Here is a 72,089-nt window from a genome sequence, read left to right as displayed (position 1 = left end):
TAAAAATGCTGCTTCAGAGATAATTGTATATATGGAAACTTGGGGGAAAATTTGTACTAAGTGCCTACCGTGTGCAAAACATTGTAGTAGTTCTTGGGTGCCATAAAGTTTAAGTGAATATGGTCCCCATGGTCATGATTCATACAACCTGGTAGAAGGACATCATACACACACACATACACACAACTATAATATAAAAGAAATCATGAGAAATGTATAGCACAATGACAAGAATATTGAACCTGAAGGCATAGGACCTGAGTTTTCATCCAGACTCTCCTATTTACTACCTGTGTGATCTTTTGTAAGTCATTTATCTTCTTTGGGACTCGGTATCTGCTTCGATCTCAAAGTTGCCTTCTAGCTCTAAATCTGTGGTTCTACAGGAATCTCATAAAAGAGAAAGTTGGTGGTCTCAATGAACTTCGTTTATGCATAGTCAAAGTCAAGTGTTCAGACTTGTTTGGGAGAAATTGCCTTCAACTGGGGAGAATTTGGCAAAATCACCATTCCCAGATGAGTCGTGAACTTAAGGTTAGGTTAATCTACCTAATAGGAGTATCTGAGTTCATCCCAAACATAGAATCTAATCAGTGCTGGATGTCAGAGCATGAGCTGGTGTTTTAGGTATTTATGTAGATGGGTGTGAAAAGATTAGTTTGGAATATAGCAGAGTCTAAGAAGGTGGATTTTGAATGTAGTCCAGAATTGCTTTTCTTAGAAGTTTTCTAGGAAAAGAAGCTAATGAGGATTAAAAAAACCCCAAACAACAGCTGCTATACTAGTTGTTGGATACCATTTGGGATTAACTGTGAAGCTTTTATTGCATTTTTTGGTTTGCTAACTTTGTATGAATAGCTAGGAGTTTGAAGGTACTTGGCTATCCATATACAGAATGACATATCTTTGATGGTATTGTAGCAATTTATGTACAGATTGATTCCACTAGAAAAACATTTTTCTCCCTTTTTCCTCTTTTTATGTTTTACTTCCTAGCATATACTCTACAATCTACTTCCCCTGACCTACTTGCTCTTCTTTGCATACAATAAATACTCCATCTCCCAACCTTGGATCTTTGCACTGGCTGCCTCATTTCTTTGGATTATTCTCCTTTCCTGCTGCTTAGTTTCCCTGGCTTCCTTCAAGACACAGCTCAAATGCTACCTTCAACAAGAGACCTTTGTGGGTTCCCCCATCGCTAGGAGACTATGTTCCCTACTTTGTTTGCATTCCGTATATACTTTATTATTTGTATGTTGTCTTCGTCATTAGATTGTCCCTAAGGACAAGGATTGTTTTTGCCTCTTTTGGAACCCTGGGCTTAGCACAATGCCTGATGCAAAGTACCTGATGTTATTGACTGTCTGACTTTTAAAATGTTTATGGATTCTCTCTTTTTTTTAATTTATGTTTTCTAATTTGTTATTTATTTATTTTTAACATTCTTTAAAAAAATGAATTCTAGATTCTCTCTCTTACTCCTCCATTAAATGAAAAGGCAAACAATATGATATCAACTATACATGCATGAACTCATGTAAAATGTTTTCATTTTAGCCATATCACAAAAAACTCAAAAGAAAATAAAGTGAGAAAATTATGCTTCAATTTTCACTCAGAGCTCATCAGTTTTCTTTCTGGAGGTGGATAGCATTTTTTCTTCATGAGTCCTTTGGAATTGTATTGGATGATTGTATTGTTCAGAGTAACCGTGTTTTTCAGTTGATCATCATTACAACATTGCTGGCAGTGTGCACAGTAGTCTCTCAGTTCTTCTCATTTTACTTTGCTTCAGTTTATAAAGGTCTTGCCATGTCTTTTTCTGTAACCACCCCTACCCCTTGTCATTTCCTATAAGATAATAGCCTCCATCACAATCATAGGTCACAACTTGTTCAGCCATTCAACAACTGATAAGTGTCTCCTCAGTTTCCAAATCTTTGCTTCCACAAAGAGAGCTTCCATAAATAATTTTGTCCATATAGGTCCCTTTCCTTTTTCTCTGATCTCCTTGGGGTATGGATATAGTAGTGGTATTGCTGAGTCAAAGAGTAGGCACAGTTTTATAACCTTTTGGGCATAGTTCCAGATTGTTTTCTAGAATGATTGAACCTGTTCACTACTCCACCAACAATTCATTAATGTACCCATTTTCCCTCATCCCCTCTAGCATTTGTCATTTCTCGTAGGTGTGAGGTGAACCTCAGAGTTATTTTGGTTTGCATTTCTGTAGTCAATAGTGATTCAGAATATTTGTATATGACTGTAGATAGCTTTGATTTCTTCTTCTGAGAACTGTCCATTCATATCCTTTGCCTATTTATTAATTGGGGAATGGCTCTTATTTTTATAAATTTGACTCAATTCCCTATATATTTGAGAAGTGAGACTTTTATCAGAGAAACTTGCTTTCAAATTTTTTTGATTTCACTTCATTGCTTATGGTACTATATAGCGAAATGTAGTTTTCCTAATTATCTCTTCAATTAAGTCTATTCTTGCTTTTATTTTGTCAGATCAGTATTGGCACCTCTGCCTTCTTCACTTCTTTTGAAGTGTAATAGACTTTGCTCCATCACTTCATTTCAATCCTATGTGTCTTGCTGTTCCAAGTGTGTCTCTTATAGATAGCATAATGTTCAATTCTAGTTTCCAATCCATTCTGCTCTTCTCTTCCATTCTATGGATTAGCTCATCCCATTCACATTCACAGTTATGATCACTAATTGTGCATTTCCCTCCATCCCAGCTTCATCTGTTTATCCTCTCTCTCTTTTTATCCTGTCCTTCCTCAGAAGTCTGTCTTGCTTCCCACTACTGCCTCTCCTAATCTGCCCTCTGATCTTTTGTTTGCACTGTCACTTCAAAATATGATTTGAGGCATTGCTTTAATACTTAAACTCTGCCATCTTGGCTCTGTCTACATTCACATTTGAACACTTCCTCCAACCCTCAAATAAAAATCTTTTCTTACAACAAATAAATGTCATCAAGCAGAGTACTAGCTACACATGAGAACATACGATGTTTCACAGCTCTTCTACCATCTCTCTACTGAGTGGGAAACATGCTTCACTATCAGTCTTCTACAGTTAAGATTAATCGCTGCATTGATGGGGATTCCAGTCTTTCAATAGTGTCGCTGACATTGTTGTGGCCCCTGTGGAAGTTGTTCCACTTGGTTCTAGTTACATCAGTCTGCGTTGGTTCATCTTAAGTCTTCCCATTTCTCTGAATATTTTACACTCACAATTTCTTAAAATGCAACAATATTCCATTATATTCATATGTCATCATTTGTGTAGTTGTTTCTCAATTGATGAGCATCCACTTTCCCTCTAGTACTTTATTACTGTAAAAATACTGCTATAAAGGTGCTCATACCTATTAGAACTTTGAGAAAACATATTAAATGCTTTCTGTGGGCAGAGCCTAGTGAACATAATATTTAAATGAAACACATCTCTGCCTTCATAGATCTTGCAGTTTATCAGAAAGATATGATATGATATAGACACACACATACACACAAGACGATTAGAGTACAAAACTCATGATTAACACATTAAAACAGTATGAACAAAATTCTATGTGAGGCTAGAGAGGTCATTGATGACCTGGAGAATGAGGAAAATCATCGTCAAGTTATAGGATCATAGATTTAGAGCTGGACAGGATTTGAGAGGTCATTTGATCCAACCCCCTCATTTTATAAAGTTCAGAGGAGTTCAGTGACTTATTTAAGGTCATACAAGCAGAGAGTGGCAGAGCCAAGATTTGGACCTAGGTTAGTTTCCAGTTCAAATTCAGCAGCTCTTCCCCTACACCATGTTGCCTCTGAATAACAGGATTTACAGCTTGGTAGAATCTGGGCTTCACCTAGTATATACTCTTTATTTTACAGATAAACTGAGACATAGAGAAGTTTAGTATCTTGTGCAAAATCACCTGGCTAGTAAGTAGCAGAGATGAGATTCACACCAAGGTCTTCTGAGTGCAAATTTAATACTCTGTCACATTTCAGTTAGCCTTTAAAGGACAAACAGGAATCTATTTGGTAGAGAACTAGAGAGGACATTCCAGTTTTAGGGAACAGGGTGAGCAATGCAAAGTTTAATTCCTCCTGCCCCCATTAACTCCTTGATGACAAAGTCTCAACTTTACTCATCTTTATGAAAGTACCTACCATGGAGGCTAGCCTATGGTAGGCACTTAATAAATATTCGTTTAATTAAATTCTAATGGATCGAAACGTACCCTTCTCTCCACAACCCTGGAACCCCAAAATAATTTAAATCCTTCAGATTTCACCTTTGCAATATATTGTCTCTCAAATATACTCCCTTTTCACCTCTGACATTACAGACCTTCATCACCTCATGCCTTGGTTATTGCATTATTACAATAGCCTGTGGGGGGTATGCCTTCCTCAAGTCTCTCCCTATTCTCATCCCTCCTCCATTCAGCTACTAAATTGTGCAGGTCTGATCATATCCTCAGCCCCATTTCCCCCTCTTTGCCATCCTTTCCCATGCCATAGTCTCCAGTGGCTCCTATTACAAGTACAAAATTCTTTGCATAACCTTGAAAGCCCTTCATAATCTAGTCTCCTCCTACCTTTCTGGCCTCCTTGCACCTTACTCCCCGACACATACCCTTCAATCCACTGACTGACCTCCTGCCTGTTCCACAAACAAGACACTATCTCACAACTTTGAGCATTTTCTCTGACTTTTTCCCAAGCCTAGTATGCTCTCCCTCTTCTGCTCCAACTGCTGACTTTCCTAGCTTCCTTTAAATCCCAACTAAAATCCCATCTTCTGTAGGAAGCCTTCCTTAATCTCTCTTGATTTTAGCGCCTTCCCTCTTTTAATTATTTCCTATTTCTCCTGTACATAGCTTGCTTTATCTATATTTGTTTGCAAGCTGTGTCCCCCATTAGATTATAGGTTCCTTAAGGACAGACTCTTTTGCCTCTTTTTGTTTCCCTAGTGCTTAGCACAGTGCCTGACTCATAGGAGGACTTAATAAATGGTTATTGATTGATTAATTGAAAATAGATTCCTTATTTAATAAAAGATGAATTCTTGTTGAGAATAAGAAGCAGAATGATACATACACTTTCAGGTATGGGTAATATCTTGATCGCTTTGCTTGACTCTATTTACTTGTTAAAGAGAAGACTTAGATTTTGGAGTAGGGTGGAGTGAGTTAGTGAGTAGTGATAAAGATGCAAAAAAGAGAGAACAAGCATCAATAGAGCTTTAAAAATACACTGAAGAAAACAAAAAGAAGTTCAGAAGGGGACAAAATAGCAAGATTGTTTTCCTATCATGTTGATTTTAATATACATTTAAATAAACTATGGAACAGGACATACTGGTTCATATACAATTCTGTTTTATTCTTTGTATACTGGATTATTAATGCATATTGGTTATTGGTAAATTCACAGTAAAAGACCAATTTTTTTAAAAAAGAGAATAAGTTATTGTCTAGATCAGTGTTCCTTAAACAGCCTGGCATGAGAGATGTCATCCTGGCATACGTCTTAAAATCTTTTGAAACTTCCTTTCCTATCTGAACTCTTGGAAAGCAATCTATGTTTTGGCTTAAATAGGTGTTAAGGAACGGGTCCCAAAGGCAAATTTCAACAAGGAGAGGGAGATTTCTACCTACTATGCCTTCTGTTTCCAAAGGAGGAGAAATATTTTCTGCATAATGTAAATGGAATGGCATTCCATACAATTCTTTCACCTTTCATAACTAACACTGTTACCCTCTACTGTTCGAATATTGTTTGCTCAGTCTATTTGTTGGGCCAAATCTTTGTTTCATTGCTAATTCATAGTATAGATTTTAATCTCCAACAACTAATAACTCATTTCCACATATCTCAGAAAGTTCATGACTTGTGGGCATTCTTAAGGCCCTAACACCTAGGGTTCATCTCCTTTGTGGGCTCCCAGGCAAATGGATGTTATGGGGCACTGAGAGGTATCGTTCTTTTTAACTAGGATGGTCATTCAACATTTGCCCAACATGTATTAAGCATTTCCTATGTGTAATGCTGCCACTAAAATTCTACTCTAATTCTCCTACATAGCATGAAAGTCCTGGGTTCAAACTCAGGTACTAGCAGGTCCTACCAAGCAGGAAAATCTTCAAGGACAATGCCTAGTAATGGGCTATGGATCTTCCATCCAAGGATTCATTTAGCTTCATGCAAATGCGTATCCCCAGAAGACTGTGGATCAGGTAATACATTTTTTTCAGTCACATCGATTCACAAAGAGTAAGGGGGAGGGGTAAAGGATGTAATCTATATCAGTGGAGGGAGAAACCACCTTGATGAAATCATGAGTCTTAAAATTAAAATAGTATCAGAAATGCATTAGGCTAGTCATTAGGAAGATACAAAGATAATCAAACTTGGGTCTCAAGGACCTCAATGGAAAAAGGGAGCAGAATTCAGCTAAATATAATACAGAAGACTTATCAAGTATATAAAGGGAGTAATTCATAGTTCACACTTAGATAACACTTGAAAGTTTGCAAAGTACCCTCTATAAAACCAACCCATGAGTTAGACAACATGAGAAATTCTACTCCCATCTTGCAGATGAGACAATTGAGGTTCAGAGGAGGTGAAGCAACTTGCAGTGGTCACAACAGCTACTATGAGCCAGAACAACACGAGTGGAGTGGAAAGATCACTAGGTTTGGAGTCATGGGAGATGGATCAAATTTCTGCTCTGCCACTTATCATCTGTGTGACCTCAGATAAATTACTCTTCCCCTCTGAGTGTCCTCAACTGTAAAAAAAAAAAGGACTAGATTACAGAACCTCTAAGGTCTCTCTCAGCTCTGACCTATAATTCTGTGATTTTACAAACTGACATTTGAATCTGTTACAAGTATAGGCCCCTTTCCCCTATCCTACTTTGTACAATGCATTGTGAAATAAGAGATTTCTTCCAACTAGGAGAGGTGAAGCAGGGAAAGTTTCATGAAAGAGGAGACTTTTGTGTGAGCTTAATATTTTACAGTTTACCATAGTGACATAGAGATGGCTACAAATGATAAATTACATCATACAAGAGGATGATAATTCTATACTGAAAATGCAATCATTTGAGGTGTTTTCCTGTAATCTAACAACACCAAAAAGGATGGAAATGAGTTATTTTTTATTTAGTTCTCAGCTTCAAATCGTTGATATGATAGTATACTTTATAGTTGTATTTGAGATGGGACAACCAGATGTTGATGCAGTGTGATGAAGTAAATGCCTGTCTTTTAGGGTCGCACTTAAGATGCCACCTGCTATGTGCCACCTGCTGGTACCCTTGCCTGCCTTCCTCCCCATCAAAACATCATACCACTTTGTATACATTTTGTATCTGTTTTTATAATTGTTATTTCCCCAAATAGAAAGTAAGCTCCTTGAGGGTAGTGTCTTTTCATTTTGTTCTATCTACAGTGCCTATCATATAGAAGTTACCTACAAATGCTTGTCATCTGACCAATTTACCACTCTAAAGCACATACAAGGTACTTAATAAATGATCATGGACCAACTGGTTGTGTGAGTCATGAAGTGATGAATATATATATATTTTTTAGCCAAAGCGACTCACAAAACTGTACTGTCATAAAAGGGCTGCAATCTATTGTTGGTAGGAGGATCACCCACACCAATGAAACCATGGATCCTTGAGAAATTGTGGTAAGTTATCTACTTTTTATCATTGGCTGCTTTTTGAATATCTGAGACTGAACTAAAGCACATTTAAATGACTTTATTCCGGGATGAAAGTTCTTTGCTTCATATCCAACTTCCAGACTATTCTGGGAGAGCCATTGAGAAATTTGGGAACACATGGTTTCAGCAACCCTTTCATAATGTGAATAGTCACTGATTACCAAGAAAGTTTACTATTGACCTGTCCACTTGAAATGTACTCTCCTTAAATGAGGTTGTTTTCAGATTTTTCTTCCGGTCCTAGGAAGGAGTATGCAGGGCATGCTGATCCCAAGTTCATTCCGGATGAGTTGATCAGTTAACCATTTTAATCTCTTCCGGCCCTTGAAGACTGTTTAAGGCTTTATATGGAGTTTTCCAGGTCACTAGTTAGTGAACCTTGGAAAGATTTGGCAGAGATGACTTGATGATCATTCCGACTGCGCTCAGCACATTTTCACTGAAGCACAAACTAACCAATTCATTGTCACAGTAAAGTTACGCTACATCAAAGCCATGGGTTACCTTGCTCTCAGGGTCCCTTAAAGGGAATGGGCAAAAAACAAGGGTTGCATCTCAGTGGTTCTCAAAGGTTTTTCTCAGGGGTCATTATTGGTTAAGAAATTGTTTTCTTGCTATGTGCAGATTGGTTCAAGGAACTTGGATGAAGAAGAGTTTGGGAATGGAGAGGTAGGAAAGAACACAATAATAACTTCCAAGTATTTGAAGGACTATCATACAAAAGAAGGAATGAATTTGATCTATTTCACCCTGAAAAGCAGTACTAAGGATGATGGGTGGGGGTTTTCCCCCCTTCAATTCAACAATCATATATATACACACACACAAATATACATATATATGTATGTATGTGTATATGTATATATATATACATATATATGCACACATACATTCATACATATTTATATCTATTATGTGTTGGGCACATAGTACTAGGCAAGGGGGACATAAAGACAAAATGAAATAGTTCTTGCCCTCAAGGAACTTAAATTCTATGGTGGTAAATAATTTCTAGTCATATAAGAAAAGGGCTTTTCTTGTGTTCATAGTCAACAAAGAAGCCTTCATGTTAGGGTGAGATGTAACACTTCAGACCTTTATTCAAGAATTTCAGAAGAGCTTGGAGTTGAGGTTTTTCTTCCCATCAGTACACAACTCAAAAGGCTTTCTTTTTGTTTCTTTTTTGAAGTATTATTGAAGGGTTTTTGTTTTTATGTTATAAAATTTTACAGATTGTTTCTGTTCTATAAGACTTCCATTTTACAAAATGAGCAATTCAGTGACCTTATCTCAAAGTGTACCTAACATTTCACATGGATAGAACTCTATTTCTATTTTAAAAAAACCCCACAGAAGTCTATTTTCTCTCCTTCTCACCCTCTTCCACCAAGGCCATCAGGAAAAAAAAGAAAAAAATTCACATGTATATGCATAGTCAAATGTGTATAGTCAAATATGTATAGTCAGATGAAATTAATTCCCCTCTATATCTGTAGAAAAAACTATAGGTCTCATTCTATACCCAATTCCATCACGACTCTGTAATGGATATCACATGTCATCGCTGATTCTCTCTATTCATCATTATTCATGTATTGATCAATCAGAGTCCTTAAAAGCAAACTGGACTTGATCTTGGGGGAAAAAAACTTCTTAAGAATTAAAGATTTAAAAAAGTGAAATGAAATTTTTAGAAGGGAGTCAGTTTCTCCTCACTGAGAGGTTTTCAATTACTTTTGAAGGATGCTTTGGTTAACTTCTGTGATCCCTTTCATTTGAACATTTCAGTGTAATTGTAGGAAAAAAGCACTGAATCTTGAATCGGAAGATTGTATCTTGAATCCCAATTAGGCTCATTTTTGGCTGTTTAATCAAGGCTTCATTTTTTTCATATGTAAAATGATGGGCTAGAAATCCTCCAATTTCTAAGTTTTTTCCTAGCTCTAAATTCTGTAATTCTATGAAAGTATTTTGAAAACCATAAAGTGCTATATCAATGTCAGCTCAGTATTATAGAGTCAATTCTTGACTGTTTATGTAGATTTGCCGTATTTAACTTGGAATCGTGAGCCTGCTTTCCTATGACATCAGGATGCACTTGGGCCACCCACTCTTCCTAACACCAAGGCAGGACTATTTTCCACTAAGCAAACCAGAAAATAAAGCTTTTGAAGAAAAATCATATAATGAATTTTAAAGCATAGATGATAAAGAAGTTATTGTGTGCCTGGAAGGCCAAGTATATCACTGGTATCAAAGGGATTATGGATTTCTGAAAACCCCATTTCTTAGATGGAGAGTGGAATTAGAATTGAGTTCTCCAAGGAGGCCAAAGGAAGCTTGAAATTGTTTTCAGAATCAAGGAACTGCATAGTTTGAAGTTCATTGCTGAAGAAGGAAGATGATCTGATACTTTATTTTAGTGGAATTAAATGGACTCAGCTTAAGTAACAAAAATATTTATTGTCATCTTTAAGACCCTGTGCTAGTCACTGAGGCTGTAAAGATGAAGTGGCTTATAATGTCATAAACAGTATTACTTGGGTGTTGTTACTGTTGAATCACTTTAGTTGTGTCAGACTTTTCATGACCCATTTGGGGTTTTCTTGGCAAAGATAATGGACTGGTCTGCAGTTTTCTTCTTCAACTCATTGTACAGATGAGGAGACTGAAACAGGGTTATGTGATTTGCCCAGAGTCACAGTAAGTAAGTGTCTGAGGTCAGATTTGAATTCAGGTCTTCCTGATTCCAGGTCCAGCCCACTCTCCATTGTGCCACCCAGCTGAAGCCAATGTTACAGATGAGAAAACTGAAGCTGACAGAGGTTAAATTGATCAAGGTCACACAGCCAGTAAGTGTCTGAGGAAAATTTTGCACTTGGGTCTTTATTTCAAGTCTACCAGTCTAAGAAATGTATTCTTGGAGCTCTGGGAGGAAATCAGGGCTGGACAAATATATTCAGGAGCCATCTTAATTATAGAATATAAATAGATCAAGTCAGCAAGGGAAGGAATATTGAGAGAAAAGAAAAAGGGGCCAAGGACAGAGCCTTGAGGAGAATTCCCACTGTTAGGTGTCTGGAGAAAGATGGCTGTTAATGTTTTCCTCCCCCAAATCACCCTGTATTTATTTGGTATGCCTTTTCAATATACTTACATAGATAGGTTTTGTCTTTGCTAATGGAATACATTGAAAGCAGAAAATATTTCATTTTTGTCTTTGAATCCAGAGAATCTAGCACAGTGCTTGGCACAGAACTTGGTAGCATAATAAATGCTTGTTGATTAATTGATTGATAGGGGTTGGAGGAGATTCATGTATGAGCATAGATAGAGAAACTGAATCATTGATATCTAGTTGGACCTCCAATTACAATGATCTCATTTACTTCATGTATCTAGGAGCTTCTGCCCCTAGATTGGCCTCAGAACACTTCCCTTCACTAGTTCATTTACTAGTGAGCAAATGATACCTAGCTCCCCAGTTAGTCTCCAAACTCATTAAGGGTAGGAAGTGTATCTTATTCATCTATGCATCTCTCCAGGTTACATTAGATTGGTGAGTTCCTCTGCGGAGGGAATCCATCTACTATGCAGATTAAAAGTCCTTAATGCTTTAGTACATGGCCTAATGAATCAATATGCCCCAAATAATCACCTGGTGGTCAATATTTTCATTATCAGACTCTAAGTTTAGCTACACTGACCCTTGGATAGCAAAAACACAATTTGTGTTCCCACAGATTTGTGCTATTTTCTTTTGAGCATAGGTGCCAAGCCTTTCCAATCTGATAGAAACTGCAAGACAGAGCTTATGATCTCCTTGTATTTGTAATCTTTGAGCTCCTACACTTCCTTTCAGAGAGAAAAGATATGAGACTGCCTACCATATCGAAGGTCTGCAGAGTCATTGTGTTGAACTCATTGTTGAAGGCCCATGAAACCTGGACAATCTACCAGCACCATTCCAGGAAACTGAAACAAGTACATCTGAATTGTCCTAGGAGGATTTTGAAGATCACCTGACAAGATAAGGTACTAGACAATGAGGTCTTTTCTCAAGGTAAACTGACAAGCATTCAAATTCTACTGTAGAGAGCACAACTCTGATGGGCTGGCGACATTGTTCAAATGCCAAACGTATGTTTTCCTAAAAGACTCTTTTACAGAGAAGTCATGCAAGGAAGATGCTCACATGGTGGTCACAAGAAGCAATACAAGGACACTCTTAAGGTCTCTCTGAAGAACTTTGGAAACAATTGCATGACATGGGAGATGCTGGCAAAGGACCATCTAGTATGGTTCAGCTGTATCAAAGAAGTCACTGTGCTCTTTGAGCAAAGCAGAATTGCAGTAGTTCAAAAGAAATGTGAGATGAGCAAATTTAGAGACATGTCCACTCCAAATGTTCACATGGACTATTTGTGCCCAACCTGTGGTCGATCCTGCCAAGTTCTTGTTGATCTGATCAGCCATTGTTGGACACACTGTACCTTGACTCCGATATATTGGTATCATTGTGGTTTTCTTCTACCACAATGGACAACAACCAATCTTTGAGCTATTAATAGTTTTGATCAAGGTCACCTCCATCTCATAATGAAACATAAATGTAGATCATTAGTGATGGTAATGTGATAGAATCTTTAATAAATTGCTCCATACTGTTTACTAAGATGGAATTTTACCTGCATTTTTTTCCTCATAGATAATGTTCTAATTAATAGATCTGTGAGGTATAGTGGAAAGAGTATAGGGCTGGAAGTCAAGAGACCTGGATCTAAACTTGGATTTGCCACTAATTTGTCATAGGCAAGTCATCTGAGCTAATAATTTTACCTTAATTTCCTCCTCTATCAAATATGGGAGTTGAACTAGACTTGGCTAAGTTCTTTTTCAGCTCTAAAACTGTATGGATTTAGGATCTTAGATTTAGAATTGGAAGAATCTTGGAGGTCATCTGGTCCAGGCCCCTAATTTTATAGATCTCAAATTGGAATCAATCTCTGAAATATTTTTAAGCACCTACTATATGCCAGAAGTTACACTAGGCTCTGTGGATACAAGTACAAAGAATAAACCAATCTGTGCTTGTCAGGAACATTCGAATGAAAATGTATGGAAGGGACCTTAGAAATCATTCAGTCCAATCCTCTCATTGTACAGATGAGGAAACTGAGGCTTAGAAACTAGAGGACTTGCTCAGATGTACATAGGAAGTGGAAGTGCTGGAAATAGAACCCAGGCTACTTCATTTCTAGTTCAACATTCTAGTCCTTGGAATCTTGTACCATTCTTCCTCAGGATTCTATATATACCCCAAAGGCAAGAGCACTGCATGAAAAATGCTTCATGAGCATATCTTGTCAGAGGCTATAATTAAGTCCTTTAAATGGTCACTGGACGCCTTACCTACATAAACTTGACCTATAGTTTGGGGCCATCTTTGAGGCAGGTCGGCTAAAGGAAATGGAATCATAAGCTGGTAAAGGGGGATTTAATATTAGGCTACAAATAAAGGAATGTTCTGATGGGGTTAGCTTGTTTTTACTGAGTCTGTAGCAGGAAGGAAAATGCCACAAACTATAGCAAGGTGGATTTGTTATGCATTAGAGAGCAATTCCCTATGAGAAGGGCTGAAGAATTTCATTCTGAGGGACATCAATGGATGTATCTTTTAAGACTGTTAGGAAAAGTTTCCCAGGTATCCTTTGGGGCTGGCAGAATGATGATCATTTGCCTTATTTTTAATCAGGGATGGGGAAACTGTGACCTCAAGGCCACACATGGCCCCATAGCTCTTCAGGTGTGGTCCTTTGAATCCAAACTTCTTTCTGTGAATGAAGGACCTAGAAGGCCACATGTGGCCTCGAGCTTGAGGGCTCTCCACCCTTGGTTTAAACTTATGTCTCTAATATTGGGAATTTCAAAAGAAAGAGGTTGAGTGTAAGAAGAGAGATGTCTATGAATTGTGTGGTGCAAGTCATTAGTAGGGACACTGTGGTATAGTGGGGAAAGCAATGAACTTTACCCAAGTAAGGCCTGAGTTTAACACTCCTTCTGACAGTTACTAGTTATTGAATTTTGAGCAAATCATTTCATTGGTCAGCTTCAATTTTCTGACTTCTAAAATGGCGATACCAATACATGCACTTTATTTTTCATAGTGGTATTGTGAACCTCAAGTGAGATAATGTGTGTAAGCACTTTTTAATCAGTAAAGGATTATATAAAGGTTGTTATTCAATCATGTCTGACTCTTCATTGACCCCATTTTGGGTTTTCTTGGCAGAGATTGTAGAGTGGTTTGCCATTTCCTTCTCCAACTCATTTTGCAGATGAGTAAACTGAGGCAATAGGGTTAAATGACCTGTCCAGGGTCACACAGCTAGTCAGTATCTGAGACCAGATTTCAACTCAGGAAGATGTACCTTCCTGACTTTTCATCCAGCACTCTATTCATTGTACCACTTAGCTACCCCATATAAAAGTTAGCTATGTTTATTTTAATTTCTAATTAATAGTGATTTAAAAAAAAGACAACCTATGCTTTTATTGGAATGTAGGGAACTTCTGGGAAAAGAACTTCCTTTAGCAATTCAGATCAGCACTTGCTCTGAAATTTATATTTTTAGAAAGTTACTGAGGACACTAAAATATTAGGTGACATATCTGGGGTCACTTAGCCAGAATGTGTCAGAAGTGAGGCTTAAAACCAGGTCTTCTTGATGCTACCTCCACTATGAAAAACTGCCTCTCTACTACTGAAAATGATAATAATCTATAAATTAGAAAAAAGTCATTATTGCTGCTTCTGATAATTTAATTGCTAGAAGCTGATAGGGGACTTGGTAAGGTGAGTTGAGGATGGATATTTTCATGGTGGGCGGGGGATGTCTTTCAAACATTCTTAGTGAGAGGTAACATGAAGTAATGGTAGAGGGCTGGCCTGGAGTCAGGAAGACCTAGGTTTGCATACTGGTTCAGTCATTTACTAGTTCTCTGACCTCATCTTTAAAAATTGGGATAATAATAGTATCTATCTTAGAGGATTACTTGAAAGGATCAAATGGGATAATGGGTAAAGTGCAATATTAAAATGTAAACTTTAAAGTGCTATATAAAAGTCCTATAGATGTGTACCTTGCTCTTTATCCAAGTTACTTGTCCCTGAAATATTATAGAGAAAGCAGGTTTTTGGAAGTAGAAAGATTTTAAATACACAAAGAGAACTCAATCTAAAAATCCTGCAGTAGTTCTTTTTATACAGCAATGATGTATATTTAATGTTCTCACCACCTTCTAATTTATCAGTTTTTAGAGTTTGACTTTTCATAGGTCAGACTTTCTTAAAGTGGGCCCCACATGTATAGTTTATACAATGACTACTTACAAAAACATATTTGCTAATAAGACAAATAGGCTGTCTTCTTGCATTGTTCTGTGTCTACATACAGTGCAAATGGAGAATGGCTATGCCTCAAGTGTTTTAAAATTTCATTTTTATTACAGTGCTTCCTGAGAGGTCAAAGATGATATACAAAAGCATTTTGGATAGTACAAGTACAAGTATACAAGTATAATTATAATTATGAAAATGATAGGTTGTCATTGTAGAGAAAACACAGAACTACTTTTATAGTATTCACAAGTTCATGGATGTAAAAGCTTTGCATTTCTGATAGTTCAGAATATGTCATTTACTAAAAATGTAAAGTTCATTAGATGTACATCAATATGTTTAGAAGAAAAACTAAATGTAGGAGCATATACAAATAGTGTATAAATACAAACATGAGCAAAATTGGCTTATTTTGTACAATCTTTAGATATTTTGCATTTCATAGTCTCATGTCTTCTGAAGAGTTCAAAAGCACCTAAGAAATGTTGCATAAGTAAACCTCAGTACAGTTCTTAAGCACAGGGGTTCTCAAAGAGCATGCCATGGGATGGTGTAAGTTTCAGCTAACGGTGCAGGGAATTATATGGAACTTCAATTACGAGAGAATCTGTGAATATTTTGACTCTCTCAAAATGCATTGGTATTTCTCAAAGCAAAATATAATGCATGAACAAAAACATATGAGAACTCTTATTTAGGCATACAGGACCTACTAAAGTCCCATTTTATAAATGGGAAAATTGAACTAAAATTAATTATTTTCCTGAAGTCATGAATTAAATCTTTGTTGGATTGAGACAAACAAACAAGTTCTTGCTACAGTCTGACAGATCCTAAATTAACTAATATCATCATTATAAATATAATTCAAAGGAAAAACTGATCCTTATTTTAATTGAATAAATTTAATAAAAATTGCTAGACTTTTGCACTTTTTTAAAAAAGGTTGTATCTTTGCCTATGTTATAATGGTGAAAAACCACAAAGCAAAAGGGAAGAACAATGAACAAATTAATGATTTTTGCACTTAGGTTTTCAAGGTGAATTATCTGTTTAAAAGATTAATCTTTGTATTGGTTAAAGATACATGAAAAAATATTTTTAAAATGTCCAACTATCCTTAAATTTATCAGCAGGGAGGTAGGCTTAGCCAACACTTTTATGAGTGCTGACCCTTTAGTTAACAACCTCTTGATACTGATTGATTCAATGGTTATTTTCTAAACTGTGTCTGTTGTGCATGGATGAGTCTAGCTAAATCCAGAAAGCCTCATTCTCAAAATGGATGATAGATTTCCTCTCCCTCCCCTACCCCAGCAACTCATACATACTGTCTCCTAAAGGATAGAGAGGCTGTAATCAGTGGTGAATTTCCCACATAGATGAAATCATGAATCCTTGAAGTATTGAAGCAGTATATATTTACAGTAGAAGTGTAAACTGAACTGTTCATGGACGTGCTAACAGTTCTTTTCTGCCCCAGATAATATTTGTTCTTCAGCTGTGATTTATATATAGTGTCCTCAGTGCAAGGAGATGTCCCAGATTCACCCTTCTGAAGCTCAATGACTGCCCCCCCCCCAAGGTAAGGACAAAGGTAATCACCATCTTCTATCTGACTTTCTCAGGACCCTTCATCCTCCCTTTCCAAGTCATGAGAGAATCCCTAGTGTTAGATAGAAAGGTTGGCTCAAGTGAAGACCAGAGTTAATTCAAGTCAGGGCACCTTTAGACAGTAATAATTGCTTTTAGTTACTACTGACTTGATACAGAAATAAAATACCCTGTATTCCAGCATTCAAAAGTTTCCTGAGTTGGTTACAGTAAAAATTAATACTATCATTCATACATAAACTAGGAGTATTGGAAACATTATATGGGAGAAAACAATATCCACCCAATGTAGGGAGGAAATATCCTGTGGATTTCATTCGCTGCTCTTGAAAAGTAGTCTTTCCATTGGTCATCCAGTAGCTTGAACACCAATCTTGAGCTTAAACAAAAAATGTGCTGTCCTTGGTACTCAGTGGAGACCCTGAAGAATAATTAGGCTGCAATTCCAGATCAAAGAAAAATATTTAAATGAGGGGAATGTAGCATAAGCCTGTTCATAGGTCATCAAAAACTGCTCACAGAGGCTCACGGAGACTAAAGTGACTTCACACAGGAGCATAGATTTAAAGCTGAAAAGGACCTTGGAAGCCAGTGAATCCAACCTCATCATTTTACATATGAGGAAACTGACGTTCAGAGTTGTCCAGGATCACCTAACTAGTAAGTGTTTAAGGCAGGAGTTGAATTCAGATCTTCCTGAAACCAAGAACTTTTTCCATTAAAGGTTGTAATACTTGAAAGTAGCAAAGAATATAATGCAGATTAGTAAAAATAGAAAGCACACTGAGCTTCAAGACCTAGTTTCTTGTCCTGGCTTCGACACTAAATAGTTGTGTGACCCTGGACAAATCACTGCCCCCCAACCTCACATTCAATTCTCTTTTCTAATAAAGTGATGACAATTACACTAACTACTCTTCACTTCATAGAGTGGTAATGAAAGTAGTGCATTTAAATGGGAATTATTGCCATTATGTCAAAGCTCAGCATTCCTTCCCCCCATGTCATGGAAGAGAACATGACAGTCACCTACCTGAAGCACCTCGTCGGGCCAAGAAAGCTATGGGAAGTTCCCGACTGGGGACCAGGAGGCCCAGATGCAGCATTTCCACTGGCTTATTATCTAAGGATACAATGTCATATTTTCGTACAATCTGGAACACAGAGTGACAAAAAACAGAATTACTCACTATCTTTCCTTTCTTGAAGAACCATCCAAGGTTCATTGTGATAGAAATTCTTGAACAGGAAAGAAGCATCAAGAAGTAAGTTTTACCCAACAAAGAGCCAAATGGAGCTGGAGTTCAGCTAAGCGTCGCCCAATGCACATCCTCTTTCCGATGCCAAATGGAAGGTGAGCAAAAGGATGGATTTTCTTCTTTTCATGAAGCCAGCGTTCTGGCCTATACTGACTCCAGTCTTCAAAATTTTCTTCATTAGATCCCAAGAACTGAGTATTTAACATTAAAACTGTCTAAAAATACACACAACATTCTTGTTAATCAGAAGGGAAGCGTCAGGAGAAGTTGTTAAAAATACCACTACTACTATGACTGCTACTATTACTACTTCTACTACTGCTATTGCAACTACTACTGATAATACACAATTTAGTTTTTTTCAAAGCGCTTTCTTATAACAACCCTCTGATATGGGTGGTATAAGCATTATCACCCTTTTTACAAAAGTAGAAGTTGGACCTCAGAGAGGTGAAATAACTTGTCCCAGGTCACATAGCTAGAATGTTTCATAGCTAGAAGACCACCAGAACCCCTCTGGATCTAAATCCAATGCCATTTTTTCAATACTATACTTTCTCTCATCAATACTGGTATATCTAACAATTCAGACATAGCCCCTCTAAATAATAATTTTAACCTTCAACATGACAATTTTGCCTTTCATCTGAATTGACACTCTCTTTGTCAAAAGCCCTGTCTATGCCTCTTTAGAAATCTCTTTCAAATATGTGCTAATAACCAAACCTCTAAATTCTACTCACCCCCTTGGGTAGTGCATAGTCTCCAAGAACCATTTCTTGGTCAAGAGTCCTTGTTGTAAATGGCACAGATGGTGTTAACCTAAAAAAAACAAGTACAGGTTATTAAAGTTGGGCAGTGATTAAATTTTATCTCAGTTATTAATAGGAATTAAATCCTGATCGAATAAATCAGGCAATATAGTGCTGTGAAAAGATAATTGACTTGAGAATCAAAGGACTAGGGTTCTAATCCAGGTTCTGTCATTAAGTTGCTATGTGACTTTAGGTCAATTGTTTCATCTCCCTGAGCCTCAAAAAATGCTTCCAACCTTATTAACCAGCAGTCCTGTGAGCACTATTATTATTTTTGTTTTGGTTTTGAACTTAGAGATGAAAAATAGAACACATATGACTTGCCCAGCCTTTCATGAAAAATGAAACATAAGAATGGGATCCAGGAGTTCATAGGATTTAGAGATGGAAAGGATCTTAGGGATCTCACTGTCTTGTTTGATATGTGAGCAAACTGAGTTGTGACTTTGTCAAAGACATACAGTTAACTAGCAAGGAGTTGTGTCAGAATTTGAACCCAACGCTTCTGATTCCAAATCCAGTCCATTTCTCACAATGTGTCAAGGCCTCCTTAAATTCTGTTTTCATAAACTAACTTTCATTTTCAAATCCATCTGGGGGTGCTCAGAGGGACAGGAGAGGAAGGAAAAGAACAAAAGTGGGTGGGTTGAGATATTAAATCATGAGGCAATAAGGTAAAAAGGAATTTTTCACCACAACTTATATGATTAAGATTATGTTTCGGGCAGTGGGTATATGTATTTTACCTCATTGATTCTTTGAGGCAGGCTTTTAAATAAGGCATATTCTTCAAGTCCTCTGCTTTAGGTATCCGTTGCTCAGGCAAAACTCTCTCTATTTCCTCAAGAAGCTTCTTCTGTACCAGGGGATTTCGAGATAAGTTATACAGAACCCACAAAAAGCTGTTGGCTGTCTGAAATGCAAATAGATACCATCACTGAGGCAGGCAGGTGGTGTGGCAAAAAGAACATAGGACTTAGCACTGAAAAGCCCTGAGTTCTAATTCTGCCTCTGACACTTATTTTGTAAAGTGCTTTGCAAACCTTAATGTGCTTAGGATAATAGGTTTAGAACTAGAAGGGACTCGAGAGTCCAACTTCCTCATTGTACATATGGAGAAACTGAGGCTCAGAGGGGAGCAGAGATTTGCCCAAGGTCACATCGCTAGTAAGTGGCAGGGCTGAGACTCAAATGCCACATCTACAGACTCTGAATCCTGCACTCTTTCCTCACCACTTGAGTATCCGCTTTTAAATGAGCTTTTTGCCTTAAAGCCACCTGCTGTTGGAACTCTCTGGATGTGATGGAAAGTCTAGCTTTTTTTGCTGTAAATTAAATTATAAAAGCGTCCAGTTTTACGCAAAAGCAGGGTGAGATTTCTCAGCTTATTTCATGCACTTAAAATGTGCCTAATTCATATAACTTCAAAGAAAAGCATCTGTTATATAAATTGAGATTCACACAGACCCCAATGTGTGATTTTTTTCCTCCATATTCTTCCCATTCCCAACTAAAACAGCTCTTTTAAAATTAGGAAAAGATAAGCAGTAGGGGGTGGGAATGGTTTGGAGGCTTGAAAAAGATTGTTCACTAATAAAGCTTTAAAACAAGGGTTTGGGCATAGAGGGATATGGGCAGTTAGGTGCTGGAGTAGATAGACTGACAGCCTGGGAGTCAGGAAGACTTAACTTTTCTGAGTTCAAATTGGTCCTCAGATATTTCCTATTTATGTGACCCTAAGCAGGTCACTTAAACCTATTTGCCTCAATTTCCTCATCTGAAGAAGGAAATGGGAGATCTCTCCAATATCTTTGCCAAGAAAACTCTAAATGGGATCACAAATAATCAGACATGACTGAAACGACTCAATAGCAACAAATGAAATGATATGGTAGACAACGAGCTAACAATGAAGTTAGAAAGCCCTGGGCTCAGCCTAGGCTCAGAGTCCATCTCTGATGTATATTGGAAAGTCATCCTATCTCTTAAAGTGCCTCATACAAATATCTAACACTATAAATTATAGAACAGTTGTTGGCAGGTAGAGGGCATTTTCTTACTGGGAGTTCCTTATACCATTGAAATCACAGCTCTGGACAAGGTAATTTAAAAAAGAGTTTACCTTATACTGAAAATTCAACACAAATCCATGCAACAAACATTTATAAAACACCTACTGTGTACAAAGGACAACACATAAAATAACATAATCTTTATCATCAAAGAGTTTATAATCTAATGCATTCATAATAACTTTCTCCTCTGAAAGTACAAATTTACTTTAGGTAAGTCACTTCCTCTCTTCCATCCTCAGTTTCCTCACCTGTAAAATGGGGATAGTTTTATTATATAATTGCTTACCCCTCAGAGTAGTCATGAGAAAAATCTCTGTTACTCATATGTGAGCTACCAAAAAAAAAATTAAGCTCTTTTTTTCTCATCCCCTGGAAAGTTAATTCCCACATAAACAAAGATGCTGCCCCTAACCACAGCTCCTACCAAAATATGAAATTCTGGCTTCTACTTATTCTTAATAAAAGCTTGTTTCATGTTTCAAAATGGCATCACTTATTTCTTTTCCAAAGGAAACTAGACAAGGAGGGGGGAAAATGGCCCAGACAGCCTGTCCAGCCCTTTGCAAAAACACATGCCAGGTTATGATGGTTTTGGTGAATCGTGTGTGGTGTCAGGTTGCAGTAGCTAAATTGGACAATATATTCCTCTGGAAATAGTCAGAGTGACCTCTCTATAGACTCAAATTTATGCTCTCCAAGTGTCATGTACAGTTTTCTGAAAATATATATGTGATGCTCAGACCAAACAACATATTGGGAGAGGGCTCAAAGCAAATCAGATTTATTATTTTTGGAATGGCTTTGATGTCAGGTTGTTTCGAGCCACAAGATTCTGGTGGTTACAGCTGCAAATAAACTCTGGTGGAAGGCATTATTGTAATAGCCCAATTCACAAAACAGGAAGAAGGCATAGCCACCACATTAGATATGCTTTCAAATTTCTCAGATTTACCAAATGTGACTTTCAGAATAGCCAGGCCAAAAAAAGAAACAGATCTAACCATATCAATAAGTCCTTCACCACAAGTACTCTCCAGTGTTTCCAAAAGGACAGCTAACTGTAGGCTTCACCAAAAGCATCCAAGACAGGCTGCACTTTTCCACTGGGACCTGTCCTAGGAAACCTCTTCAGCCCAACTGGCCTGGGCACAGAGAATGAGCCTCATGAATAGTGAAAAGGAATGGATAATAGAAGAAGCTACAATTTTCTTAATCTAGGTACCCAGCATTCCTGAGTCCAAAGTTGACAACTGAGTTAAATTTACCCTCAACCTGGTTACAATTTTCAAAGTCAACACAGTAGGAAGGGCAGAAATATTGTGCAAGGATAAGCTCTCTACTATGAAAGTAACCTAGTATGAGATCTCATTTCAGAGTATCTGAATCAGTGTCTGATCCAGAAGCATCAGAAACTAGAATAACATCTTAACTCCACTGAGCAGGACAGTTCTACAAAGCACTTTCACTTTTTCTATATGAGAAATATTATTTTTGCAAAAGAGCATGAAATGCAACAGAGAGAGGAAAAATGGAAGAAATGCCTGTCTGGTTTGCCCAGAACTGAGGAAGGGGAAGCAATGTTGAATTGGGGAGGGATGCTATAATATAATAATAATGTGAGACAGGGTCTAAACCTCTGATCGCATTGGTATAGAGAATTCCTTCATGAGGAAATTCTCTTTCAAGTAGGTCAGCACCAAGTTATCCAGCACACTCAGAAATGGAGTTGCTTAAAGATCCACAAATGGGATGTGTCAAAGACAAGACTGGAGCCTAAGACTTTCACGCTCAGACTGACATTTTAGCCACAACATGCCCACTGGTTCTCCAACAGCAACAATAACAATAACTTTTTTGTATTTATGTAGCACTTTAAGTGCATCTTCAATGTTTCAAGAATCCGTGGTTTCATCAGTGGCAGTACTCACTCGAATAATAATAATGATGATAATAAAGACAATGTTAATATTAATATCTAACATTTATGTAGTTCCTACTAAGCATTACTCTACTAATTCAGATTGCAATGCCCTTATCACTCCGTAGAAACTAAGTTGCTCTGGTCAAAAAATTTCATTCCCTAGCCTCCCTTCCTTTAGTACATTTGAAAGCATTCATTAAAGGTTCACTCTGTGCTAGGCACTGCACTATGAAGTGGAGATCTGAAGGAAGGCAAAACTATAGTTCCTGCCTTCAAGAAGCCAATCTGCTAATAGAAGAGATGACATATAAATAATTAGGTACATGGGAGACAACTACAAAGGAGATGGAAAGCAGTCTGAGAGTGAAGGGAGGGCATTAACCATGGGGTGGGAACCAGAACAAGGTCAGGATTTATTAGCTGAGTCCTAAAAAAAGCTGGGGAAACTAGGAGGCTGGAATGTAGAGGGAGAGCATTTCAAGCATGGCGGACATCCAGTGCAAAGGCATGAAGTCTGCAAGGGGGCCAGAACTGCTGGATGGAGAGAGTAAAGAGTGATGAGCCTAGAAAATTAGGAAAAGGCCAAGTTATGAATGCCAGAGAATTTGTATTTACTAATATATAATTTATTTCTAAATTTATATATTTCTTTCTATAGAAAACCTTTTCTATTTTAACATGGATATATAATATATAATAGGAAGCTTGGCAGTTTATTGTAAGGTTTGCGGAGGGGAGTGACATGATCTTGACAAAGATTCACTTTGGCAGCTAAGTAGAGGATGGATTGAAGTGGAGAGAGACTTGAGGCAAGGAGATCAGTTAGAAGGCTATTGGTAGCTCTATAAAACACGCATGAGACAGGACAAGAGTCCAGTATCTAAAACATCTTTTACTTTAACTAAAACATGAAATTTCTGTTCTGCAAAGGAGTCCATCTTTATCTATGGCAGTTGTTCTTAGGGCATGAGAATTAGAAAAAAAAAGTTTTAGCTGTATTGTAATATAGGCAGCTAGGTGGCGCAGTAGATAGAATGTTGGGCCTGGCATTTGGAAAAACTGAGTTCAAATATAGCCTCAGACATTTACTAGCTATGTGACCTTGTGTAAGTCACTTAACCTCTGTTTCCCTCAGTTTCTGCAAATATAAAATGGAGATAATAATAGTACCACCTCCAGTTGTGAGGGTAAAAGAAAATATTTGTTAAGTGCTTAGCACAGGGCCCGGAATTTAGTCGGCACTATATAAATGCTAGTTATTATTATAATTTTATATAGTTGTAAACCTATGTATTTGATTTTACGTGTTTAAGATCACTGTTCTAAGAAGGGGTCCATAGGCTTGTCCAGGCTGTTAAACTGGTCCAAGACACAAAAAAAATTAGGAGTCCCTGAGCCACAGAATTCATGGCAAAAACAAAAACAAACCAAACAATCAGAATAAAACTCCCAAACAAAACAAAACAGAGAAGTTGGTCTGGCTGGAGCATCCACATAGAGAAGAGACAAACAGGGCCTTACCGTTTCTACTGCACCTAGCTGGAGCTCTGTAACAGCTGCATACAGTTCCTTTTTAGAAATCTGATTCTGGTGATAAATATCACAAAGGAAATCCTCACTGGGATTTTCTGAATGTTTTTCCAGTCGATTGTTAATGCATGCTTTGACTGTAGGAAAAGGAGAAAAGTGGGAGAGAAATGAGGTTATACAATTATAATTAGGATAGGAGAAGAGTCATCAAATTAAAATCCCAATCCAAGGCTTTCTCTGTAGCAGGTCATAATTCAAATGGAGAATAACAAGTAATTCAAATGGAGAACGACAAGAACTTTCTATTCCATTCAACACACATTTAAGAGACTACACTATTATCAATTAATCAAAAAGCATTTAGGGTACTTGCTATATGCTCTGGATAATGTGCTAAGCACTGGGGATCCAAGGGAAAAAAATAAATAAACAACTGTTTCCTTCAAGGAGCTTCTGTTCTGTTACAGGAGGTATTATGTACCACGAGGAAGGCACACGAAATCTTCAGTTTTATTTTGTGCCAACACACCATATTTATTCAATATCCTCCTTTATAAAATACATATTAAATGGGACTTTCTCAAATTCGTTCTAGTTTTTCATAGATTGGTCCTATGAAGTGCCAGCTGGATGTCTGGCATTATACCAGGCACTCCAAACACATTTTTATGGTTATTATTCAATCACTTCAGTCATGTCCAACTCTTCATGACCCCATTTGGGGTTTCCTTGGCAGAGATGCTGGTAGAGATTGCCATTTCCTTCTCCAGTTCATTTAATAAATGAGGAACTGAGGTCAACAAGGTTAAGTGATTTGCCCAGGGTCACACAGTTAGTAAGTGTCTGAGGTCAGATTTGAACTCAGGAAGATGAGTCTTCCTGACTCCAAGCCCAGTGCTCTATTCACTACGCCACCTAGCTGCCCCTCCAAACACACACTAGACCTTGTGCCCAGTAGAAAGTTCTTTCCCAAAGCATATTTTCATTCCATTAGTCATATTTTTATGTTTCATTATTATTTCTAGCGACCTAGTGGTACAAAATTTCCTGTGCAGATGCCTAATAGGAGCAGAAAAGATCAGCTCATGGCCAAGGTGGTATCTGAAACTCTTGACCCCCAATGGAATAGTGCCTATACTCAGTATCCTGGACCATGTGGCTGCTGAGCAGGCATGGCCAGAGGTTCATTCTCCTGCTTCCTACCTACCCTCCACCCCTAGTTTCAGGGCCTCCTGTGGGTAGATGTTAGGAATGACAAAATTGACATATAATATGTCTGTGACTGGAGTTGATTCTCTTGCCTTGTATTTATAGGCTCATGGACCTTGAAGATTCACAGAGGCCATCTAATTTGATATTCTTACTATAACTACGAATAAAATGAGACCCAGGAGGATTAAATGAATTGTCCAAGGATCTACAGGTAGAAAGTGATGGAGATGGGATTTGAGCCTAGGTTTTGTCTCATCAGGTATTGCTCCTACCCTCGCATATTGTGGGAGATTTGACTACAGAGGAAACCTGTGCTCATTTGAAATGAAAGCACAACCGAGCTACCAGTCTAGACTCCTCTAGGAGACGAATCTTATGCCTACCTCTTATGTAAAGTAGTTAACATGGTAAGAATAAAGAATAATTTAACTGCAGAGAGAAGCCTTCACTTTTATGTGATATTATTATTCCTATTTACAGAAGAGAAAATAGGCTGACACAAGAGAATTTCACAGTTGAATGTGTGTCTGAGGTAGGATTCAAACTCAGATCTTTTTGACTCCAAATCCAGTACTCTTTCTACTATACCACCTGATGAAGTGGATAGAGAACTGACCTTGGAACCAAGAAGACCTGGGTTCAAGTCTTACTTCTGATACATACTGGCCATGTGACCCTGGGCAAGTCACTTAACCTCCCAAAGTTCTTTGCAATTCTTGAAGACTGTAAGTTGTGGAGAAGATGTCTACCTGTATTGGTAAAGGGGATTTACTGACCTGGGAGTTCTCTACACCAGTGATATTACAGTTATGGTCCCTATCCCTAAAATGGTTATAACAATCCTTGCACAGGTCCATTGAAGTCCTACACTGATTCTTCCTTATAAGATAGCAGGGACTGTGGACTCTTGAAGGCTATGCCAATAGAGTATGAGCACTTATAGGACTTCCCATTCTGGAAAGCCATAAGCATAAGCCTGAACTTGATTAGACTTGGGCTTGTCTATCATATGAGGCCAAACCTAAGGAAATGCATAAAGCATATCACCAGAAGGTTGCAAAATCACAGAATTTGGAACCTCAAGGGAACTTAGAAGTCATTAAATCCAGCCTCTCCATTTTAATGGTGAAGAAACTGAGGCATAGAGAGTTCAAATAACTTGTCCAATGACACAAATAATAAGTTGCAAAAGCAGAATTTGAGCCCAGGTCCCCTGACTCCAAATCTAATATTCTCCACTGTACCATATTTCCAGTCTTCAGTCACAATAATTCATGAAGAATGTCTATTGAGCTTGGAGTTTGTGAGGTTTTTTTTTGTCAGTGAGGAGAATGTCCACACTGAAGTTACCCTGAAGCTTTTCAAAGTACCAAGGTAAGCCCTGCCTTCCCTTTCTCACAGATTTGCTATGAAGATTAAATGAGGTTAAAAGAGTCTTTAAGACCACTGAACTGAATCTTGTTTTACAAATAAGAAAACTGAGGTCTAGATTTGCTGAAGTCATACAGGTAGTTAGAGGTAGAGCTGGGTTTCATATAAGGTCCTCTGAATCATAAGATCACAAATTTAGAGCATAAAAGGACCTTAGAAATTACTTAGTCTGATCTCCTTATTGAACAGGGTAGTGAACTGAGGCCACACTAGGGTCTCTAGAGTGGCAAAGACAGGATTTAAACTCAGGCCCTCTGTCTACAAACCTAGAATGCTTTCTACTATGGCAGGTTGTCTTACCTCCAAATCCTGTTCTTTTCCCCTGTGTAATGCTGTCTCCTCTGTTTAAAGAGCTTTGAAATAGTAAAGTGTAATCTGAATGTACATGTATATTATTATTAAACACAGAAACAGTTATCATACTTGAATAGGAAATCTGGGGTGGAGAAGGGAAGATGAAGCCTACTCTCTGACTTAAAGGATTCTACACTGAGCTCCTATAGAAGGCTTTGCTGCCATGATGTCAGTTCTCAAAAGAAAGGCAGAAGAACGTCAGAGAACAACAAAATGAGTGAAGACAGGCCAGTGAGGAAGGCTAGGCAAAGAAGGGAAACAGCATCTTCAAAAGAGCCGGCCAAGCTGCATCTCTTAGGGAGAGGATCCAGTCAGGCCTTCAGGGAAGGACCTTCTCACCTGATTTAAAGATGTAGTCCCACGCCTGAGTGTGCATCTGCCAGACCTTGGTGTTTAGGATTTTATGAAGCTCCACTGGGGTCACCATCATCCTCCCAAAAGTACTCATCATCTGTGAGAAAGCAAGCATGTTTCCATTCCTTGCCCTTCCAAAGAGAACCAGGGTTTTATGCATCTTGGTGAAGAGCTAGACTCTCAAGAGTTGGAATGGACCTCAGAGGGCATATGGTCATAGGATAGGGTGGTAGGTATGATATTTGTGATCCTTTTAGTAGGAGGAAAGTCCCCTCTACCAATCCATGTTATCACTTTCTCAGAGAATGTCCTAGCCCTAGAGCAGTGGTGTTCAAATAGAAGTGGATCTCTATTGGCCTGATATTGACTCAGAAAACCTCAAATTAATATCATCTATGTTATATTGTAGTCTTCTTTATTTTGTTAAACATTTCCCAGTTACATTTTAATCTGGTTCAGGCCCAGGGATACTCAGCCAGGATGAGTCAGAAGTGAGACTTGAATCCAGGTCTCCCAGGACTTCTTGAGCTTGACTCTCTTTGTGCCACCCTCTGCTGCCAGAATTTAAAAGCTATTTAATTGAATTTTTAAAAGAGTATGCTAAAACCTTGATAGACTTAACTTTTCTCAGCAATGCAATGATCTAAGACAATTCCAAAAAACTCATGATAGAAAATGCTGTCCACATCCAGAGAAAGAGCCATGGAATTTGAATGCATATTGATGCATACTATTTGCTCTTTTTTTTTTCTTTCTCATGGCTTTTCCTTTTGGTTCTCCTTCTTCTTTATAACATGACTATTGTGGAAATATGTTTAATACGACTGAACATGTCAGCAGAGAAAATTTACAACTCAAAATCTTATAATGTTGAAAACTAAAAATAAATAAATAAAATTTTTAAACAGGTTAAAAAAGTATGCTAAAAATTGAATCCTTCCTAGATGAAACTGCATATGAATCCTTACTTTAGATCAGTTTATAACTAGAAGCAAATACTGTTTCCACTGTGATTAATACAAGCTGAAGTCAGCCCCTCAAAGTTCTGAAGCTGGTGACGTTGGTTTTGTGTTTTTGTTCCCAGACCTTCTTCTACCATCAGAGAATAGATCTAGAGTTGGAAGGAACTTCCAAGTCCATCTAGTCCAATTCCCTCATTTCACAGATGAGGAAACTGAGCCCAAGGAGGGTGAGTGACCTTGCCAAGGTTGCACAGATAGAAAATGGCAGAGACAGGATTTGAACCCGGGACCTCTGGCTCCAAATTCTGAATTCTTTGAATTATATCATACCTCCTGCAGAGGACCCTGAATAGGATGTAATATGATTTAATTTCTGAAAAAACTTCTTACCAATCAATTCTGATTCAGTAGATGTAATAGATTTCATAGAGTTATTTTGATACTTCTCATTCAAAACAATTAAGAGATATATGATTTCCTAATTCAATTTGGCAATTTAACTCCACCCAGGAAAACCACACATCAAACATATTCTTACTGTTTTGATGGATGTAATGAAGTTCAAAGCATCATCGCTGGCATTGTTCTGCAGCAGTCCAAATCTCTTTTCATACAACACTAGGCAAATACCTGTTATTTAAAATGATCATGGGTGTTACACAATAGCAGCAACTCTGGAGTCTGTGATTATCTAGCTATTAAAGGTTCAGTTCTGTCTCCTATGGAAGCTTTGGCTTTTCCAAGAACAAACAAAGAAGCCAAGAACTTGACGGCCTTTCACAGCCTGATGCAAAGTAAGGAAAACAAGCTGAGGGAACTGGTAGGATCTGCACAACTGAAGGGCTCATACCAACTCTGTGGTGAGAAATCCACGGGCTCTACTTGCTTAGAAACTCATTGTTGGAATAAGAATGAGTTTAGGATTCCCATCATTTACTCAGGATGACAATTTAAGTGTCCTGTGACTTAGGAGACACTGGAATGATTCTCCAGAGGAGTCAAGAGTTGAGAAATTAAAGGGGAAATGTTTTCATTTTTTTTTAAAGAAGTTCAAAGTTCTCATTCTGTCAACTTCTACAACCTTGAAACCTTCATTCATTCTCTGCTAGCTGGAAGGAATATCTCCCTTCTCGGACCTTGCAGAGCACTTGGCAGCTCTGTTGGGCGCTTAACCATGCTCAAAACTTAATTGGAGTTTAACTATTTGTGTTTCTGCTTTAATTCTTCTGCTAAGTTGTGACACTCTTGAGGGCAAAGGGCTAAATCTTATTCTGTTTTCTATCTTAAGTGTCTGTTACAAGGATTTGTAAAGCATAGAGGCTTAATAAATATTTGCTCACCTGAAATTAATAATAATTTTTCATTTATATAACACTTCAAGATTTGCAAAGGGTTTTACAAATATTAATTCGTTTGATATCTACAACAACTTTGGGAGATAGGTGCAATTATTATCCCCATTTTACAGATGAAGAGACTGAAGCAGACTTGTCCAGGATTAAGTGACTTGCCTAGAATCACAGAGCTGACATTTGCTAATGTCAGAAGTTGGACTGGAACTCAGCTCTTCCTGACTCCAAGTACAGAGTTCTATATACTTTATCACCTCCCTGAATTTATATTATTTAAGGTTGGGGTTTTTAACCTAGCATCTGTAGCTTTTTAATTTAATATTTTGATAACTTTATTTCAATGTAATAGGTTTCGCTTTGTAATCCTGTTTTTTTACTTTATCCATTTAAAAACATTATTCTGAAGAGTCCATCTGTTTCACCATACTGCCAAAGGGGCACATGGATAAAAAACCAAGAACCTTTGGTTTAAAGCATATGTCTGTGTTTGAACATAATACATAATGACAGAATAGTCTCTCTGAATGTTAGTTATCATTGGCACCTTCATTGATAAGGATATTCTTGTAATGGCAAGAACTGAACAATCTAACCACTAGGGTCCCAACCAACAGGAAAATCTTTGTCCCATTACTTCAACCACCCTCAATGCAAAACAGATTGGCATGAGAGATTACTCTTTAATGAAAAGGTATTAATATTAACATTAACGTACTACTCCCTTATTTAGTGTCTCATGAGATATCTAGGAAAAGGGCATTCTTTCTTGTAAAGTGTTGTAATAGGAAACACTTTTTTTTATAGCATGCTGATATACCCATAATGGCAATAAACCTGATCCAAACACAAAATAAAATAATTTAGTTTGTATTTCTATATCACTTTAAGGCTTACAAAGTATTTGTTTTTCACAATAACTCTGGGAAGGAGGTAAGCCAAGTGTCATTCCATTCTGCAAATGAAGAAACTGAGGGACAGGAAAATTAAGTGATTTGCCGAGAGTTAAAGAGATGGAGAGTGTTGAAAGGAAGACTTAAATTCAGGTCTTCTGACTCAAAGACCATCCTTCTTTGCACTGTCTCACAGTACCTTATTGATGGTTTCAACTCAATACTGAAAATCATTATGGCTCTGTGAGTGGCAAAAGCTGCAGCAATGATTTCTCCTTTATGTACTGTGTCCATTACATGCCATACAAAACAGACCCACATAATCTTTGGATTGGAACATGCACATAGGCTCTTCATGTAGGAATGCATACCTTCCCTTATTCTTTTACATTTTCATTTTAGATTTTATACTATGCCAACATAAAGGGGCATTTTCCAAATAAACTGATGAAGATTAATTCCCTAGACTTTCCAACTTCTCCAATTTTCTTGGTGTTTTGAGAAAATGATACAGTATGAATGTGGAAAAGTTGTCTTCTTTAATGGAAGAGCAAAAGGCTAAGAGATTAGATTAGGTGATAGGCAGTCCTAAGTTTGGGACTCAGCTAGTTTTAACATTAGCCTTTTGATATTGGGTAAGGCCCTTTAACAGAATCTCAGTTTTCTCCTCTCTAAAACAGGAGAAATCCTTTTCCTACCTACCTTTTCATACCTAGTGAGAATCATATTTGTCAATAGCTTTCCAACCAAAAAAACCTCTATGTACATGGCAGAGTGGGGTAGTGGACTGAATGCTCAACTTGGAAGCAGGAGATAGAATGCTACCTCTGACATTTACTGCCATGGGACTCTGAGCAAATCACTTAATATCTCTGAAGCTCAGTTTCCTATCTGCTAAGTGGAGATAATAATAGCATCTGTATTAGAGTGTTAAAAGGGTAAAACGTGAAAATGGGCATAATGCCTTGTAAATCCTAAAGCTAGGCATTGTGATGAGCAAGAACATCACTGGATCCTTAGTGCTTTAAACTCATATAAAAAAATCATTAAAAGCTTACTTTCAAATGACCATTTGTTCAGTTCACTATATAAGTCTTCAATTTGGCCATTTTCATTACAGAGATCATCTATTCTTTTCATAAAGTCCACTAAGACCTAAGAAAAAAAGACACATGGAAAGAATAAACCATTTATGGCATCATAGGCTTAATTCAGTTCTTGTGGCATTTGATACTCATGAGGTTCCCTTTTTTCCCCCAAAGTAAACTAATTATATATTTCCATAAGAGCCCACCTTGTTCCCCAAACAAGTCTTGTCAACTGGGACTTCTCAAAGATTTCCTGCAAATACCCACAGGTCAAGTTTCAGCTTTTGATCTAAAAATGATGCTTGCCATTTAAGAAAATGAAAACATTGACTCTAATCTCAAAGGGAATTAGACTAAGGGATACTCATCCAAAAGGTTAGTTGGCTAAGTGTTGTGATACTGTAACTATTCTGAGGTCTGCCACTTACTTATTTGGAAAAGAACTTTTTATAGATCAGATTGAGTGGAAGAAATCCTGAGCTGGGAGTCCATCAGGAGATCTGAGTTCTAGTTCAGCTGGTTCAAGTAAAGTTGTTACAACTTTGGTCAAGCTATCTGACCCCTCTAAGCCTGTTTCCTCCCCAGTAAAGTGGGGGATTTGTTGTTGTACAGTAGTATCTGACTCTTCATGTCCCCATTTGGGTTTTGAGCTTTCTCTGGCAAAAAAACAAAACAAAACCAAAACTGGATTGGTTCGCCATTTCCTTCTCCAGCTCATTTTATAGGTAAGAAAACTGAAGCAAACAGGGTTAAGTGACTTGCCCAGGGTCACACAGCTAGTAAGTGTCTGAGGTTGGATTTGAACTTAGGACAAGGGAGTCTTCCTGATTCCAAGCCCCAAGCTCCTATTCACTGCATCACCTAGCTGCCCGAAGTGAGGGGAGAGACCAAGATTATGAGGTCCTTTCTAGCTCTAGTGCAAGGACTTTTAAAAGTGGATGATCAAATCAAACAAAAAGTCCACACCACAGGGCTAAAACTTTGTGAGTAGTGGGTTGAATAAAGAGCCTCTTTGTTACTTACATACACTGTATTTAACAACACTTAAGTGCTTTCCCTTGGAAACATATAATAACTTTTGTGTGGCTGGCATTTCCTGGTACATTGATATCTCAATTAGCTAGAGAAGCCTAGAGAAATCCCTTCAAGACCTAAACCTGAAAACTTAAGGTTTTCCGGGGATAAGTTGTGAGGAAGAGTACGTTGGTGAGGCATACCAATTCTTCATTTTGTAATTTTTATTTTTCTTTAGGATGGGATCCTTGACTTCATTAGTGTAGGGAAGTACGAATAAAGAGACTATCAATAATACTTTCTCTTTATTTATAGGATAAAAGGATTATGTTTGTCACTAGAAGGCTAGGTGATTTGCCCAGGGTCACACAACCAGTATGTGTCAGAGGCAAGACCTGAACTCATTTCTTCCTGACTATGCTGAGTATAGGTAGCTGGTGACATAGTGGATGAAGTGCTGAGACTGGAGTCAGGAAGGCCTGAGTTTAAATCCAGCCTCAAACACTTACTAGCTGTATGACCCTGGGCGAGTCATTAACCTTTGTTTGCCTAACTTTCTCCAACTACAAAATGATGTTTGAGAACAGCACCTACCTCCCAGAGTTGTAAGGAGATTACATTTGTAAAAAGTGCTTAGCACAATGCCTGGCACATAGTAGGCACTATACATAGAAATACTTATTCTACACCCCTCTCCATTTCACCAAAGGATTAACATATAACACCTTAAAGGAAAGGTATCTTCTTTAATTAAAGATCCATTTATGTCAATTATGCCCAAGTATTTATTTTCTCCAGCATTTCTTAAGCTGCATAGGATCTAAATGAACTTTGATATAAATCTAACAACTTTTAGCACCATCTCTCTGGAAGGAGACATATTCCAGGCTGTTTATTCTGAACCCTCCTCGTGTCTGAATCTATTCTACACAAAGTAAAAAAATTGATAGAATTCCTTGGAGAATCTGAGGTAACAAAAAATCACTTCTGCATAAATTACTTGGATATTTTTCAAAGGTGTTTTAGGGGGCAGGAAAGAAGGATTTCCTTTGATTTCTCTAAAAATTGGTCTCATTTTTAAAGCATGCCTTATGGATCACACTTTTGTTTTTATAAACTTCTCATTATTTCCAGGAGCACAGGCAAGGGGCAGCCTCAGTAACAAGTACCTCATTGATTTTCTCATCCAGCTTCATAATTTCTGTGGGCTTCATTAGCTTTTTTTGAAAGGCACTCCTTACTCTCTGCCAATCTTTCCCTTCCCTGAGGGAAAAAAGAGAAGGTTATTTAAAACAAAAGAAGGGACACTTCTAAGTCTAAAAATTCATCATTTGCATAGCTCAAATGAAACAGCTTTAAAGAAAAGTCTAAATTATGTAGACTATTTAGACAGCATGACAGTGAATTAAGTTCTAGACTTAGAGTCTGGAAGACCCAAATACAAATCCTAACCAGATCCTTACTAGTAGTGAGATTATAAGCAAATAACTAATCTCTCTTAGCCTCAGTTTTCCCATTTATAAAATGGAGATAATATATGTAGTATCCACCTTAAATAGTTTTTGTGAGACTCAAATGAGATAATGTAGGTGAGGTGCTTTGTAAATTTTAAGGAGCAATGTAAATGATGTTGTTTTATGGTGGTTGATATTTCCCCTTGGGACCAGTTTGCTTAGGAGGATGGAAGAACATTCACTCATGGTCTAAAAATGTGCTTGGGTGAGAAGTCAAGAAAGTCTGATTCAGAGCTGATGTTTTCCCCTCACTTTGTAAGCCAAAACAGGAAAGGTACATTGGGCAGAATTGGGAGACTTTGTTTTGAGGCAAAAATGTCTCTGGATCTCCTAAGAGAGACTGATCTCTGCAAACTCAAATAATTCCAATAAATCTTTCTTACAGCCTACTGTGAGGTAGCCCTGGCCATATCGAGATCCAGCCCAGTGCTTCCTCCCTTCTAGTCCCTTCTCTCCTTCTCCTTTGTCAGGAGTTTGCAGGTGTTTTCAAATGTGCCTCTGCAGCTTTCTCCCCTCATATCTTTTCCCCTGAAGATCTGGACAATCTGTCCTCATTAGGTTAGGATTTCCAGCTAATCTAGGTGAAGGTCTCACTGATTTCTGCAGATAATATGAATTCTCTATCTTCCCCTTCCCCTAATTACAAAGGGATCAGGAACCCCACTTGGATAGTTTCTTCCAGATAGGACACTCCATATTAGCAAAGTCTTATGACTTTGGAACATAGGATTTTAGAGTTTAAAAGGACTATATTGATCATCCTTTAGTTTTACAGAGAGCAAAATGAGGGCTTCAACTTTATATCTAGGAGTTTTGTTTTGTTTCCCATATTCCTATCTAACTATCCCTCCAGGCTCCTTAATAAAATCCCAGCTTCAAGAATGGATCCTGTTCTGTGCCTTCAGCAAGGGGAAATAGACTCCTATTGGAGTCCCCTGCTTACAGAATCAGCAGCCCATAGCCCTCCTTGCGATAGTCACGATAGGCTTTCCAAGGTTTGATTTCTAGTCGCTGGGGGTACATGCTCTCCTTGCGGTAGAGTGCCTCCAGCAGACACGGGGATCCCAGGTGGACAGAGTCAAAGGAGCCCAGCTTCATGCGGAAAATCTTGCCAAATTTCTTATGGTACTCTGCCTGGAAAAAAATTTGAAAAGTGTTGGTGTAGGGATGTGTGTGTGTGTGTGTGTGTGTGTGTGTGTGTGCATGTGTGAGTATGCGTGTGAGTGAGTGTGTGTGTTTTGTGTGCATGTGTGGGGAAGACAAGATCCATAGCACTCTCCTGGTGCCCTCCTCCAGATATGCTCTGAAAGAAGATCTGTTCTTCTCTCTGTATCTCCGTCTCCTCTCTGTGTCCATCTGTCTCTCTGTCTCTGTCTCTCTCTTTCTCTGGCTGTCCCTCTCTCTGTCTCTTTCTTTGTATGTCTGTCTGTCTTTCTCTCTGTCTCTGTCTTTGTTTCTCTCTGCCTCTCAGTCACTGTTTCTCTGTCTGTCTTTGTCTCTTTCTGTCTCTCTGTCTCTTTTGTCTTTTTCTCTCTTGGCCTCTCTATTTCTATCACTCCACCTCTGTCTCTGTCTCTCTTTGTTGCTGTCTGGCTCTGTGTTTCTCCTTTCTCTCTGTCTCTCTCTGTCTCCGTGCCTTTGTCTCTCTCTCTCTGTCCCTCCTCTCCCTCTTTGTCTGACTGTCTCTTTTTCTGTCTCTTTCTGTCTCTTTGTCTCTCTGCCTCTCTATTTTTCCATCTCTCTCTGTCTTCTTCCTCTTGGTTTCTGTCTGTCTCTCTGTCTCTGTCTCTCTGTGTGTGTCTCTGTCTCTGTGTCTTTGTCCCTCTCTCTCTCTCTGTGTCTGTGTCTCTCTCTGTCTCTGTCCCTTTCTTTGACTCCCTGTCTCTGTCTTTGTGTCTCTTTCTATCTCTCCATCTCTCTCTTCTGTCTCTCTGTCCCTGTCTCTGTCTCTCCTCTCTCTGTCTTTCTATATATCTGTCTCTGTCTCTGTCTCTCTTTCTCTCTCTCCCATTTGCTGTAGATACTGGAGGACCTGGGTGCACAGACAGCTTGGAAGCTGGAGAGGGTCTTGCTTGTGGAAAGTCTTGGGAGAGTGGTTCCGGCCAGGTAGGGAGGAGGGCAAGGAGTAGGGGAGAGGGAGCACTTACCAGTGTATTATGCTGTTTCTTCAGGCCCCCCTTCCAGAGGATTTCCAGCAGGCTACCCAGGAGGGGCCAGCTGGTTGGACCTGGCAGTGCAGAAGCGGTCTGCACCTCAGTGGGTACCATCACAGGGCAGATCGGCGGCACTTCGGGAGGCTGGGGGGAGCATGCAGAGGATGTGACAGGTCGAGGAGACTGCCTGAGCCTGCCGATTTGCTTCATGAAGGCAGCGACATAGGGGGCTTTCCTGACGGGTGAACTCATGGCTTCCAGGGACCAAAGTAGTTTAGGCAGGTGAGAGGGAGAGTAAATAGTGTGGGTTTGTGTATGTGTGGATATGTGTGGGAGAAAAGTTAAGAGTGTCAGAGGAGCTGAGGATGCGGATTCAGAGAGGTCTGGAGGATTGAAGAGAAAAGCCAGAAATTGGGGATAAACAGATAAGTGGAGAAGAGGAGCAACCGAGAAAGTTGAAGGTATTGAAAGACGCTCAGAGCTGGAGTAGCGACTAAATTGCAGTTGCCCCAGGGTTCAGAGAGAGAAAGGAAACCCTGGTGCTGGGCTGTGGTGCCAGCGGACAGCTCTAGCTAGAGAGAGCTCCGCACGATGGAGACTTCTTTGTTCTCTAGTTTATTTGTCTATCTATAGATGTCTTCCTATGGCACTGGAGTCAGGACCTGCGGCCAAGGTGGTGCTGAGGGTGATGGATGCTGCTTGCTGGCGCTGTCGTTTTCTCCCCTACTCCGAGGATTCCTGTGACTAGGAAAGGATGTACTGGTATTTATGGAGCTGGGGCAAGCCTGCTGGACTCCCCAGGATGGCCAATGAGAGGTCGGGGTGAGGCAGGGTGGGCCCGAGCTGGCGTGGTTTGGCCCGCCGGAGCCACAGGTGGGAGGAGTACCGGGGCGGGATGGGCCACCGAAGAGGTGAGGGAGGTCAGTCAGGTCTAGAACAGCTGGCTCAGGTGTGTATATTGCTGAGACCCAGTTTCCTGCTCCCCCCCCCCCTCTCCCCCGGCAGATGACTCTGGGGCTCCACCCAGGAGAGCTGGAGGGGAAGGGAGGAGAAGTTGAAACCCGAAGTAGAGTTCAACGAGTGCATGCACTGTGCTCTCCTCTTCCTCCTCCTCCCTTCTACTCTTCCAGCAGGCAAGAAGCAGCAGTAGCGGCAGCTGCGGCACTCGGGGGATGTTGCACAATCCACTTGGTATCCTTGAAGGTCTGCAAGTCAGGGAAAACTGCAGAAGCTGGAACATCAAACCTTGCCAAGCGTCCAGCGGCTGTCCCTGCTCACTAGGTGAGGGAAAGTGTAGATTTTCTGCAGTGTAGACGACTCCCCCCCAGGAAACTAGATCTGAAGCATCCCTTTCTCAACTTCGCACATACAAGATATGTGAGGCTTCACCTTTTTAAGACTTTTTGTCATTGTTGTTGTTGGGAGTCCTGTCTTAACTTGCTGAGGAAGGTCCAGTCAAAAGTAATTTTTTAGATTTCCTCAGAAGTTACAGCCACTCTTGGTGTCTTGATAGGGGATAATGGAAAGGACAAGTTAGGACACTGGTGTGGGAAATAATTCCTTACCTGCCTAAACAGGAAGCAATTTTCTTTTTTTTTAGGTTTGAGTTCTCTCATTTTGACCTAGGATAAGTCTACAATAATTAATCACAAAATCACAGAGCTGAAAGGGGTCCTTCGAGTTCATCTAGTTTCCACCTCTTAGTTTCACAGATGAATTCACTCAGTGGGGGAGAGAGGAACTGACTTGTCCTAGGCTACTCAGCCGGCAACCTGTTGGAACTGAGAGAGGCTTGAGCTTATAGTCAAGAGATCAGGATTCCAAACCTGTCTCCATTCTTATTAGTTGTGTGAGCTTAGCTAAGTCACTTGATCTCTGTAAAACTCATTCAAAATGAGGAGGTTGGAGCAGATGCCAAAATCCTCTCCAGCTCTAAATTCTATAATCCATTTTTAAACTCCAAGGCCAGTTCTTTCTCCCATGCCAAAGCTCTCTTCAGGATATCTGAGGAAAATTCTATCTCCACCACAAGGAAATTAGAGCAAAAGGTTGAATTATTTTTACTCAAAAGATTTTTAATTCATCAGTTTCAAGTTTTTTATGTTTTTAGTTGGTTACTAAAAGAAGCTAAAATAAAAATCTTTATGTTTCATCTTTAACTTCAACTTGTCCATTCAATTAGATGTGATTTTTAAAAGGTATTGATTCCTCAGTTGATAGATGGTCAAAGGATATGAACAGGAAGTTTTCTGATGAAGAAATCAAAAGAATTTATAGTCATATAAAAATGCTCTAAATCATTATTGATTAGAGAAATGCATAAAACAACCTTGCAAATTCATTTTATACCTATCAGATTGGGAAAATTGATAGAAGGGAAAAGTGACAAATCTTGGAGGGGATGTGGAAAAATTGGGATCTTAATTAATTGTTGGTGGATTTGTGAGCTGATCCAACCATTTTGGAGTGTCAACAGAAGTTTACTGGGCCAGTATCTAACCTGAGTATGATGAAATAGTCAGCCAGAGACAAAGTGCCAGTACTCAGGTGGCCCTTTAATTAATTAGTTTTATTATGAGGAACAGACGTTGCAAATTGGGAATTCTCTTGATCAGAATTCTACCTTGTTGAAGTGAAGACAGAGATTATATACATAAATCACCAGTGAGAAAGGAGTGGGGAAGGTGGGTTACAAATAATTGTTCCCAGGGCCAGAGTGGTTTCCCACCACAAACCCCAAAATGGAAGACAATACAACTATTCTGGAGTCCTGTGGGAGCAATATTGCTCAAGTCCTTGGGGGATGTTACTTGGTGGGTCATAGGACCAGAGTTCCGTGATAGGAAAAGATTCTACAGTCTTTGATTTGCTTCACTTTAGGTGCAGGAAGGATGCCAATGATTGTGAACCTTGTCAAAGTTTGACTGATCAGTTCAAACTACATCGTGAGTCTGACTCACAAGTTGGAAAAGATATTTCTGAAAAATCTAATCTATTAGTATATTCATTATACTTATCATATAGATTGTTATAAAAATCAAAATTCACTCCATAGGAGAGATTTGTAATTATGCCCAGTTATTAAATTGCCTATACTCTTTGACCCTGAAATATCGTTATTAGATCTGTTTCCCAAAATGACTAGGGAAAATGGAAAAGAAACTACGTTCTAAAATATTTATAGCAGCTTCTTTAAGGTGGCAAAGAATTGAAATTTCAGGGATGCCCATCAGTTGGGGAATGGCTCAACAAATTGTGGTATATGTTCATGATGGAATATTACTCTGCTATAAGAAAAGATGAGCTCAATAATTTTAAAAAAGCATGGAGAGATATCCATGAAATGATGAAATGTGAAATGAGTAGAACCAAAAGAACATTGTATACAGTAATAACAGTATTGTTTTAGGAACAACTCTGAGCAACCAAGTCATTTTATTATAAATACCCCAATTAACTGCAAAGATTCTATAAAGGAAAATGCTGTTTGAGTCCAGAAAGGAATATTGCTGTGGTGTATGAAATGATGAGCTGGTTGATTTAGAAAAACATGGAAAGACTTGAACTTATGAAGGAAGATGCTATCCACTTTTAGAAATACAGATTGTAGGAGGAAATAAGCATAGTATGGTCTTCCATATAGGTGTGAGTGTATATGTGTATATATGTGTATGTTTATAGATATCTATGTATAAGTATGTATGTTCATGCTCAATTGTAGTCCTCTTTAGGGTGGGGGGAGAAAAGGAGGGGAAAAATAAAGACTGCAGAGCAGAGAACAAAAGAATACCAACAAGGAAGCAAAGAAAAGCTGGACAGCTTGGAAAACAATGTAGTTTTTATTATATAGGTTTTCTTGAAATGGAAATTTGTTGTCTTATATTGTACTGCTGAGTACATGGCAGTATTTTTCTTTTATCATTTTTGCATTTAAGTATATATATTTTTTAAAAAGGCATTGAGCACCTAATCTTATGAAACCTTGTCTGTGCTAGGTGCTGAGGGCACTATAAATACAATAAAAGTATGGTCTGGTGCTGGTTCCAGTCATTAAGGAATTTGGAATCCAGTAGTCTTGACATCTGCTTATAATTTTTAACATCTTTTCTTACTTCAAGTAGGGTTGCACCATCAGGGATATCCTATAAATAGAAAAGTAATGAAGACTACACCTATGGTGCAGTTCATATGTTTCTTTGGATGAGGAAGGACTATTAGTCTTATAAATTTAATGACCCAGACAGTCTTTGGTGACTGCTGTAAGACTCTGAACCCACCTCATTAGAAAATGATGTAAGTCTTGTATGGCAGTGATAATAATAATAACAAATAACAATCATATGAAACTTCGAAGTTAGCAAATCACTTTATGCACCTTATTTCATTTGAATCTTACAACCCCAATGCAAAGAAGGAACTCCAGCTATTATTATTCCCATTTTATAAATGAGGAAAGTTAATGTGATTTGTCTACGATCACATAGCCAGTAAGGGTTAACAAAAGGATTTGAACTCAACTCTTCCTAACTCCAGAGTCAGTGACCAACCCACTATACCATGCTACTTCTTATTAAGATAAAGGAACTGAGGTCTCTCCAGGTTTATTTAGTCAGTTTAAAGGGGTTGTTTCTGTACCTCCTGCAAATGAGTATCATTTGTATATGTGCAGTCATATCTGACTCTTCATGACTCCATTCAAGGTTTTCTTAACAAAGATACTGGAATGGTTTGTCATTTCCTTCTCTAGATCATTTTATAGATGAGGAAACTGAGGCAAATAGGGTTAGGTGACTTGCCCAGGGTCACACAGCTGATATGTGAGTCTGTATTTGAAATCAGGTCTTCCTGATTCTAGGATTGGTGCTTTGTCCACTGCGCTATTTATCTGCCTCTTTATTAGTATATATGTGGACTTATTTATATTCCTCTCATCCAGTTTTAATATTTGCTAGGGACTATTGTCTCCTTTTACTCTTTTCTTTCAAATTCAAAGTGAAAAATAAAAATAAAAATAAATTGAATAAAGAAGTTTCTGTCCCTCAGGTCTTCAGAAAAGTTTCATGACTTGTAAAATACATAAAACAAAAAAATATGCTGCAGTGAAAAGGAATCCAAACTTAGAAGTTTGCCTTTTTTTTTTAAACCTAACAACTTCAGATTCAATACTCAAATCTGGAGACTAGATTTTTCTCTCCCTTAGGTGGATACTGTGACGTAGGAGAAAGACTCTTGGATTTAATGTAAAATGAACCGTATGTGATGCCCAGTTTTGCAACTTGCTAAACCTTGGTTTCATCTGCTCAAAAATGAAGGAGTTGTACTAATGGATTTCTAGGTTGCATTTTAGTTGTAGGTTTTATAGTAAAAAATCTTTATATATGGGGAGAACATTATATCGCTATATAAATCCCAACCACTCTCTAACAATTTGCTTCATGGAATATAATATGAAAACCTCTAGTTTGAGGAATATGGTATCTCACATCAAGTGAGGGAACTCCCAGAGAAAATTAAGTTTCTTTAAAGAGGTAAGAAAGCCTTACTCTTTCAACCTCCTTTGAAACAGCTGTCATGCCACAAATAAGGGAGGTTCATAGAAATTCAAGATGACTGGTTTAAGCATTGGCCCAGAAACTTAAAAAACAAAAATATAAAACAAAACCTCTATGACTTGGCCTCTGTCTTTTTGCTTCACCTCAGTGAGTCAACAAGTGGATGTCTCAGATCCCCGAAGTATAAAATGAGAATAATAGCACTTACCTACCTCATGGGGATGATGTAGGGATTAACTAATTAGAGAGCTGGTAGTGCTATATAAGAGCTGAACACTATTACTCAGACAGGCCCACGACTTTTTGTTTGGTTCTGGGAAATCCCATCAAATCCCAGAAAGGATAATTATAGTCATCCTACAACTTTCACACCACTTACCTCTCAGATGAGAAACTGGTGGTGGGGTGGGGACTTGTGGGGGAGGAGACTTAGAGGAAGAGTTTGGTCACTCTGGAACCTGGATCTGGAATCTTTGGAAACACTCAGTATGACTGTAAGGGATGGATTCTTTCTCTATGCACAGAAAGAAGATGCCTTGCATTTCTTCCTTCCTTCCTTCCTTCCTTCCTTCCTTCCTTCCTTCCTTCCTTCCTTCCTTCCTTCCTTCCTTCCTTCCTTCCTTCCTTCCTTCCTTCCTTCCTTCCTTCCTTCCTTCCTTCTCTCTATTTCTTTCTTTTTTCTTCTCCTCCTCCTCCCCCTCCCCCTCCTCCTTTTCCTTATCCTTTTTCTCCTTCTCCTTCTCCTCCTCCTCCTTCATAAGTACTCATGCTAAGCATTATGGTAATTTTTAAAAAAATTCTCTGTGGATTCTTTGTGCTTGGGTGAAGCTGGAAAGGGAAGAACTGGGAACTGCTCAGGAATTGAAGCTATTCATGATTCTCTCAAATGTTCACTTTCATAATGCAAATTTTTCTCTCAGTCATATCTTTGATTATTCCACTGCACTATAAATTTCTCAAGGTTAGGAACTGTTTCATCTACTTCTTTGGATCCCTCCTTTGCTTTCCTCACTCCCTACATTCTTTATGTTATACATGTCAGATTTTATTCTAGTAGAAAATAAGCCCCCTGAGGCCAGGTTGTATTTCTTCCTTTTTTTCCTTGTAATTCCAATGCATATCAGAGTAAATGTTGAATTGAATGTAAATCTTTGCATTCTGCCACAGTGCCTGTGGTAGGATTGGGCACATTAGTTAGAGCTTAATAAATGCTTTCTGGAGAATCCATTAATTGATTTAGATTAATAACCTCCAATGTAAGCTGAAAGTCACAATAATCAATTAATCAAACATTTACTAAGTATTTACTAAGTACCTACTGTATTTGAGGGGGAAGCTAGGTGGTGCAGTTCATAGAGCACCAGTGAAAGAGTCAAGAGGACCTGAGTTCAAATCTCACCTCAGACAATGGACACTCACTAGCTGTGTGACCTTGGGCAAGTCACTTAACCCCAATTGCCTCATCCTGGGTCATCTCCAGTCATCCTGATGAATATCTGGTCACTGGATTCAGATGACTCTGGAGGAGAAGTGAGGCTGGTGACCTGCACAGCCCTCTCTCACTCAAAACAAAGTCAAGTGCAAGTCATATCATTATTTCTCTGATGGCATGGTCTTCTTCGGCAACGAAGGACAAACACACACACTGTATTTGGGGTACTGGATGTACAGAGATGAAAATGAGATATTTCTTATCCTCAAGACGTTTACATACTACCAGGAAGTAAAGTGATGTATATAGATAAGTCTAAAAAGAGTAGAGTATGATGGGAACAAAGGAGAGATTCTAGTGAATTATTCTGGGAAGATTTAATTGACAACAGTACACCCTTTATTTTCTTGGGAAGAACAAAAGAGTTGAGAAATTGTCAAAAAAAATTGCCGGGGAAGGAAATAAGAAAACCAAGAGAAATTACCAGTAGTTGGTTGGTTGGTTGTTGTCCTTCATTCTCGAAGAGGACCAAAATGACATGACTATGCTAGAGTCAAGTTTCAATGTGTCTGATTGTGTAATCAGACTAATACAAGCTCATAGGTCAGGCACATATAGTCTGTGTGAACATTTGGGGTGGTTACTCCAAATTTTCACATCCTGTATTTCCTTTGAACTGTCTCAATTCTGCTTTGCTCATAGAGCACAACACCTTCTTTGATGTGGGCACACCATGCTGAGTCATTTTGTGCCAGCTTCTCTCATGTCACAAAATCAATTCCAAAGTTCTTAGGAGAGACCCTGAGAGTGTCTCTGTATCACTTCTTCTGACTACCATGTGAACTCTTGCTCTGTATGAGCTTTCCATAAAATCATTTTTTGGGCATGTTTTGCATTTCAACAATGTGACTAGCTCATTGGAGTTGTGCTCTCTGAAGCAGAGTTTCAATGCTTGGCAGTTTAGTTTGAGCAAGGACCTCAATTTTTGGTACTTTATCCTGCCAAGTGATCTTCAGAATTTTCCTAAGACAATTCAAATAGAAATGAGTCAGTTTCCTGGCATGGCACTGATATACTGTCCAGGTTTCACAGGCATACAACAATGAGGTCAACACAACCACTCAGTAGACCATCAGTCTGGTAGGCAATCTTCTGTCCCATACTTTCCTTTGGGGTCTCCCAAACACTGAGCTGGCTCTGGCAATGCCTGTTTCTACTCTATTATCAATGTGTACATCTCTGGAAAGTACGTTACCAAGGTAAGTTAACTTATTTACAGCATTCAAAACTTCTTCATTTGCTGTAGTGGATGGTTCCACATATGGATGGTATTGTGATGGCTGATGGAGCACCTGTGTTTTCTTGGTGCTAACTGTTAGGTCAAAATTAGCACAAGTAGCAGAGAATTGATCCATACTCTGTTGCATCTCCGCTTCAAAGGCTGAGTGCACAATCATCTTCAAACAGAAAATCATGCACCAACACTTTGGTCTAGAATTTTTCAACTTGAAAAGGTTAAGGGCAGTATTTGTTATAGCAAGGTATAGTGAAAAGAATGCTGGAGCTGGAGTCGAGGAAGACTTGAATTTGAATCCCACAAGAAGTAATTATGTAATCCTGAGTAAGTTACCTAACTCTTTGAGCCTCAAGACCTTCATCTGTAAAATGAGGATAATAACTGTTTAACTGATTGCTTTACAGGTTGTTGTAAGGAAAATGTTTTATAAGGCTGAAAGTAGTATATAAAGTGAGCTATTTTTATTATTACTTTTATCTTCCTGGTCCTGGTAGGTAGCAAAATGGATAGTGGACTTGAAATCAGGACAATCTGAATCTGAATTTTGCCTAAAACAGGATGTGTAACCATGGGTAAGTAATTTTACTTCCTAGACTCACTGAAAATGAGGCTAATAATATTAATTTTCTCAAAGGATTGTTGTGAAGATAAAATGAAATAATGTATAAAACAATTTGCAAATCTCAAAGTGCTATATCAATGAAATGATGAGTTTCAGAAAGATATTGAGAATGACAAGAATGAGTCTGAGGTGATGATTATGATGATGACGATGATAATGATGAAGATGAGGAGACTAGCATGTGCAGAAAGGATTTTTTTACATACTGTGCAGAAGTAGAAAGCTATACAAGGAAGATGTACATTGTTCAGATGAAATCTACCTTCTTAGAAAATAAAATTATCAAAGTAGCCGAAGTCAAAGTGTCCCCAGGACCAAGATTGATAAAAGAAATACCTACTGGATGATGGAACAGATTCCTCCCCACTCTCCATTGTAACTCATTTATGTGGCACTCAGGGTGACTAAGTGTTTTTACATATATGATCATATTTATTAAATAAAAATGTAGAGAGTAGTTGAGAGAAATATACACTTATGAATCAGATACTTAATTGACCTGTCAAATGACCTGACAATTAAATAGGAAAAAATTTTTACTGGCAGAGTATTAATTTTCTATGATAGGAAGAGTGTTGGTTCTGAAGTTAGAGGACTTGTCATTAAATCTCAGATCTGTCACATATAACCTTGGTTATAAGTTATAACCTTGGTCAAAGGGTATGCATGTTTTTATCACCCTTTGGGCACATTTCCAAATTGCTCTCCAGAATGGTTGAATCAGTTTACAGTTTCACCAATAGTAATGTTTTAACTATCCCACATCCTATCCAATATTTTTATTTTCCTTTTCTGTCATATTAGCCAATCTGATAGGTGTGTTGTGGTAGCTCAAAATTGTTTCAATTTGCATTTCTCTATTCAAGAATGATTTAGGACCTTTACAAAAATTGCTTTTTATAAAGCCTCATCTTATTGTTATAATTTGAGAGCTTACTACAACATGCAAAGAACTGGCCAGGTAATTTCACATCTCTGAGCCTCGGTTTCTCTTCTCTCAAAAAAGGGATTGAACTAGATGACCATCAAGACTTTTTCCAGTTCTAGATCTGTGAATATTAAGAAGAAAACAAAAGTCCAACTATACAAAAATGCTTTTGTTATATAATTTTAATTTTTCTCCAATTACATGTAAAAACAATTTTATCATTATTTTTTTCAAATTTTGAGTTATAGATTATTCTCCTCCCTTCTTCCCCCATCATTGAGAAGGCAAGTAATTTGATATAGTTTATACATTTGTAGTAATGAAAAACATATTGCCATTGTAAGTCATGCTGTGAAAGAAAACACATTCAAAAAATCCCCAAGAAAGATAAAGAAAAATTATCTTCAATCTGCATTTAGGCTCCACCAGTTCTTTCTCTAGAGATGTACAGTACTTTTCATCATTAAGTCCTTCAAAATTGTCTTGGATCATTGTATTTCTAAGAACAGCTAAGTTATTCACATTAGATCATGATACAATATAGCTGTTACTGTGTACAATGTTCTGGTTCTGCTCTTTTCACTTTGCATCAGTTCATATAAGTCTTTCCAAGTTTTTCTAAGACTGTGGACCTCCCCTTAATTTCCAATTCTTTGCCACCACTAAAAGAACTCCATAAATGTTTTTGTGCATGTAGGCCCTTTTCCTTTTTGTTTTTTGTCTCTTTGGGATACTGACAGTGTGCCATTGCTTGGTCAAAGGGTATGCATGGTTTTATCACCCTTTGGGCACAGTTCCAAACTGCTCTCAAGAATGGTTGAATCAGTTTACAATTTCACAGATAGTAATGTTAATTATCCCATATCCCCTCCAATATTTGTCATTTTCCTTTTCTGTCATATTAGTCAATCTGATAGGTGTATGGTGGTAGCTCAAAATTGTTTCAATTTGCATTTCTCTATTCAAGAATGATTTAGGGCCTTTACAAAAATTGCTTTTCACAAAGCCTTATCTTATCATTACAGTTTGAGAGCTTACTACAATATGCAAAGAATCTTTGATTTTTGTCAGATACATCTATATCTTAGCAACAAATTCTTGAGAGTTGATTGAGATGTTTAGAGATTATGTTATTTGCCATATGAGTAGTAAATATCGGAGGATAGATTTGAACACAGGTCATAATAACTTTAATTCCCATACTCTATCCTTTCTAAAGGGCTTTATACAGTTTCTGTTTTTCTTTTTCTTTTTTTTTTCAGAGAAAACTTTTTATTGTAGGTGCAGTGAGACAACTGGACACAGTTTAGATGATTCCAATTTTGTTGGCAACATCCAAAGCATCATAGTCTAGAGCAAGCAGGACATAAGCTTTCTTCTCTCTATCAGGCCAGATCAGTGTGTTGACCTTGGCCACATAGATGTCATACAGCTTCTTTACTGCCTGCTTGATCTGATGCTTGTTGGTCTTGACGTCCACAATGAAAACTAGGGTGTTGTTGTCCTCAGTCTCCTTCATAGCAGACTCAGTGGTCAAGGGAAGTTAATGATGGCATAGTGGTCAAGCTTGTTTCTCCGAGGGGCACTTTTCTGAGGGTATTTGGGCTGCCTTCTTAGTCTTAGTGTCTTAGGTCGCAGAAAGGTGGGGGATGTTCAGATCTTCTTCTTTCTGTGGCTATGGACACCTTCTTGGCCTTCAAGGCCTTGGACTTGGCTTTTGTCTTGGGGGGGACAATGGCTTCCTTCTTCGCTTTTAGCGCCATCTTGGGGGAAGGCAGTTTCTGTTTTTCTAAAAAAAAATAAAGCATCCTATTTTTGTTGATACATTTTCTTTTTATATCACTTCTTTACAGGTCTTCCCCCTTTCCTACCCAGTGAGCTATCTTTTAGAGCAAAGATTCAGAGGAAAAACATAACTTGGAAAAACTAACCAACATATTGATTGTGTCTGACAGCATGGGAAATATTCCATTCTTGTACTTTCTCTCCTCTGCAAAAAGAGGGAGTACATTTTCTCAACTTTTCTCCAGGGTTAATATTGGTTATTATAATTATGTATTTTTCATTTTCATTGTTACTGTTCTTTCTATTTAATAGCCATCACATATGCTGTTATCCTGGTTCTATTTCCTTCTGTCTTCATCAGTTTATATAACTCTTCCCCTATTTCTTTGAATTTTTCACATTTATCATTTCTTACAGCACAACAATATTCCAAGTGGGGCAACTGGTTGATGCAGTGAATAGAGTGTCCTGCATGGAAGACTCATCTTCTTGAGTTCAAATCTGACTTCAGACAGTTGCTGGCTATGTGACCCTGAGCAAGTCACTTAACCCTATTGCCTTAGTTTTTTTCATGTGTAAAATGAACTGCTGAAGCAAACCACTCTAGTATCTTTTCCAGGAAAATCTCAAAATGGGGTCGTGAAGAATTGGACGTAACTGAAAACAACTGAACAATAATAATATTTCATAATGTACATGTACCTCAATTTGTTTAGGCATTCCTCAATTGATGAACATATATCTATATCTATCCATCTATGTATCTATAAATACATATAAATATACATATGTATACACATACACTTTGTTAGCATTTCTTCACTAACCACAAAATTGGTGCTAAAAACATTTTGGTATGTGTGAAAGTGTTTTTCTGCCTTTGACCGCCTTGGGGTATACTCTTAACAGTAGAATCTTTGGATCAAAGAGTAGGGACATTTTAGTCATTCTAAGATTAATTACAAATTGCTTTCCAGAATGGTTGGACCAATTCACAGCTCTACCAACATGCTGTTTCTAATTTCAAAGTGACATTTTTTCCCCTGCACTGAAGACCTAATTCTGTTTAACTGCCAGAGAAAGTCTACTTGAAAGAAGACGTTTAGGCTGATTCAAACATTTGGGGTAAAGATGATCTTACAATCCAAACATCTGCTATGCCTTGTACCACTTTCTCTACAGTCTAAAACTTGGGGAAATTCCACCTTAGAATTATCCCAACAACCTTGAGCTCAAAGAACATTCTGTTTGCCTACTGTATGTAAACAATCTGATCTTTCTCTTCATATTATGGCTGATGACTTTTAAGTTTTATTGGTCTTTGATAGTATTTTGCCAGAGCAGGTCTATGAATCAACAAGAACACATCTTGATATGATATTGGCAACTAAGGCATACCTATAGGAAAGCACCTGGCTACTTTCAGTGTGAACTTGGACAGAATGAGAATGCATATACAGAGATACAAAAATAGGTAGATAGCAAACTGAGCTTCAATAATCTATACTAGAGTGATAGAGTGTTTACCCAACAATCCTTTTACCCTGCAAAAAAAAAAATCTTTTTTTCAGTTCACAGAATATTTCAAATTGTCTTTTAGTGTTGTACATTTCAGATAGCAGACATTATCTACATTTTATTACCTGATTTTTCCACTGACTTGAGTGAAGCTATGCAACCTACTAAACTCTGATTCTTGTGCAATATTAAATAATGGTGTTTTACAACTAGAAGATAATTAGCCTGAATTCAATCTTAGTGTACATTGGTAGGATATGTAATTGGGATCTTGCGTGCTTGGGTGAGTACATACTGCCTCCTCAAATATCAAGAGTTAAAGATTGCCTTTGCCATTGAAAAAGTGATTTTCTCTAAGTTTCCAATGATTTCTCTAATTTAATCTTTGTACCTCAACCGCAAAAGTGGTTGTTTTTTTAACAGGAAAGTTCTTATATTCTCAATATGTGTGGTCTTAAAACAATTCAAATTTGGAACATACAATACGTTCTTATTTGAAATTCAGTCCAATTCAACAAACACTTATTAAGTTTCCATAACATACAAGGTAACTTGCATGGCATACAAGGTGTAGCAAGTAATTCAAGTTCTAATTCAGAAAAAAACAAAACAAAAACATCTCTTGACTTTTTTTTCCCACTGGCAGCTAGGTGGTACAATGAATACAATGCTGGGTCTGGAGTCAGGAAGACCTGAGTTTAAATCTGGTCTCAGTCACTTTCTTACCAACTGTATGAAATGGGGATATTTGCCCCTATCTCACAGTGTTGTTGTGAATATCAAATGAAGTAATATCTGTAAAAGTGCTTGACATATTAGTAGGCACTACGTAAATACTTAGTCTCTTCTATACTATTTAGCTTGATTACTTTTCTTAACTGCTTTGTTAAAGTGATTCCTTTGATTTCCAGTTCAGTGTGGTATGGTGACTATAGACTGTTGAATTTGTAATCAGAAAACTCTGAATTCAAATCAATCTCTTTTGTACTTACTAGTTATATGATCATGACTAAGTCACTTTACCTCTCTGAACCTCAGTTTTCTCATCTGTAAAAAGGGGGCAATAATACCTGTAATGTCCACCCCACAGGGTTGTTGTGAATCTCAAATGAAATAATAATTATAAAGTATTCTGCCAACATTAAAGGGCTATATAAATGCCAGCTAATTTAATATACCACTGGATTGATAGGTGTAGGGAAAGAGCCCATGTGTCTTTCTCTAAAAAAAGAGGTCCACCTGAGGAAATAACTGTCATTGGATGGTTAGAAAGGAGGCAGAATAAACATTTCTAGTTTCTTCTTCTTCCTTTTTCAAGAGAGACTTTAATTCCTGTCAGGAGGAAAAGCAGGAGTATGGGGGCAAAGATTGCTCTGTTCTCCTCAGAGAAAGGGAGCCCCAGGCTGGAATCATGTCAGTCCCTTAGATATATTGTTAGTCTAGGGGACATGATCAGGTTCAAGTTAAATTCTGATCACTTTATTATTTGTTTAGGGGAAGGAGAACTTCAAGCTCTATTTCCAAGGCTTGAACTCTTTCCCACCTAATATTTATTCCACAGAGAATATGCATAGTAAAAAGCAAATAAACCCATTTAACCAAATGATAGCAAAACAGAAATCAGAGAAGATACACTAGGAGAATGTATTCCAGATGCTGTTATCCTTCATACTTGCAGAGAACCAAAATGACATCACAATGTTGGGGTCAATGTACAGTGTATCTCCAACTATGACTAATCAAACCAACATGAGCTTGGAAGGCTCTACCACAAGTTGGGCACAAATAGTCAACATGAACACTTGGAATGGAAATATCTCTCAATTTGCCCATCTCACATTTCTTTTTATCTACTGCACTTCTGCTTTGCTCATAGACCGCAGTACCTTCTTTGATATGGGCACATGATGGACAGTGCTGTGCCAGCATCTCCCACATCTCACAATAGATACTAAAGTTCTTTAGAGAGATCTTGAGAGTGTCTTTGTATTAATTCTTCTTACTCCATGTGAGCAATTGCCTTGTATGAATTCTTCATAAAATAGTCCTTTAGGTAAATGCATGTTTGGCATTTGGGCTATATAACTGGCCCATCTTTGCAGTAGAGTTTGAATGCTTGATAGTTCAGTTCCAGAAAGGACCTCACTGTATGCCCTATCTTTCTAAGTGATCTTCAGAATTTTCCCAAGACAATTTAAATGGATGTTGTTCAGTTTTCTGGCATGGTACTGGTAGATTGTCCAGGTTTTCCAGACAATAGAGAGGGAAGGAACTCTCCCACTGAGGATGAGATAACTCAGCTCAACCAAGAGATATTGTCTTTGCTCTCACCCAAAGAAAAATAGGTATAATAGACATTACATGAAATAACTTATGGTGAATGTTTTAGAGAGGTATATAGCAAAGCACTCTATAGCTGAGGTCTCATAGTGACTGTGGGAAAGTCACTTACTCTTTCTGAAGCTCAGTTTCCTTATCCATAAGATATTTGTTTTACTTATTGCACAAAAATGATTTGTAACTCTTAAAATGTGACTCAGTACTTAGTCTGGAAATCATTCAATTCTTCTCTTAGTGATTCACATTTCCTCTTAGCAAATACTGGTCCTTCTTTACTTCCTGAGTGACTGTCAAACAACTTTGTACCTCTGAGAGATGTATTTACTCGCAGGGAAATATACTGTATCTGCTTATCAGATTTCTGGAAGTTATCAAGTTCAGTCTTCATTCTGAACTCAATGCCCTACCTGTTTCTCTAACCTAGGAATGTTCAGGCCTTGGGCATTCTGCCATGCTGTCCTTTTATGAATTTAATAAATTTCTTTATTCTTAAAGTCTGACATCCTGATTATTTTTATTTTTGTAAATATTATTTTTATTTTGTAAACAATTAAATGAATTAAAATTTTGTTTGTTTTGAGAATATCTTGAGCTCAAAATCATTTATAACTTCATCCTATACTATCAGAGTTGGAAGAAACACTGGAGGTCTTCAAGTCCAATATGATGTCCAGTACACATCTTAAACTCAACAAGTCCAAAACTGAACTCATTTCTCCTTCTAAACTCTGTCCCTCTCAAAACTTTCTTATTACTGTTGAGGACTCCACCATTCTCCCAGTCCAGCAGACACACAATCTAGGTGTATCCCAGACTTCTCACTGTCTTCAACTTCCCATATCCAATTTGTTGCTGAGATCTGTCGATTTCACTTCTGCAACATCTCTTAAATAAGTTCCCTATTTTCTTCTAATACAGTTATCACACTGGAGCAAGCCCTCTCACTTCATGCTTGGACTGTCCCAATAGCCTCCAAGTGAGCCTACCTGTTTCAAGTCTCCCCACTCCAATCCATCCTCCATTCAGCCACTAAAATGATTCTCCTAAAGCACAGGTTGGATTATGTCACCCCTCTATCAATATAGTCCACTTGCTCACTGTCCTCTCCAGGATCAAATTCAAAATCCTTTGTTTGGCATTCAAAGCCCTTCATAACCTACCCCCATCCAAGCTTTCCACCATATGTCCCATCTGCACCATATGCCCCACAACACACTCTTCAGTCCAATGACACTGGCCTTGTGGCTTTCCAGGAATAAGATACTCTATCACCTCTTGGCTCTGGACATTCTCCCTCATACCTGGAATGCTCTCCTTCCTCTCCTCCAACTACCATAAAATGTTGGGGGAATAATGAGGAGCCTAATTCCAATCTTCTAATTCTAACGCCTTTCGCCTCTGTTAATTGTTTTCTGTTTATCTTGTATATAGCATGCTTTTATGTATTTATTTGCTTATTGTCTCCCCATTAGATTATAAGCTCCTGGAGGGCAGGGATTGTCTTTTGCCCCTTTGTGAACCCAGAATATAACACAGTGCTTGGCACATAGTAAGTATTACATAAATGTTTACTGACTATTCATTTTATAGCAGAGGACAGGGAGGTGAAGAGCCTCACCCAAAGTCACATAAGCTAGCGATAAAGTCCCCAAAAGAACAGCCATAAAATAGAAACTCCTTGAGGGAAGAGGCTGTGCTGTTTTGAGTCAGTGCCTTAAACACGGCTTAATAAATGGTGAATTGAATAGAATGTAAGTAATTTGAAAAAAGCTCAGCTTCACCTTACCTCTCTCTTCTTTTTACTCCTCCCTCTCCTTTCCCTCTCCTCTCTTCCTTCTTATCTTTCTTTCCCCCTTTACCTCCTCCTCCTACCCCCCAAGCTAACAATCTTTTAGAGGAGATAAAACGATTATGGAATATAAGATAGAAGTGAGACTTTGATAAATACCACAAGAGACATACAAACAAAAAACTATAAAAGAAGGTGAGAGGTCCTATTTGGTTAGGGAAATCAGAGAAAGTTTCATGAAGGAGATTACTTTAAGAATGGAATTTAAAGGATGGGTAGAATTTTTTTTTTTTTTAACAATAATAAGGAAAGGATTTCAACAGTCAGAGATGATAGAGAGAATGTCTCAGGCAAAAGAAATACAAAAGGGCATATAATCTAGTCACTTTGCCTCTCTTCTGACCCACCTGTCCCACAATCCTTTCCCTCTGTTTGAAGGTTCTTAACAGTGTAGGAATGCATTCCATGGTCTCAGAAGTCCCCAAACTTATCTGGCTCACTGCTTCCTTTTCAAAAATTATTATGCAACACACCTCCAGAAATTTGTTTTCTTTAACTCTTTAAGGTTTTTTTTTTTGAAATTCACATAATTTCAAAAAATATAAAACATGTTTTAAATGATGCATTTTAAATTTAATATTTTATTAAATTTATTTAATATTAAATATAAATTTAAATTTAACAATTCATTGTAAATTTTTCCTCCATTGAAATTTTATGACACAATATTGCATATGTAACCATATAAGTATCTATTATAAACAAGTCATTATATGCACATATTCCTGTCAATTCATGCTGGACTTCCTGAGGATATACGACATGCTCATCTGCCAACACTTGTTTAGTAAGACTTGTCAGCAGATTTGGCCACCGATCAGTTATAACTGATTTTGTGTGTTTATTTGGAAAATAATGTAATCACTATAACTTTAACTCTGTTACACAACAGCTCAAACATGTATAAACGGGTTTTCACAATTTTCTTTTCTTCTTTCCTTATGTTTCCACTGCCCCCTTATTTTTATTCAATGCCCCCCAATTTTTCCTGAGGCTACTATCACCCCCCCCTTGCTATATACATTGTTTTAAGTTTTAATTAAGTATTTTTTGTTATCAGATTTGGGGACTCTTGCATGGTCTAGTAATAGAGAGAGCATTGAACTGAATGAGATCTAAAGCTTGATGAGTAGCTTTGTTTCTCAAAACAATAGCACAGAAATATAGCAAGAGGCTTTACAATCAGACTTCTAAACTTTCAGGATTTTGTGTAACAAGTGTAAGGATGTAGGGTAAATTCCTCTTCAGACTTTGCTCTTTTCAGATTTTGAATGGCTCATTTTCTGGAATAAAGATGTGGAATGAAAAAGTTTTTCAGATTTTGAGTGATCATATTTCCAATGAAACGAACAGAAATTAATTGAGTCTTTAGCATAAACAATGATCTGGCCTCCTGAGCATAAATTGTTTTTACCTTTTCTCTGTCTGTGCATTTACATGATCAAATGGGAAAAATGTGGGAGTTTAAACTTTGGAGAATCCTGTACACCAGAGCTGTTGGGTGACTTTTGAACAAATGACCAATGAATGGTTTATGACCTGGCATACAGAAGCAAATATTTGGGAAGTGTTTTGGATAGTTGCCACAAGCTCTATGAGTGAGGTCATCGATTGAATGGACCCAGTCTCATGCTAGAAAGCTTGTTGGAAAGAAAAGACTAAGTATGAGGGCATTAATTTGTTGTTACCCTGCCCTTTTTTACAGAGAGCTTGGTAATTTCCTGATCAGGAGAAGGTAGGCTCTAGAGCCAAGAGTCAAAGGAAGCAGAACTGAGGAGGCTTCTGCTACTCTTGGTGTAAGGGTGCCCACACTTTCTCATGGAGCTGACTAAAACAACATCAATACCCTTATGGAGGATTTCAGCTGAGCCAGAAGTTAGAAGCAGTGGAAACTACTTCAAAATATCCACCAGTAATCACTGGATGTATAGGGCATTTTCCAATGGACCAGTTTTAACAGGGAGTAGTGGAAGAGAGTCTAGCACTAATGACAAGACAATGCAGAGACATCTGAATTCCTGCAGCACAGGAGAGGTATCAGTGTTTCCCTCTTGGCATGCAGCTTGGCTACACATACCCTTCCCTACTTATGACCTCTATGTATTCCGTTTTCTCCACTAACACCACATGTACTTATAGGAAAATGTGCCCCAGGTTTTTCAGGAAAATGATCTACTATGACTCTTCTAACAATGGCATTTCAGTAAATGTCCTGGTATTTAGTGAGATACATCCTCTAATTGTCAATTGGCAGAAGTTTGTGAAGTATAGTTTTAGGAGCACAGATCCACAGAGTACCTCTAACTTTGTGTACTCATTTCTCAGGGCTGTGGGTGTAAGATGAGGGGTGGAATGTCCCAGAGGAGTGCTTTAGATATAAAATATGGAAGCTAAACAGCCCCTATCTTATAACTCTTACATTGTTTATTGTCATTTTAGGTTTAGACAACTTGGAAAGAAAGAAGTAAGCTTTTATTACGTGTCTATTACATGCCAGGCCTTATGCTAAGTGCTTTTATAAATATTATCTTATTTGATCCTTTCAGCAACTTGGTAAGGTAGGTGATATTATTATCCTCATTTTACAGCTGAGGAAACTGAAGCAGGCAGAGACCAAATGACTTGCGTGCGGTCACAGAGCTAGTAAGTGCCTGAATCTTGATCTGAACTTAGGTCCTCCTGACTCTAGGTCATTGCCCTATCCACTTTGCCACATAGCTACTTTTGTTAGACTAGTTTGCCAAGGGTAACCTGGCTAAAGAAGTACATTTTTATTATGTCATATAGGATTGTTTGTCTTAATAGTGTACATTTATATAATTCAAATGCCTCATTCCCCTCAAAAGAGTCCTATCACCCTAGAGAGTGAAATATATATCTTGTTAAATTAAGAAACCCTTCTTGTTTTCATAAATAATCTTTCACACAGCTCCAACCTTTATCTAGTTTTGTTGCTACATGGGATTTACATTCAAATTTGAATCAAAGCCAATGAGATCTAACTTATGGTGGTGGTGGTGAGGCTTACTTCACATACGAAATGTTTGAATTAGTTCATTGGCTCTGGACTCTGATCAATGATTGACATTACTTTGCATATAACCAAGACTTGCAACATAGAATTTTAGAGCTGAAAGGACATAGAACACAAGTTATTAGAACTTGAAGGAAACCTATGGGTCATACAATGTAGTTCTCCTTATTGACAGAGAAGAACTTTGAAGTCTAGAGAAGGGAATGATTAGTTCAAGCTCATACAGGAAACCTGTGTCAGAGCTCAGCACCAAATGCAGGTCATCTAGATTCCTGGGCTAGCAGTCTTCCTCTTCTTGGTATCACTTTATTTTATTATTTCAAAAGTAAATTTAATTGGTACATTTTGTTTTTGTTTTTCAACCATTTCAGACGTGTCTGACTCTTTGTGATCTCATTTGGGGTTTCATTGGCAAAAATATGGGAACAATTTGTCACTTTCTTGTCCAGGTCATTTTATAGATGAGGAGACTGAGGCAGAAAGTGTTGTGATTTGCCCGGGTCATACAGCTAGTAAATATCTGAGTTCAGATTTGAACTCATGAATTTGAGTCTTCCTGGTTTCAAGCCTAGTGCTCTATTGCACCACCTAGTTGCACTTATGTCACAATTATTTCTAGAAATTCCCATGCCCCACCTCCAGAATTAAGGCCTCTGTTGCAATGAAGAAAACTGTTCAAGCAAAAAAACCTAATAATGACTACAACTGATAGTGTATAAAACATTCCACCTGGTAGTCTCCTGCCTCTCTCTCAAGAGGTATATTTTACTTTCTGTTCTCTGAAATTGTTAACGTTTTAGTAACTCAGAGTTTGGCTTTCTTTTAGTTGTCTTTCCATTTCACTGGCATAATTATAGTATATATTGTTTATAGCCCTCTTTCTGTTGCTCCCCAACTACACCGAATTGCTGATTCAAAATGAGGACTTTTTTATGGATGCTTAGGAAGTATATATCATCATGGGTCACAAATGAAGAGGGCTGAAAAAGACTTCATGAAGTAACCTTTGAGTTTCTCTCTCTACTTCTTTGGCAAGAAAGAAACCAACCTAAACTATCAAATTGTTAGGGATCTCTGGAGAAGAGGATTCTTCAGTTTCTCTGTGTGACTCGGTCCAATGTTTTACATCCTTGCCTTATTGTAAGGTCTTCCTAATGTCTAACATTTCTTGCTTTCCAATTTAAGTTCATTTCCTTCTATTCTGTATTTCATGAGAATTCATTTATTCATTGATCTATCATTTATGGAACAAGAATTTCTTAAATGTGTACTAAGAACCAGGCACTGTGCTAAGTTCTGGGGGTACAAAAGCAAAAATGAAAAAGCCTCCTTTGAAGAGCTTACACTCTCTTGGTGAAAAAATTTTGCATGCATATAAGTAAATGCAAAATGTATACAAAGTACACAGAAAGTAATTTCAATATGATAAGGAGGGCAGCAGCAACTAGGAAAATCAATAGAAGGTGGAACTTAAGTTGCTCTTTGAAGGAAACTGGGGATTCTGTGAGGTGGAGGTAAATGAAGAGTACAATCTAGGCATGGGAGATGGGCAAAGAGAGATGAACCCTTGTGTAGGAGAACAGCAAGGTCAGTTTGGTTGCACTGTATTGCAGAAAGTGTGATGTGCATTAAGTCTGCAAAGGTAGGCTAGAGTCAAATGAAAAAGGCTTTACATGTCAAACAGAGGAATTTATATTTTGGCTTATGGACAATAGTGAGCTATTGGAATGATTTGGTTATATCTGGGCTTTATTCAGCTGTGTGGAAGAGGTAAATTAAAGAGGGAAGAGACTGGAGAAGGGAAATCAATCAGGAAACATAGTTATCTACAGGAGAGGTGATGAGGGCTTGAACTAGGATGGTGTTCCCATGAGTTAAGAGAAAGGGACAGAGAACAGAAATGGTATGGACAAGACTTAGTAGCTGTATACTTATGGGAAGGGAACTCTGAGGTAAAATAGAGGGAGTGGAAGGGGTGGCAATTTACAGAAATTGGGAAGTTAGGGAAGAGGAAGCATTTTGGAGGAAAGACAGAGTTCTATTTTGGACATCTTGAATTTGAGACACCTTTGGTATGTATAAGTGGGAAATGTTGAATAAGCATTTGGTGATTTAAGACTGGAGCCCAAAAGAGAGACTCAGGACACACACACACACACACACACACACACACACACACACACACACACGTACAGAGAGAGAGAGAGAGAGAGAGAGAGAGAGATAGATCTGGGATTCATCTTCATAGGGATGATAATTGAACCTATGGGAGCTGATGGGATTACCAAGAAAGATCACATAGGAGAAGAGAAGAACCCAGAGATGTACCCACACAAGTGGAGAGAATAATAGTAATGATAACAATGGATATCTATACAATGTCTTAAAGTTTACAAAATGCTTTCCATAAATTATCTTATTGAGCCTGACTTTTCCTTGTTTTAATATTGTGAATTTACCTCTCAGCAAAAAGGATATACCCATCTTGAGGGTGGGGAGAGAAGAGGGAAAAGGAACTGTATTATTTTCTAGTACCAAGAATTAATGTTTTCAAGTATGTATTTTATCAGCCTCCCAAAATAATCAGAGGAGGTATTTCTATTTAGGATTCACTAACCTTACAATGTTGAGCAAATCTAAACTTTTATCAGAAACCCAATCTCTTTATCAAAATGTTCACTTGGAAGTAAGAAGTCTCTGGGTATAGTCATTTCAGAAGCAATTAGCAGATGCTGATGTTTTTGGTTTTGGATAAGAGGGCCCTCCTAACATCACTGAAAGTCTTGGCAGGGGCTAGGGTGGGGTGGTGATGATGGTACTGGTGAATCAACTTTGTATTAGAATTTGGATAAATGAAATCTAGGATTTGAGGAAATGAAGTAATAAGGGATGGAGACAGATTATCCTTTCAGTTCATAATTTTTTTTAAGTGCCAACTAGGAGTCAAGCTGATGATACAAAGAAAGGCAAAAAACAGTTCCTGTTCTCAAGGTGCTTATGGTCCAATGGAATGACAACAAGGAATCAAGTATATACAAATAAGATACAGGAAGAATTGTGGAAAATCTTAAAGGGAAGGAATTGGGATTAAGGAAGATTAGAAAGACTTCTTGCAGAAGGTAAAACCTTAGCTGAGATTTGAAGGAAACCTGGGAAGGCAGGAGATAGAGATAAGGTGGGAGAGAGTTCCAGATATGAGGGGGACAATCAGTGGAAATGTTTGGAGTAAGGAGATGGATTGTCCTTTGAGGAATAGCAAGGAGACTAGTATTACTGGATTAAAGAACAGTATGAAAAGGAGTAAGGAACAGAAGACACTATATAAGTATTAGGGGTCCAGCTTCTGAAGGATTTTAAAAACTAAACAGGATTTAATATTTAATCCTGGAGACAATAGGGAGTCAATGGAATTGATTGAATGGGGGGAGGAGGGGTTTAACCTGGTAAGATCTGCATTTTAGCAATATCAATTTGACTATTAAGTGGAAGATGGACTGGAGTGGGGGGGATACTTGAGGCAAAGAGACCAACCAGAAAGGACAAGCAGGGGTCAAAGACATATTCTGGTTTCTTTCTTTCTTTCTTTTTCCCTCCACCTCTTCCCTGCCTCATCTCTCTGTGAGAGTTGACTTCAATTAATTCATGCTGCTTCATTCTGAACAATTTGTCCTGGTGTGTCATACCTTTCCCTTTTACTTATATAACATATGCAATCAGTTCGTCTTGCCAACATCACATATCATGCTCTTGCCTGAGCTTGTGAAAGAAGTAAAATGATTTCAAAATCCTCAATTCACAAATAAATCCCTTCATTTAATTTTCTTGCAAGAAGAGGGACTGACTCAGGCTATTTCTTGCATAAGCATATGTCTAACATTACTAAATTACTTAAACTTGTAGTTAGTTTTTCTGAAGTATCCTGGATGGAAATATAAGGGACATTTTAATTCAAATTACTTTTCAATGAAACCGGATGAATGGTGCAAATTAGAATATAAACTCCTCAAGGGCAGGAACTGTCTGGCGTTTTTTTTCTTCTCTATGCCTTGCATAGTATTCTACAAATAGCATATACATTCTTAATTAATGTTTATTGAATTAAATACAAATGGAATGAAACCTTATTGGTATAGTGGGAAGAGATTAATTTTGGAGTCAAAGAATCTGATTTACTTATCACCTATTTGATGCTAGGTGGGTTATTTTTATCCCCTGGGCCTCTGTTTCCTTATCTGTGAAATGAGGATAACAATATTTAGGCTAGTGACTTCATGTTTATCATTTGGAAAGCATTTCTCAAAACCTTAAAGAGCTACAGAAACATATAGTTATTACTCTAATAGTAATTAGAATCAGCCTCCCTATAACCCAGAAGAAGATAAAGGATTCTAAGATATACCATTGGGTTTCATTTTGCCCTTTGGTAGAGTACTGGGATACTTTGGATAAGCTCTGAGCTCTAGAATTTTCTTTCCCCTACCTCCTCTTATAGGGTCTATTGACTAGCTGTTTGATAGGAGATTAGAACAACTAATACAGCTCTACATTTTGACCCAATTTGTAACTAAACACAAAGCCTGGGAATATGGGTGATATAATGTTCCACAGAGTTCTCAAGAAGTTTCCACCAGCTTCTTCACTACCTTTGCCAAATAGAGTTTCTGTAGGTATATACCTTCTATAGTCTCAATGCCTGAGGCAAGGGAGCGATAATCTGGCCCAATATTAACACTTTTTTTTTTCCTCATTTTATTACTCTCGGAGTTTCCTTGCAAGCTATAATTGGGTATAAGAGTTTCAATTAGAACCAGGAAGGGAAATTTACCCAGTCATTCACAGAGTTCTTCTTTACATTCTGTTTCATAATTCCAATGTTGAACAACATCTGTGTAAACTAGCCATGACAAGCACAAGTATTATTCTTTGCTCTTTGATTAGCCATTAAGAGGGTGTAGGAGAATGTCAGGCAACATGCAAAGAATCCAGGGAGATCCCTTCCCAGAGGGCTCTCTGAATAACTGCAGGCAAAGGCATGGCAAATTATACTGGAAGAAAAGTGGGTGATAAGGGCCCATCCATGCATGTTGTTGCTTTGGTACCCCACGGAAAATAGTTTGCTTATGAGTGCTTTGGAAACTGGAAAGAGTTTTTATGTCCATTGACTATATTCTGGGGACTGCATATATTGCATATGTTCTATGCATTGTTTAATGCATAGAAGGACTAGTTGGGGACACAACAACTAGAGCACTGGACCGGAAGTCAATAAGACTTGAGTTCAAATTCTGCAGACACTTCTTAGTTGTATGACCCTGGGAAAATCTCTTAACTCCTGTCTTCCTCAGTTTCCTCATCTGTAAAATGGAGCTAATAGCAGCTCCTATCTCCCAGGATTGTTGTGAAGATGAAATGAGATAATACTTGAAAAATGTTTTGCAAACCTCTAAGCACTATGGAAATATTAGCTAGTTATTGTTTTAAGAAAGAGATTAATAGTCCTGGGGGACCATGTAGTATAGTGCAAAGAACAATGGAATTGGAGTCAAAAGACTTGAGTTCAAATTCCTTTGTGACTTTGAGGAAATCTCTTCTCTGGATATGACTTTCCTTATGTGTCTAGTGAGAATGTTGGATTGGATACATCTTTTCCAGCTCCCAAGCTAGAATTCAAAATTATGCTTTGGAGAAGCAAGCGTTAAAGGATGGAGGTGGTTTGGAAATAGATAGTTAGTATTTTCTTTTTAAGTGCTTTGAGTTATTTTGTTTTCCATGTTTCTTTACATGGTAAACTTGCTGCCTAGAAACTCTGATTTGTTTTGCTTTAAAGTACAATGTTATCTCCGTTTATGTGGGAAGGTAGGCTGCTAGCAGGAAGCAAGGGTAAAATTTTATTGGGACACAATACAAGGAGTATTGCTTAATATGAAACTCAACACAAAATTTAAAATCATAATTTTAATTAATTACTTCCTGTCCTTGATAGTTTATACTATGAACTCCAAAATATATTATTAGGCTTCTATTAAAGAATCAGAGAATCTGGGGATTAAAAAGTACATTTAGAAGTTACTTAGTCCACCCCCTTGTCCTCAGGGAGGACTACTATTCGTCTTAGAAAAATGATCATCTCTTTTTACAGCTCTCCAGTGAAGGCCATTCTAATAAACACCTTTCTCTTTCATATGTCCCTGTGAGCCTGAGAACAAAGCCAAAGTGAAAGCATCTGGGTTCAGGATGATGGTAAGAGGAACTCACATCCAGTAAGTTAGAGTTTTAAAAATCAGTTTTAATCTATTATCAATGGCACGAGCAGTTACTGACTTATCAGCACACTTGATTTATGAGTGATAGATATGCATAGCTCTGAAAATTTCACCTCCATCTTGCCCAAGGATCACTACCTGGTCTTCCTAGCATCAGAACTTGTAAGAGTGACTATCTCAGAGAGGTGACTTCTCTTAGGATTCTAGGGAGTTGCAGAAGGTATAAGCATGGGAAACATGGCCACTTTATTTTTTAGCTGAATTTTTACTTTTATTTTATTTTCAAAGCCAAGTGGCACACTACTTTATGAACAACAATAATTAAATTTGTAGTGCTTTTGCAGTTGTTATTGTCGCTGTTCAGTTGTCTCAGCCATGTCCACTTCTTCATGACCCCATTGGGGGTTTTCTTGGCAAAGATATCAGAGTGGTTTGCCATTTCCTTCTCTGGGTCATTTTACAGATGAGGAAACTGAAGCAAATAGTGTTAAGTGACTTGCCCAGGGTCACACAGTTAGCAAGTGTCTGAGGATAGATTTGAGCTCAGGAAGATAGGCCTAGCATGCCGTACACTGTGTCACCTAGTGCATTAGAGTTTGGCGACTCTTTACATACATTACATAATTGAAGCCTGTGAGGTTGGTTCTACAGTCATTCTTATTCCTAATTTACAGATGACAGAACTAAGACTTAGAGAGGTTATGACATGCTCACAATCATATATCTAAAAAGTGTCAAAGGAGGGATCTGAAATCAGATTTTCCTAATTCTAAGCCCAACACTCAATCTCCTTTGACATGCTGCCTCCTATGCACAATTATTTATGGATCTGATGCTGGCATTTCGCATATGGACATAGAATTAGTTAAATGTGTGACCCCAAGGAGAAGGGGATCAGTATAAACTTGGGAGACCCTCGAGGAATCTATGTTGGATCCTCTGCGATTAGATCTTTTTGTTTTCAAGATTTAGCTGAAGATATCAATGGTATGTATCAAGTTTGTAGACAACACAAACCTGGGAGGGATAGCTAACACACTGTATGGCAGGATAAGAAATAGAAGTTATCTGGACAGCACAGAACATAGAACGTTTGACCCAATCAAATAAGATTTTTAAAAGACAGATTTTAATAAGGATAAATATTGTCTTACACACTTAAATTTCAAAAATCAATCTGACAAGTTTAGTTCCTTTGAAGAAATATCTTAGGATTTTAGTGGGCTTCAAGCTCAATACAAGTCTACAGTGTGGAATCAGAGCTAAGATACTTAATAGGAGCTCAGGCTGCATTGAGACAGTCATAGCACCCAGGACTTAGAGAGTGATGATCTCCCTGTATTCTGTCCTGGTTACGCCACATCTCAGAATCAGTCCTGGATGTACCAACTCAGAAAGGACATGGATAAGCCAAAGAAGAGATAGAGAAGAGCAGCCAAAATGGTGAAGGGTCTAAAATTCATGCTAAACCACCTTCTTTGCTCTTACCTTGATGGTAAGCTTTAACAAAGTTGTTGGTCATTTTCTGCTCCTAAACTTGCGAGCGTCTGACTAATAATGTTGGGTCGCTGTCACCATAGGGATGAGAAGAACAGGTCTGATGGAAGAGACACCATAAGATTGTGGGATCATAGATATAAGGCAAGAAGAGATCTCAGGATATCTAGTTTTACCTTTGCCCTCAGTTTTACAGATGAAGAAACTGAGGCCTAGGGAGCTTAAGTAACTTGTGAGCAGTCACAGAAGTGAGCATTAGAGGCAATATTTGAACCCAGGTCCTATGATTATAGATTCAATGCCCTTTCCCTTGTAGTATATTGCTTCCTTCTTCCTGGGGATGACCACATGGAGTATCAAGGATGCTGAAATTAAACCAAAGAATTTATCACTGTCAACCAATATGGAAGACAGGAAGGAGTCATGAAATGGAGGTCAGAGCAGTAGTCTAGGGATTGGGATTAGGCAGGTACTAGCTAGGTAAAAGTATGGAGTGGTGAGTGAAGAGGGAAACAGCATAAGGCATCTGCAAATGACAGTTTGTCTCTCTTGATATCGCCATCGCCTGAAGCAGTTTACTTTTGTGGTGACATTCCTGCTAACTACAACTCATTTCCTGTGATGCTGCGTTTTCTCTATTGTGAGTCCCTCAAAATAAAGCATCTGACAGAATAGGCCAACAGATAGAATGAAATATTAGCACCACAATTTCTTTGAATTTTTATTCAAGGATCTATTTTTCTGTCATTTGAATTATTTTGGAACTAGCTTTATTCTGGGCATGTCCTCAGTCCATGGAGTCATGTTAGGTCTTTGTCCACTTTACTTTACATCAGTAATTCTCCAATGTAAAGCCATAAGTCAGTTTTGCATGTGGATTAAAAAGAAGGGAAAAAAACCCAACTCTGAAATGCTTTGGTCTTCACTGTAACTAAAAAATCACCTTAATAAGTGAAGACAATTGGAAGATAGCTAGACAACAGTTTCCGTGCAGGATCTGAAGGTTTTCATTGACTGTAAACTCAATAAATCAACAGATGTAACAAGTCAAAAAGCTAATATGATCTTAGATTGTATTAATGAAAACAGTATTCTGAATGAGAAGTGTGATAACCCTTCTATCCTCTGCCCTGATCAGACTATATCTCAAGCTTTGTGTTCTGTTCTGGGTGCTCCATATTGGACTAGACAATGACAAACTTGTTTGAGTTCAGAGGAGGGCAACCAGTATTGTAAACTATGTCAGAACAGGATCATTTGAAAGAACTGGAACCTATTTAACTCGGAGAAGTATCAAGGAAGACATGATAGTTCTCTTTTAAGTACTTGAGGGGCTGTCCTCTAGAAGAGGCATTAGACTTGTTCTGATTTTCCTCAGAGAGAAGATCTAGGAACAACTGGGGGAAATTGCAAAGATGTAGATTTTGACTGAATAAATGGAAAATCTTCCTTGCAATTAAAGCTACTTAAATGTGGACAGCTATACCCTCTTTGGGTAGTGGGCTCCCCATTACTGTAGAGGTTGTGTGTCTACTTGTCGTGGATGTTGTACAGAACATTCCTGTTCAGGTAGACATTAGACCATATGACTCTTGAGATCTATCTCTTCCAGCTCTGAGAGTCTATAGCTGTGACTATATGATTTCCACAAGCTATGGTTTCTTATGAGGCAGATCAGTGGTACAGTGTTCTTGGAGTCAGGAAAAATTACATTTGAATCCTGCCTCAGATCCTTCTAGCTATGTGACTCTAAGCAAATCTTCTCTGTTTCCTTACCTCTAAAATGAGGTCAATGATAATGTCTGTTTTAAATCTTTGCTAGGAATGTCAAATGAATACACACACACATATATTATACACACTTCCATATATGCACATATATGTAGGCATATATTTCTTTTCAAACCTTAAATTACTTTGTAAACATTAACTATTATTATTTTATTCCAGACCATGAAGCAATTGCAATATTCTGTGATGAAGCAATAAGAAAGATCTTTGCTGCTCCTTCAGGTGGACTTTTGCTTTTAATAGCATCAAACTTTCAACTACCTACAAATATTTGGTCATTTTATTTTTTATTCATTTTTTCTAGCCTACATTTATACTTTCAAAAGAAACTATTCTGACTAGAGACTGAATTCTTCGTAAGCAGTATCTATAGGACTCAAGTATTTGAATCTGAAGAAGAAGACCTGGTTTCAAGTTTTGACTCTGATGACTTCTTAACCATGTGATTACAGACAAGTAAGTTGAACTTGCCTCACAGGGTTGTTGTGATGCAGGCCCTTTTCAAAGTATTAAATGCTCTGGAACTGTGAGCTATATTTATTATCACTGTATTAAATTGGCTGTGGCCCCTAATAAAAGCAATGACAATTTCAAAATTGCTTTGAGGATGTTGTGTTTTGGAAATTAGAGAAAGGTCAGAGTAAGTAAAGGTCTAATTTTAAAAGAACTTCCAGCTCAATTAAATTCTCAGCAAGCATTTATTAGGTGCCTATTAAATGCCAGACACTGTGCCATGTACCATATTTACATATTTATACCTCATACATGTATATATGCATGTATAAATATGTACGTGTACACACATTTGGATAGGAACTAGATCTGTGATTTTGTTAATATATAGAATTTTTAAATGAGGAAATTTCCTCTCTCAATGAAGATCAGTACCTTCTCTGAAACTTATATCCTTAGAGATATCTAGGACACTGGTAGATGAAGTGACTTGCCCCAGGTCACATGACCAGAGGTAGAACTTAAACCTAAGCCTTCCTAGGTGGCACAGTGGATAGAACATTGGACTTGGAAGCAGGATAGATCTGAGTTCAAATCCAGCCTTAGGTATTTCCAGGAATGAATGATGCTTTTTCCTGTGTTAGTTTCCTCACCTGTGAAATAGGTATAATAAAGCATAGCACTAACTTTCAGGGTTGTTGTGAATATCAAATGAGATAATACTTTCCAATCCTTAAAGTGCATGTAAATGTGAACTGTTATTATTATTATTCCTGGCTCCAAGTTCAGCTCTCTAACCACTTTTTGTTTTAGACTGATCCTATGATTTCAACAGTTAGGAAACTCCTGATAAGGAACTTCCACAAACGTAGATTAGCGCTTTCTCTGTAACTTATAGTTTTAGAGAGGTGCCTGGGACACTGAAGGGTTAAATAACTTGCACTAGTTTTATAAATATGAAAAAAAATCATGCATACTTTACCCTCAATAAACTTTCAATTCAGTGGAAGAATATAGCAAATGCAAACAAAAGTATGGTCCAAGGTTGAATGTGATAGAGGTAAAGGAGAGTTCTGGGCTAACTACTCTAGGAAAATTTAATCAGAGAGAGATCACTTTGAGCTGGGAGGATCAGAAAAGGCTTCATATTAGAGGTAGTTCTTGAGCTAGACCTTGAAGGAAGGGAAGTCTTTCAAAAATGAGAGATGAAGACATATGTTAAAGACATGGATGTCCATGTAGAAGCTTGGAGGCATGGGGAGGGTGGGTATTGGTGGGGAGGGTGGGAAGGAGGGACAAATCGGGGATAGGATTGGGGAAATAGCTAATAATTCTTTCTGGCTGAGATACAGTCAATATTTGTTTATTAAAAGGAAAGGAAATTACAGAAGTCAGTGTTAAACAGGGAAGGAAAGGCAGCTTGAAGCCTCACGGCTGATAACCTTAAGTACCTAATTAAGGAGTTTCTGTATTATCCTACGGACAATGAAAAGCCACTGAAGATTTCTGAAAAGGGGAGTGGCATTGTCAGAACTGTGTCTGAGGACACAAAGGGCCATTCTGTGGTTTCATTTGGGAAGGTTCTCTGCTTGCTGCTTTATTAAAACTGAGGCGAGAACTCAGAAGAGCAAATGGTGAGTACTTTTACACAATGACACTAGGTTCCGCTATGTCCTACCAGGACTAGAAGTGTTGTAATAGGAATAAAATGGAAACACTGAATTTTGAAAATATCATGGCCCCTGGTGGAAGTGTTGGGGATTGCTGTGTTTGTAGAAAGAATTCATATGGGAGCAAGGGATAGAGTTTTTACTTCACAGAAATGAGCTTAGAATATATGGAAACCATGGATGACACAGTTGTTGATTAATTGATTTGTAATAAAACCCAAGTGTCAACTAGAATTCAAATCATCTATCCACTACAGTACCTAGGAGAAGATTGTGCAACAAGTACAAACCTGCCATATAGCATGGTATAGAGGACTGAGCACTAGATTTGGCATTAGAGAACGTGGGTTTGAATACTATTTCACTGGTAACTACTATGTAGCTTTGAACAATTCATTTTGCCTTCCTGGGCCTCATTTTCATCATTTGCTAAAATGGAGTCGAGATATTTAATCTTTTTTTAAAGTATCTCCTAGCTTGATCATCACCTAAATTTCTAGCGGGAAAGGTCAGATGTGTGTGAAAGATTCATGAGGTAAAAGTAAAATCCCACTAAGATCTTACAATTGAGTTTGTGAAATAAGGCATGCCTACCTGGAACAAAAAGCAAACAAAGCAGTGTATAGAATGGCATAGCTATTTTAGAACTCCATTGTAGAATTATAGAATATTAAACTCGAGTGGGTCTTATAGATCATCTAACTCTCATTTTACAAAAGTAAGGTCAAGAGAGATTAAATGACTTGCCCACAGTCATACAAAAGAGTTGGAACTTTTTTTCTGACTCACAGTCCAACGTTATTTCAAGTGCTAAATTGTGGAATATGGATGCATAATAAGTACAACAAATTTAGATAGGAAAGACCAGGAAAAGCTTCAAAGCATAAGTACAATTTGACCTGTGTTTAGAAGGATAAGTAGGAGGACAGTCAGAAGGGAAGGTGGGCAGAGAACAACAGGAGCAAAGATATGACGGTCTTTAGCACTGTGTGTAGGAGGGACAGAAAGGACACTGCTTGAGAATGGAATTTTACAGTAAAATCCAAATGGTAAAAAAAAAGAAGTCATATGGTATCTATTTTAATTTAATTTTTTATTCAGTAAGTAGTGGATTGTTTTTTCTTATTGGGGGATGATAAATTATAAGGACAAGAATTTTAACCCAGGTTTTCTTGACTCTAAGTGTAGCACACTGATGAAATCATTGACAATATAAAGACAAAATATTCTAGAGACAGAGTTTATGTGCTGTGAAATAAATATCTCAAGTAATACTGAAGAGTTGGTAATGTTCTTTAAAAGTTTTTTTAAAAAATATCTGAGCTAGTTAGTTTGATTTTTTAGAATAAATAAAAGATTACAGATTTGATTCTCATAGGGATCAGTTACTTAGCGAAAACAAAGTTCTCCAATCATTGTAACAGAGGACCATTCACCTTGGGAATGATAGCCGTTAGTCAAAAAGGATAGTTGAGATTGTCTTTTGAGTTTCTTTATATCTCTGGCCTTTAGTACAGTGCCTGGCACATAAAAGGTGCTTAATAAATGCCTGTTGACTTGATTTATAAAATGTGTCTCCAGGGAGAGACCTTGATTATATAGTACAAGATTACTTTTTCATTTTTCCCCCCAAAACCCAACCAAATAAAAAATCCCTTAACAATCTGCAAGTCAATGAGTCTTTGCGTGCATATTTTGCATAGATCAAGGCTTTAAAAATATTTGTAGAGAAAGAATAAATTTGAAACCACACCTACTGGAAGTTTATTGACAGAAAATAGATACTCAGAACTCCCCCAGTCCCTTCTAAAAAGCCAATCACTAAAACTTATATATATTCAAGCTTCCGATAAATTCATGGCTGTCCTTTTTGGTTATTCTCTGCAGGCACCAAGTTGTACAAAGGAACTCATGCAAGTCATGTTCTGATGAAAAAGATTCTCCTTCCCTGTGACTCTGCATGAGCATCTTAGCCTCTTTCCGCTGAGATTTTAGTCTTTAGCCTTGGAAAAAGAGCAGATGCTACAGGCTTCAAAAAGCACCCACACACTTTTGAGTTGTGAAATGGTGTGATGAGCTTATTATCTCTCAGCAACAGAAACTAAACTGGAGCTTGTCTGGGCAATTTTGTAACTTACATGCCAATTACATTTGGAGAAATTGGCTTTATGTTTCATTCAACATAGTTACCAATATCTCAGGCTGCCATTCCAGGAAGCACTGGTATTTTCATGGGGTTATATCAATGGGGTAATACCATGAAATTTTCCTGACTTTACAAATCTTCTCATTGTTATTTAGATACAACCCAAATGGATATGGTAACTGGATCAAACTGTGTGCAACTTCAGAAGGTCATACAATCCATTACCTTATATCCATTCTAGACAGAATGTATAAGCAATTGATTAATCTTATAGGAGGTGTCATGACCTCATCTCCACCATTTGGGGAACCTAATGGCACAATGCCTATTAATACAATCCCTCTGGCTATTTTCAAACTATGACAAAGAAGGCTAACAATTGTGATATATTTTCCTAGGATAAGTTATCTCAGCATAAGTTAAAATCTTAACTTGTTTTATAACTTCTAACTTATGCCTAGAGAGGCAGTTTGGGAGTATTAGAGAATGAACTGATTTCAGAGTCTGGCTCAAGTCCTGGGTTTAAGTTTTACTTTTTATATATACTGGCTGAGCAATACTGGTTAAATCATTTATATTACCCTAGGCAACTCCTTTAAGATATTAAATCGCAGAGAACCTATACTGGTAGAAGGAATTTCCTCCCTAAACTGATACAACCACAAATAGGGAAAACAAAACAAAACTAAAACAACACAAGAAACTTATCTCAAGTAAAACAGACTGTGAAAGTTACTCTGAAATTACGCTTTCAAAATTCACCAGTGACCAGCTAATTACAAAACTTTTTCCTCAGTATTCATTTGTTTTGATTTGAGGGCAGCATTTCAATATACTGATCATATCTCCCTCTTTTTTGGGAAACTCTCTTCTCTTGTGTCATCACCCTCATCTGGTTCTCCTCCTGCCTCTCAAATCACGCTTCCTCTGTCTCTTTTGTTGATTTCTGTCTCTCTGACCTCCAAAATATAGGCACTACCTAAAGCCTCTTGGCTAATAATTAGTTCTCTTCTCCTGTCTCTACAGTCTCTCCCATCAGTCATCTCATCTGCTGCACAACTTCAACTTTATCTCTGAGTATGATTCCCAAATCTTTATTTCTAACTCTGTTCTTTATGAGATATAGTCCTATATTCCACAGAATCAAAGAATTTCAGAATTTAAGAGAGCCTCAGAAGATATCATAGGTACCTGAACAAGATGT

The 72,089-nt window shown here is 37.9% G+C and overlaps 1 protein-coding gene across 1 annotated transcript; it reads right to left on the bottom strand.

Moving 5' to 3' along the window:
• Positions 1 to 17,133: 17,133 nt before the first annotated feature.
• Positions 17,134 to 37,220, bottom strand: CYP24A1 (cytochrome P450 family 24 subfamily A member 1). Its single transcript, XM_072633501.1, has 12 exons — positions 36,703 to 37,220; positions 35,499 to 35,689; positions 34,211 to 34,304; positions 31,998 to 32,094; positions 29,236 to 29,327; positions 27,721 to 27,832; positions 24,376 to 24,521; positions 19,605 to 19,771; positions 18,787 to 18,865; positions 18,061 to 18,258; positions 17,818 to 17,938; positions 17,134 to 17,221 (listed from the first exon to the last, which is right to left on the bottom strand). Exons 1-12 carry the CDS (start codon positions 36,958 to 36,960, stop codon positions 17,217 to 17,219), a joined length of 1,560 nt encoding a protein of 519 aa, XP_072489602.1. The 5' UTR covers positions 36,961 to 37,220; the 3' UTR covers positions 17,134 to 17,216.
• Between the last annotated feature and the right edge of the window lie 34,869 nt (positions 37,221 to 72,089).

The sequence above is a fragment of the Notamacropus eugenii genome, chromosome 1, assembly GCF_028372415.1.
Source record: "Notamacropus eugenii isolate mMacEug1 chromosome 1, mMacEug1.pri_v2, whole genome shotgun sequence".
Lineage (NCBI taxonomy): Eukaryota > Metazoa > Chordata > Mammalia > Diprotodontia > Macropodidae > Notamacropus > Notamacropus eugenii.
The sequence above is the reverse complement of the archived record's forward strand: the minus strand, read 5'-3'. Positions and strand labels throughout refer to the sequence as shown.

Excerpts from the sequence above, each read along its gene's own strand:
- CYP24A1 (XM_072633501.1), bottom strand. The coding sequence starts at position 36,960 with ATGAGTTCACCCGTCAGGAAAGCCCCCTATGTCGCTGCCTTCATGAAG. Across the intron at positions 35,690-36,702 it reads AGAAACAGCATAATACACTG|GCAGAGTACCATAAGAAATT; the intron begins GTAAGTGCTCCC and ends ATTTTTTTCCAG. Across the intron at positions 18,259-18,786 it reads ACTATGCACTACCCAAGGGG|ACAGTTTTAATGTTAAATAC; the intron begins GTGAGTAGAATT and ends GTGTATTTTTAG.